General features: G+C 41.2%; 1 pseudogene; it reads left to right on the forward strand.

Annotated features, from left to right (window-relative positions):
- The first annotated feature begins 33,465 nt into the window (after window positions 1-33,465).
- Window positions 33,466-35,196, forward strand: LOC123371779 (annotated as a pseudogene).
- The last annotated feature ends 36,893 nt before the right edge of the window (window positions 35,197-72,089 follow it).

The following is a 72,089-nucleotide window of genomic DNA, read 5'->3' on the forward strand; positions in this document are numbered from 1 at the left end:
ATACTTTAAACCTTTGAAAAATGGGTTTATAATGGAAATGCTGACACTACCTTAGCTATAGTGACGCAAATGGCTTCTGCCCTGCTACAAAGCTATAATTAATAACTTCAGTGTTAGCAAGTGTTCTTTTCAAACAGGAAGGATAAAATCCGGTTTTCTATTTTTAAACTTTCCTTCATCTTTCTTTCTTTAGGTGCAATATCTGCATAACTTAATGTCCTATTATTCAAAAGTTGTGCAACCATTCTGTGATATCATTAACATTCTTATCTCCCTGGTGGTACATTGTATGAGACCTGTCTGGTTATTATCTCTGCCACCCAAGAACTTAAAGCATTACAATCTTTACCATGCATGTCTAGTGCATTGCTGATATCTGAGGCTCATGTGCACTAGCTATCTCACATTCACAAAATGTACAGAGTTCCAATAGGATGAGAACAGAGTGAAAGGGAAAAAGTAGTCCACTTTCTTCTTAATTCCATGTGTATGTCCTCATTTCACTTTTTAGGAGGGCATGAAATCAGTTAATGTGGTGCAGAGCAATGAAAGTGAGTTCATCACAAACCATATTATTTGGGATGGTACCCCCATTTCAACCGAAAGATAAGAGTATTGATTTATGCTAATTTTGAGACTTGATGTTAAATTGGCTCTTGCAGAAGGAAAATGTTATATTACAGGACATTTATGGGGCCTCTGAGTTTACTAAGATAAAAATTATGCTACTGCCTCTTTAAAATAAATAAATAATGGGAATTATAGGAATAGTTTGTGTGACCAGAGGAACAAAGTCAATTTAAATAAAAATAAGCAGCTGGCATAATAAGGCCATGTAGGTAAAATTACAATCTACATTTCCACTACAATGGATGCAGTGTACAAGCAAATGACATGCCAACCGTGGATCCTGTTCACATTCTGGGCCCTGATATCTGTGAATTGCCTCATATTGCCTCAGTGGAAATTGCAAATATGTATCAGTGGGCAAATGACGTTTTAAATCACTGAAATATGGTCTTACAGTGCTATATAGAGAGTTTGCAATAGGATGCTATCTATTTTTATGGACATAGCAATAGGCATAGTGCGTACTGGGCACACCTGAAAGAATAATTGAACTAAACCTGAACATTTCCTTCTGAAATGTTTATTAAATAATACCAAAAAAAAATATCAAAGGGATGGTTGCACTGACATGTTCGTATCAATCATTGCTACAGGGTACATTGTATGGCTACTATACTGAGTACTGTACATAGAGAACGGTGTTTGAAAATTCTATGGGTCAGAGAGTCAGTGTTTGGATCTGGAATGCTAGTGTTTATGTTTGAAGGTAAATTAGGGACATAGTTTATGTCTGGATTTAGCAGCACCTGAATTTATTAAACTCTTTGTGTGAGATTATGGAGATTAGGGTATGTCTCTACTGCAGCTGGGAAAATGATGCTCACATGCTAGCTCAAGCACAGCTAGTGTGATAAAACCAGCAGTGTATCCAGGGGTAACACGGGAGGCAGCCCGGGTTAGCGCCTGAGTACAAACTTGCCCAGTACCCCTGGGTACGTACATGGGCAGCTAGCCAGAACTGCTATCTGTGCAACCCCTGTCTACACTGCTAGTTTTACCACAATAGCTCAAACACAGCCAGTGTCTGTCTGTCTACCTACCCTGTGAAACATGCTCCCAGCTGCAGTGTAGACATATCCTGATTTAGATCAGAAGTTCTTGTGTGATTTCTACTATCTTAGGCTGAGTTCTCAGAAAACAGCTGTTCTCTTGCAATATTCTTCTACGTTTAACTTGAGGGGGCCAAAAAAGCCCCATTTTGATTTGGATCCAACCTAGAACCAAAATCAAAGGGGCAGATTTGAATCCAGGGATACTAACTGATCCAACACCCTGTCCTCTGAAATATGAAAGATCTTGGACTCTAGATCCTGTTTTTGATCCTTCTTTGATTTGAACTAAAAATGCACTATAATTCTTTTATGGTCCTTATGCTCAGATGATAAGGAGTGTTTCTCTACCAGATTACTCTCTCTAACTTTAATTTATCTCTGCCTCTGAAATTTAGGACTTTTCCTGCAGTGTAAGTCCTCTCTGAGAAATCAAATACTTGTAAGCATTCTCTCATTTTGTTTAACAAGTTGGCGACTTTGTATTTGAGTCTGGTAAGTCTCGTTCATCTCCTGTTAATGTGCCACACTTGCATGATTGCCTAATACTGCTGAACTAAGACTGTGGCATCATGTGCGATGCCAGAATTCTTGCATCATTAGAGATGGGTTATGAACTACATGCCATTAGCTTGTGGGGAAAAGAAGCAAAACTGACAAACCCTCATTGACAAACCTCATTCCATGTGCTCATCAGTCTTTATTAAGTAACACATTTAATATCAACATCCCTCCCTGAGACAAGCCTCTGAAGTCTTTCACCATGAAATTAAAATTAAACTTGCCTTTGGGTTTCATTTAAAAATTAACATTGTAATTCTTGTATGCTATGTTATGAAGCCTTTATGAATATTAGTAATGCTTGCTAATGGTAATAAGAAGTGTTTATAAAAACAGTCAGACTGTCATTTCATGCAGTAATTTGTGGATTAATGTTGAGAAAGACAAGCAAACCAACGTGTTTGTTTCTGCATTTTTTTCATACTGGAAGCTAAGAACAGTTGCAAAACAGGTAGGCAACAGCAAAAATTTGAAGCTTTCCACATAGATTATCCACTCAGATTAATTTCATACTGAAATTTTATTAAGTAACCACCTACTTGATGCAAACCTATGGATTCATTTCTGTAGCTGAGTGCATTAGAAAGGTTTAAACAGTTAGGCCCAGATCCACAAAGATATTTAGGCACCTAAACCCCACCTGTGTCCCAGTTCTAGGCTCCATTGTGATCCACAAAACTCCTGCTCAGCTGCCACCTAACTCTGTAGACACTTAAACTCACTTGTTGCCTAAATTTTCAGAGTAAAAGTTTCTTAGGCACCTATGTGTCAGCCTCTGGGCATGTGCACTGCTTCCTTCCTCTAAGTTTCTGGTGCCTATGTCTTGCCTAAGTTCCAGACTGATCCATGAAGCCGTGGGAGACAGGTAGAGGGGAACCTATTTCACCCAGGGACCCCAATCCAGTTGGTGTGCTCAGAGGCTTCCTACCAGATCAGGTCCTATTAAAAAATCTGGCTAGAGAAAGTGGTGGTTAAAATAGATGTATAAGAGGGATAGCCACTCTCACAGGCTTTGGGAGGCAGGTCAGTCCTCGCTTACAGGCAGCCCCTCAACCTGAAGAAAATACTCACCAGCAACTATACACCACACCACAGAAACGTTAACCCAAGAACCAATCCCTGTAACAAACCCTTTTGCCTTCCCTGTCCCCATATCTACTCTAGCCACACCATCAGAGGACACAATCACACCAGCCACACCATCAAAGGCTCATTCACCTGCATATCTACTAATGTGATATATGTAATCATATGCCAGCAATGCCCTTCTGCCATGTAAATTGGCCAAACCGGACAGTCTCTATGTAAAAGGATAAATGGATACAAATCAGACATCAGGAATGGCAACATACAAAAGCCAGTAGGAGAACATTTCAATCTCCCTGGACACTCAGCAACAGAATTAAAACTAGCCCTATTTCAACAAAAAAAACTTCAGAAATAGACTTCAAAGAGAAGCTGCAGAGCTACAATTCATTTTCAAACTTAACACCATCAATTTGGGCTTGAATAGGGACTGGTAGTGGCTGGTTCACTACAAAAGCAATTTTCTCTCTCTTGATTTTGACATCTCCTCATTAACTATTGGGAGTGGACAACATCCACCTTGATTAAATTGTCCTTCAACATTGGTTCTCCACTTGTAAGGTAACTCCCTTCTCTTCATGTGCCAATATATACTTATGCCTGTATCTGTAATTTTCACTCCATGAATCTGAAGAAGAGGCTTTCTTAACCATGAAAGCTTATGACCAAATAAATCTGTTAGTCTTTAAGGTGCCATCGGACTCCTCATTATTTTTGTGGGTACAGTCTAGCATGGCTACCCCTCTGAAACATCTATTTTAACAATGCTAACACACAGGTGAGCTGGACTGGGTTCCAGCTGTGCATTTGTCAGTGTTCAGTGAGGCCTAATGGCCTTGGCATGAGCTCCCACCTAGTCTGCCAGCATCCGCCAAGGGTTCAGTGTCCCTATCCCTCTTTAAAAAGCAGAAGAGCTTCAATAGGAGCTATTAAGGGAACCTGTCATGGTTTGGGGTGCAACATAGACCACTGAGAGGTTGTACCACTGCTCCTCCTGTAACCCTAAGTGTCTTAAGATGCTCTGCTGCTGTAAATCCCATTCTGGACACTTCAAGACAGAATATAAGTATGCACTGAGTGTTTCTGTGTTAAGCAGCCCTGGCACAGCAATTCCGACTCCAGGAGTCTACTTGTTACACCACAGCCACACTCTGGTGTTCACTACTAGCCAAGTGACATGAACACACCCCCAGTCCCGAATTTCCCCCAAACCATCTGCCCTGAAGTGGAGCACTCAGAGAAATAAAAAGGTTTGCTTGCTTGTTTAAAGAGACAATACTTAGTAGCTTACCACATTAACTTGAGTTAACAATTACTTCCATTCAGATACAGCACTGGGTTGGTTTAGATTAAAAGTAAAACAAGCTTATTAACAAAAGGAGATAGGTTAAGTGATGCCAAGTAAAAGAAATAAAGGTAGCGCTGGTTAGACGCAAATAAAAGTGAAAACACACATATAAAAGTCTAAAACTTAATCTAGGAAGGTACCAGCTTTGTTTAAGACAGTTTATCTCACCAATTATAGCAGGGCTAACTGTCTCTCAGTCAGGATCTTCCACAGAAGTGTGACATGCTGGTTCCCCTTGTGTTCTTAGGGGAAAGGTAAAGACAGGGTCTCTCTCTCTGTCCCTTATATTCCCAAAGAATTGTCTTTGTTTTCAAAGTAATGTAGACCTCCTGGGGATTCCATCTCCTATGTTTTGGTGGGATTCAGGAGCCAAGTTAATTCTCTGTCTTGCTCGAGTTTAGGCTCAAGACAACTCAACTGGTTTACCTCAATAGCTTTGCTTATGACTATATGTAAACTGAGGTAAACCCATTTTCCTTTGTCTAGCACAGACCTGTTTATCTTCTTTACTCAGGTTAGGGTGTTTGTGTCTTTAACAAGTTCTAGTAACATTATACAGAGGCAGTTCATAACTTTACATACAAGATTAACACATGCATTTTACAGTGCTATTAATGACCAGTGTGTTAGTAGTTTTCAAATGGTATGTTATATGGCATATTTTATACAAACATCATTGCAGTAGTGTGTAAATACAGGAGTGCTTACTGTCATAAGCCCCACATCAGAAATTCTCATAGCTCAGTGGATAGCAAACGCTTCTGAGAGCTGGGAAATACTCCTGTTGAAATCCTCTCCCCCAATCAAGCATATGGGGGAATTGAACCTGGGTCTCCTGCATCCCAGGTGAGTGTTCTAACCAGTGGCTAAAAGTTATAAGGTGGGCAACATCTCTCTCTCCCCCTCCCTTGAGGCATATAACAGTGTTGTTCCAGTAATTTTTCAGGGTACCTAAAAGTTCAGCATTGCAATGCCTTTATGGATCCAGGCCTAGTGTATTGACATGAAATGTTGCATAGGTATTTCATAACAAACTACTTGGGAAAGCCAAAGCACAGGGGTACCACATTACATGAAATACCTGTTAAAGAAATAGACTTATTTAAAGAATAACTATTGTCCTGCCATGAAGACATCCATTTAACCAGCTGCAGTGGAGTCCATCTGTTACTGAAACAGTAGCACAGAAATGGGTCGTAGTTAGTACCTCAAAGCCAAGATTTGTGTCTGCGTAAAATAACTGGTTACCATTTAATTTAGCATTTCAATTACATGAAAACAGGTAACTGTCATTTACTTCATGCCAAGGAATCCAATTTTTACAGCCCATCTTATTAGATTCTACTTTTGGTATTAAGCAACAAATAGCACTTATGACTTTTGAGATGGAGAAAATTGCTTTGTCCTTCATCTAAAGCCTGGTTATGGGGCAGCCCAGGGTATTTTGACTTGCAAATTGCCCCCCCCCCCCACACACACACACTTTTCTGTTTGTATGGGGATGGGGGAAGGAGGGTCAGGACAGAACAAACATTTCCTACTCTAAGTAACTATGCTAGGTGCAAATCCTAACATGATTCAGAATTAAGTAAATGTGATCTAAATAAGTGGTGTGCTGCAGAATACTTCAAAGACAACATGGTAAATGGAAAAAAAATATTGCAATGAGTAGGAGAGGTTCCCTAGCTGATGCCAGCATATGTAATAATAAGTCCTAATACCAGCAAAGGTCGCTTTTTCAGTGATGATGGCCTCTGTGATATCTGGGTAAGGGAAATTGCTAACCTCTTCATTTGGTAGCTGCTTCCCCCCCCTTTTTTTCTGTATTAACCACTGGATCTATTTGTATAGATAATATGTCACCATTCTTTTCCTGGGACAGGAATGTGCAAGTTCTTCTGAAGCCACCATCAATGCTCTTCCTTTAATTGGTCATCTGGGGCTGCTGGAGAAGTACACTTGCTCAGACATCCTCACCTAGGAGGCAAAGTGCATGGCCTCTGCAATGCAGCTAGTGCAGGCAGCCTTTGCTTAGATTGCTATTATGAAGAGAAAGAAGTTGAAAGCTGTACTACAAATGCATGCAGGAAGGGAAAAAATTCTTTGCTGTAGCTCTCCACCCTACATAAACATATGAAAAATTCTTATAACATGGAAATCCCTTTAAAACATCTTTAGAGGAAGTACTCAACAGGTCATGCTACTGGTTTGTTATTGCAAGTGAAGTTGCAGGTCTTAGGAAGAGTCATAGGAAGTTGACTTAATAAATATCAACAATTACTTAATCATAATTTGCAGTAATGAGTGGGAAGTGGAAAGACACAGAGGACATAGGATGGTATGTATCATATTTTTGTTATGTTTGTGTGAGCTTATCCTGTGGGCAGCAACTCTACACCTAAAAAATGATTCAGAAACAGAGACTCAAGCAATGAGTAACTTTTACTGGTAATGTGCACAGTTTCTAAAGGTATCTGCATCACAGCTAGTGACCAGCATTTCCCCAGTATCTAACTATCTATACATTCAGTTAAACCAATAATAAAATCACCATCTAGTGACTTCCTGGATTAACGTAGCTTGGAGCCACTTTGCCCATGCTTCAGTTCCGGAGTGTGAAGCTAAATATCTGGAGTGTGAGCAGGAGGACGAGGGTCCAGGGACAAATGGCTTCTTATCCTACCTGTTCATTCCCTCTGAAGCACCTGGTATTGGCACGTGCAGCGAGTGTCAGAGCCCGGGCAGTGATGCTTGAACAGGGGAGGGGCAGCGGGTCATGGCCCACCCACTTTTTGAAAGTTGACGGGCCTGGCCCATCCATTATTTGCCATGGCGGACCCTTCCCCCTTCCCTTTCTCTTCCCCCCTATGTCCCTGCTCCCCGGGCTTCCTACCCAAGGCAGATAGAAGGGGAGGGTCCGCGCCGGCTCCCTACAGCTGCCCGCGCAGATCTTACTCCAAGCTAGGTCCAGCCAAGGGATGGGGCCTCGAAGCAACAGACTGGTCATAGTAAGAGCCACTCAGGCAGCTGTGGGGAGCCACAGTGGACCCTCCAACGGCCTGCAGTGTGGGGGGCCCAAGCAGCCCCAGCCCATGTCCCCATCCCCAGGCTCCCCACCTCAGGAAGGTGGAGGGTCTGTGCCGTGGCTCCCCACAGCTCTTCCCATGTCTGGGCTGCAGCTGTGTGGCCTGCTCCACTTCTAACTTGGCATGGGGCCAGGCCTCCAGGGGAGGAAGTGGGGGTGCCCCCACTTTTGGGAAGGCTCTGCTGCCCCTGAGCCCAAGTCTACAGACTAAAACTCATGGGGCTTGTGCTGTGGTGCTAAAAACAGCAGTGTAAACATTCAGGCTTGGATTGGAGGTAGGTCTGTGAAGCTTGGGGAGGAAGGTGAGTTTCAGACCCCGAGCACCAGCCCAAGATGCAACATCTACATATCTGCAACATCTGCTGTTTTTAGCACTGTAGCATGAGCCCCGTGACTTTGAGTCTGTAGATATATCGGTTCTGACACTCGCAGCCATGAGTTTTAAAACACAGTGTAATGGTGTAACTGTAATTTACATCTACTTTATGGTTCCTTTATAGTGACAGAAAGACACAAAGGGGACTTGATGTAAATAATAATCAGGGTCTGTATTTTCCTTTTCTGTATCCCTCCCTTCTAAACTTCATTTTGTTTTCTGCTGCCACTCATAGATGCAGACATGTGACAATGGCAACTCTCAGGGGTCTGGGCTGTACTATACATGATCTAGATGTTTTTGAAGAACTTGCCAGCAACATATAAGCAATTAGAGGCCACTTTATTTCCTGGCAGTACTGAGGGTTCCTGCTGTCTGGTTCAGTGCTGGCAGATGCAAATAAGGCTTTGAGAGGATCACGGCAACTCACTCAGACTGATGTAGCCCTTTCATTCCCCCACAATACATTCAAATCCACATGATAATCTGGCTCACATGATATCAGTAGTCAGCCAAAGCCTGTCCCCTGCTTTCTTCCTTAATGGTAGAAATCACATATTATTCACAGAAGAGAGAACGAGAGAGACAGAGAGAAGGAAATCCAAAGTAATATTCTCTGAGTACAAATTGTAGGAAAGTTTTGTTAACATTCTGTCAGAGTTTTAATTACTCTGATCTTGCACCTTTACAGAGCAAGCAGTTTCACAGCCTAATTAAGCAATCCTATTACACGGCACATATAAGGCAGCAGACAATTAACATTTTCACCATAGATAAACAATTAAGGAACATTGTGATTTTTAATTATACTTTAAGTCATTCACCTTGCACTGTAACTTCTGTCTGCAAGGGGTTTGTTCTTTAAAATACGTCCCCTCTCACTACAAGATGCCCAGCTGCTTCTTTTACTCCAAGTGTATGTGCAATATGGAAAAAGGAAAATATGAAACATTTTTAATTCAGTGATATATTAAAAGACAAAGAACCAAAGCAAAGGCATACCTAATTTTAACCTTGCCACAATCACTTTTTTAAAAGCACAGCCAGAATCATCTCTCATTTTATTCTCTAGTTAAACTGGTGCAACTGAGAAAAGAATTTAGTCCACAGATTTGCAGTTAAGCTTGTTCCATCATCTTCTTCTTCCCTATTGTTTAGCTAACACTCTGAAACGGTGAAGTGCTACATAACCGAGAAGTGCTGTTAATATTTCTGTTAGGTCCTTCTGATACAGCAAATGCTTTCATTTAATTAACAATTTATTTGAATAGAAGTGTGTGATCTAGCAGTAGGAGCAGGGAAATACGATTATGACACCTTTGTTCATTTTGCGGGTCTGATATTGACTCCTTTTGTGACCAGCTATTTAACTTCTCTACACCTTGGTTTACACATCCATAAAAATACATGTACTACCTATTGCATATAAATTGTTTATGTTTAATATATCATTTATATTTCAGTTACACTAAGGTATTCTTCTCATGGGATTGGGGCCTCATTTTTCTATGCACTTTGTAAATCAGTCTCTGCCCTGAAAAGCTGACCATCTAAGGGCCTGGTGTTGCTATAAAGTGCAAGCAGGTAGATTCTCATGCCCAGGCAAAGACCCATTGAAGTCAGTGGGGTTCTGTATGGACACAAGGGTCCACTTGCATACTTCTTATTACAGGATCAGGCTCTCAATGGAAACCTTACATTTACATAGAACAAGTATGCGTGATAAATAAAAGATTGAAAGGAAGGAAAGAGGACAGTGCTTTGATATCCAAGGATGTAAGGTGCTATAAATGTAACTATTATTAGTCACATATTTGATGCTAAAAATACCTACAATATAATCTGAAATTACAATTGTAAAACGATAACAATGACATGTGCCTACTAATATGCACCAGCTCTTATTAAGGGTTAATAACTAGAGAAGGGGTAACCAAGGTGTATGTCTCATTTCTGTATGTGCAGAAGAGGGACTGTGATTTAATAGATCTTTTATAATCACAGAACCATAAAAATGGAAAAGAGAAAACTTTGCAGGGTCCCTTGTGGCCCTCATTTCTCCCCAAATATACATGCAAAGAAATCCAAAGACCCCAATGACCCTGTGGGTCTTCTCTATTAAATGAACTTGTATGTTGAGATTCACTACATTTTCAGACAATAATGCAGATCCAATTATTTTTATTGTTTATATTAGAAGTAGCACTTAGAAGCCCCAGGAAAGGATAACGTTGTGCTGGGTAGTATGGGAGGCAAAGCTACTCTGACACTAATCTAGGGGAACAAATATCCATTCAGGTATAGGTCTAGCTGAGTTTGCTATGGCAGATATGAAGGGAAAAGCCAAAAACCTTAGCAGCTGGTATATGCTACTCCCTTTAACTTCAGCCTGCAAACACTTCCAGTTTGATGTCAACAAAATATAGATGTACTCTGCCAATAAAATTAAATAAGTGAAGCTCTTAGCCTATTTATCCCAAGGAGAAAAGCTCATGCTGTACCATATCTGAGCAAAGAAATGGCAAAAAAGCCCAGCAGGCAAATTATGCCTTCTTTGAGAAGCCTCCTCCATAAATTGTAGCAGTTGCAGTATTACGGTGCAATGTTGTTTACTCTCTCTAAGCCATACACATTGTGGAAATGGCTTGTATTTCTGGCATAAAATGTTAAGTTGCCTGAATTTAAACTCAAGCACATTTGAAAACTATTTTGCAATTGTTAATAATATACATTTTAGGTTAGTAGTTTTCATTTGTTACTAAATACTTTCATGTGCTTCCTCCAAAGAAGGTAAACAATATGAATATGGCCCATCTGTTCTTGTATGATTTTTATTTTGAGGCATTTTCAGTTGATTTTAGGGTCTGGCAAACTGAAGTAAATTTGGAGGTATCTGAAAATGCCCTGTACTCTACAAGTTTCAGGATTTCCTGGAATTTGCAGTCCACCTTCCAACACATTCTGTAAAATATATACTGGTGGGAAAACAGATGGACACAGGGCAGGACATGTAGTCAGGGCACCAATTAGGCAGGTGTTTCACAACAGCTCATTTATTTGAGTACGAGTTTTGTCTTGGAGGTCAGAGAGGAGGAAGTTTACTATAAATGTCAATGATATTTGCTCTGGTGGATAACAAGGGGTTGGACCTTAGATAACAAAATGATTCATACACAAAATAAACACTGTAATGACATTCCCAGACTGGAAAGTTCAAAGATTGGTATGTCTGAAAATTCTCTTCTGTTCAACATATCTCAGAAACTGGACCAGTTTTGTCTCTGACTCAGCAAGTAAAACAGCTCTTATGCTGTAATTTATAATGTTGATTGTTAAGCTACAGACAAACAAATATAATGTTCAGTTTCTCCAGTGACAGTATTTTATTCTGGCCCTGGTTTTGATTTTTCTTAGGAGGCAGAGGCTATGAAATTACAATATTTCATCTGGTTAAACTATTCTGTGTTTTCCTTCCCCCTCGCCTCAGTATCAGCTGGGCACTAGGAGCGTCACTACTGTGAAAGCTAACATCAGTGGCACTGATATTACCAGTGTCCAAAGTAACAGAGGAAAGGAATGCAGACACTTTCTTTGTGCTATTGAAATGTTATTTTCACTCAAAATATGCTGACCCTGTGCCAGCAGTTTCCCTATAGCTTCAAACACCAAATACTTTGATATCGAATATCAGGCTTCAGAAACTGAGTACTAAAATGTTAACCTTTTTGGAAACAGAAAGAAGAATTCAATCGATTATTCAGGTATAATAAACTTCCCAGAAGCTAGCTTCAACTTTTCAAACTACTTAGTGCCACAAATGACTTTGAAAGCCAGTTCAGAACTTAAGCATCTAGCTACCTTGTAGATTTCTGTACTTAGTGACTACAAGTCATGCATTCCTATAATGGTAACCCTTGTCTTCCCCCTTCCCCTTGCTGTTGTATGCTACACCAACCAGTTACATCTTATCCATAATTAGGGCCTGACCCAAAGCCCAGTGAAATAAATTGAAACACTGGACTTTAATGAGCTTTGAATAAGGCCTGTAGGATGTGACTCAGGATGGCAATTAAGCACATGCAAATTCCTATTGCAGTCAATGGGACAACTCTCAGACTTAAATTTAGGCATGTGCTTGAATACCTAGCTGAATCGGGGCCTTGGATTGTAAACATAAACAATCTTTTTACACACTAAATCTTAATTACATAAATGCAAATTACAATAAATTGCAAAAAATAAATCCATCATTTTCAAAATGGATTTCTAGTCATACGGGTATTATTTAAAAAACAACAACTCCTAATTCCAAACATAAATCCATAGACTATGATTTTACTCAGCTACCATTTCAAGATTATCTCAAGATCCTGGAACACCTTAGATTTACAGTTGTATAATTGAGAGCAGAATTGGTTCCAGATCTTTTCTCTTGAATTAGAGCTAAGAGAGAGCCAAATAAGATAGATCTATTGAATGAAGGCACTCAGGATTTACAGTGGTGTGATTTGGAGCATAATTTGTTGTCTGAACAGCAGCCTGCAAGAAACATCCATAGACTGTGAAACAATAGCTTATGTCATATACATGAGAATCTTACTTTTTTTTACACTATCTCTGACATATAGCTACTCTCAAGAAAAAATAAAGAACTTACTTATATTATTGGTAAACTATTTCTGTTGTATGAATTCTGACCCCTGAAACTTCTGGGGTCAGTCCTGCTCCCACTGAAGTCAGCTATGTATTTTTGGCACTTCTACAGACTTGTACAAGCTTCTTTTGTAAGGAAGTAGTATTTATTTGTAGTGAACTAAATCTTCAGTGATTAGACAGTGTCTTGAACCTAGTAGCTTTATATACGTCCAGCCAAAATTACTTTAATTGAAATTCATAGTTGGGACTCAAGATGGGGAATCAAATCTAGTAAATTGCACTACAAACAGCACCAGATTTGTTTAAAGAGGAACTGCAAGAAGCAAGCATGGGTGCCAATTTTTTTCAGTCACTTGGCTTCCATCCCCAATCAAAATGTTCTCACCACACAGCCCTTTTGCTCATGAATCCCCCAATCCCCACACACTTATTCCTTCCATCTTGTCCCTATTTTGAAAATAAACTATTACTTAATTGTTGCCACTCCTGTATCAGGAGTTCAAACAGCCACAGAAAACTGGATGTTCTTCCACTAAGGGTATGTCTACACTGAAAATAAAACCTTCCCTGGGCTTGGGCTAAGGGGCTGTTTAATTGCAGTATATACTTCTGGGCTTGGCCTGGAGCCCAAGCTCCGGGCTCCTCCCACTTTGCAGGGTCCTAGAGCCCAGGCTTCAGAGTGAGCCCTTGCTGCTTCCTGTATAAAGTCCATGTGTCACTTATGGATGCAAAAACATCTTTGTGCTGAGACAAAGTTCAGGATCTATCACATCTGTATATTACCTGTATTGCTATATGGGTGAGAAACCTGTACTCTCTTACAAGCAGATTTGGAGTGGCTAGAGGTATTCCATATGTGCCATCAGTGCCAAAATCCTAAGCATAAATTGGTTTAACTTTTTATGAAACGTCACAAAGATCTGGTCTTCCTTCAGTCGCTCATTGTATTCAAAAGTGGCTCTAGGGATGAGGATTGGTCTCTGGATTAGTTTGACCTGAGGAAGTTGCTCTACAGATGAACTCCTCCTATCTGCTTCCCCCTGGGCTTGTGAGCACTTTATCCCAGAGAAGTGCAGCTGAATTGTCATATCATGAATGAAAAGGCAATTACTGATGTAGCTGACCATGACCCAATGAGAACTCTGAAGATCAGGTTCATGGCCAGGAACTGGCGAGGGAAGTGCACTGGCATCCATTTGTTAGATCACACAACCGAAGACTTGTAGCTCATGATGTCCCAGCCCATTGAGGAGGCATTTTTGATCACCAGAGCTACTTGATTGTAAAGGCTGCATGAAGAGTTGATCAGGACTGGGAGGCATCAAATTCCTTTGACAGAGGGTCTGGCAGATGTTGTTCATGGAAGAGCAGTGTCCTGGCTAGTACATTGAACTGTTTCCCCATTCCGGCCTTATGTGGGTTAAGTGTCTCTTCATCAAGGAAATGTGACATCTTTGTAATTCCACTGGTTACACTATTGGAGCCCACGGTGTTTTGCCATCTCCCCAGCTCATCTCATTTACATACTCAAGTGGAGATAAAACAGGAGACGGGTTCCACAGGCTTTCTTTTGGGGAAAAAGAGCAGTTGCCTATCATCACTCCATGGGTCCTTCTGGAGAGTAATGGTTGGAGACAGTGTAGTGCATTCTCAACTATTCCAGCCATGTCATATAAGTGAGTTAATAGGGCTTAGTGAATGTCTATTCAAAACTTCAGAACACCTGAGTAATATAAGAACTGAAATGTAGCTCCTTTTGTTGCCATGATGGCAATCTTTTAGTGCTACAAGAGCTGCCTCTGTGCTGTATCCCAGTTTGGAGCCCAATTTTGAATCCATCCAGGTTGTTGGCAGATGTCAGACACTGGAGCTAGGTTGTCACTGCTTTATCAATTATTTTGCCTAGGAATTGGAGGTTGGGTGGCTGAACAGGTTTTCTTCATCCACTGCCATACTTTTAGGATCAGGTGGAATATTGCATTTTTTTCAAAGTGGTTAGGCAATATAAATGCTATTCTATGTTTGAGACATTTATGTTTATAAAAGGGTCATTTGTGGGTAAGTCAAAAGAATGGTACAGTATTTAAGTGCACATAATCATCATCAAGCAGATGATGTAAAGTGTATTTAATTTATAAAATTAGAATAAATATCATTTTAATAAAATGTTGCCTCTGAGTAGTAGTGCAATAAGTTGATTGGTCATGAAATACTGACTCTTTGGTGACATACACAGTTACTGTATTACAGCACTGGCTTGCTTTATATTCCACTGAGGCATTTAAATCCCCCTTGTAGCTTTAATGAGACTTCAGTTTACATAAAGTTTCCACCAGGGAAGTGGCTGTGATGAATAAATAGAGAGATTCTGTTCTTCTCCCTTATATATATTTAATTTTTTATATATTTCATTTGAAATATTCTGACCACTAATGTAATGATCTAATAGCTAGATTTGCTTTGCTTTGTTTTATTTTGTTTTTAATATGTTTTAGGGTTCTTTTCTCTACACTGGAAAAGTTTATATCCTCATTTATGCATCTTAAATAAAGTCTTTAATATGCATGTCAGACAGCTAAATAAAGGCACTTTGGATTATTAAGACAAAGGCCAAGTAAAACGAAAGGGATTGTGGAAAAAAATGAGACATTACTAAGCTCTAATTGGTTTGTGTTGTTAATAAGACAGTGAATTACATATGGTTTAGGAAGATATAAAACGTTGTAATATTTACTAATTCATATGCGAACATTAATCCCTAAGGATGAAATTCACCCCAACTCACCTACTGAAGGATGAAAATCAACCCTGTACATTAAAAGTGACACATGTCTAGAAAATTTGTCTTTAAAATAAATAAACTGTTTGTAGAAAACAGAGTCTTATTTCACATCTTCAAGTAAATTTAACCTAGAAAACACCTAATGTCTAGTGTTACTTACAGATGTTACATAGAACCAAATTCATCCCTGGTGTAATACTCACTGGATAAACTACCCAACCGGTCAAGAATTCTTTAAATTGTAGAAGGTTGTGATAGAGTGGTCAACTCACCAGAGGGGTGGCATCACGTCCTGGCCACTCTGGGGATTAGCTCACAAGGTTGATGCCTCTTCCCATGGTCTCTCACTCCAGGAACCTCTGTCTCCTCTTTGGGTCTTGGCCCTCTGGCCAGATCACCAAATGGTTTCTCCTTCCAAGGTTGGAAAGCTTTTCCGCACAGGCAGGTCTAGACTGGGGGAGAGAGAGCTCAGTGGTTTGAGCATTGGCCTGCTAAACCCAGGGTTATGAGTTCAATCCTTGAGGGGGCTATTTAGGGCTCTGGGGCAAAAATCTGTCTGGGGATTAGTCCTGCTTTGAGTAGGGGGTTGGACTAGATGACCTCCTGAGGTCTCTTCCAACCCTGATATTCTATGATTTAGTACCATCCCTCAGTGGCTGGCAAAGAAACCTGGGCCCACCCTCTACTGTGGGTTTCAGTTCAGAGACCCTCTAGTCGTCAATTAAGGTCTGTTCTCTTCTAGACCTTACTGCCTTTCCCTGAATCCTATCCTAACTTCCTGGCTTATCCCCAGAGTTGGATTACACTTTTGTGGGGGCCCCTTCCCACTCCTTCCACCTGCAGTTCCTCCACCTTTCTGGTGCTCCTGCTAGGGAAATGGAGTTGGGGCATGGGGGCTTCTCCTACTCCTCAGCAGGAGTGCCAGGATGGTAGAAGATGGCAAGCCCATGCACACAGACCCTACTCCCTGGTAGGAGCACTGGGTGGATGGAGTGTGTCAGGGTGCAGAAGTGCCCATTTTTCCAGGACCCCCCAATTGGCCAAGGCACCTGAGCACAGCCCCCTTGGCCCAGTGGCTAATCTGACACTGGTCCTCCCACTCTCTGGTTTGCCAGCCCACCTTCTGACTCAGCAATGCCCACCAGACATGCCTGGACTTGTGTTCTCCAATCACATGGACTAAGGGTATAAAACAGAGCACATTGGCCCCATACTTGGACTTTTCTTCTCTCCCAACCTATGCTGCAAGCAACAAGGACACTCAGAAGACTGAAGACTCCAACAGAGGAGATTGGCCTAGGTTTCAAGGGTGAAAGCAGTGTACTATGAACTGCAGTATCCAGTGGGGTGAGAAAAACTGCTTAATCTAGATGTTGCCCAGTCTAATAGGGTTGAGAGTTTAGACTGCATTGCTTGTATTTTATTTTATTTTGGTAACCACTCTGACTTTTTGCCTATCACTTATAATCACTTAAAATCTATCTTTTGCAATCAGTAAACTTGTTTTACTGTTTATCTTTACCAGTGAGTTTGCCTGAAATGTTTGTTAAATCTGCTCAGGTTTACAAAGGGTGGTGTATATCCACAGTGAACCAATTAGTAAAGAAAGGGTGCAGTGAAAGATGATAGATTCCTGAGGTACAAGGCTGGGGCCTGGGGGGGATTTTCATAGTTTCTAGGACTGGAAGAGACCTCGAGAGGACCAAATACTGTCTAGACCGTACCTGATAGACATTTATCTAACCTACTCTTAAATATCTCCAGAGATGGAGATTCCACAACCTTCCTAGGCAATTTATTCCAGTGTTTAACCACCCTGACAGTTAGGAACTTTTTCCTAACGTCCAACCTAAACCTCCCTTGCTGCAGTTTAAGCCTATTGCTTCTTGTTCTATTCTTAAAGGCTAAGATGAACAAGTTTTCTCTCTCCTCCTTATGACACCCTTTTAGATACCTGAAAACTGCTATCATGTCCCCTCTCAGTCTTCTCTTCCAAACTAAACAAACCCAATTCTTTCAGCCTTCCTTAATAGGTCATGTTTTCTAGACCTTTAATCATTCTTGTTGCTCTTCTCTGGACCCTCTCCAATTTCTCCACATCTTTCTTGAAATGCTGTGCCCAGAACTGGACACAATACTCCAGTTGAGACCTAACCAATGCAGAGTAGAGCGGAAGAATGACTTCTCGTGTCTTGCTCACAACACAACTGTTAATGCATCCCAGAATCATTGTTTGCTTTTTTGCAACATCATCACACTGTTGACTCATATTTAGCTTATGGTCCACTATAACCTCTAGATCCCTTTCTGCCGTACTCCTTCATAGACAGTCTGTTCCCATTCTGTATGTGTGAAACTTATTGTTCCTTCCTAAGTGGAGCACTTTGCATTTGTCTTTATTAAACTTCATCCTGTTTACGTCAGACCATTTCTTCAATTTCTCCAGATCATTTTGAATTATGACCCTATTTTCCAAAGCAGTTGCAATCCCTCCCAGTTTAGTATCATATGCAAACGTAATAAGCGTACTTTCTACGCCAATATCTAAGTCGCTGATGAAGATATTGAACAGAGCCGGTCCCAAAACAGACCCCTGCAGAACCCCACTTGTTATACCTTTCCAACAGGATTGGGAACCATTAATAATAACTCTCTGAGTACGATTATCCAGCCAGTTATACACCCACCTTTTAGTAGCCCCATCTAAGTTGTATTTGCTTAGTTTATTGATAAGAATATCATGCAAGACCATATCAAATGCTTTACTAAAGTCTAGGTTGGCTGGTGCCTTTCTTTTTGTGATTCATGATTGGCTCTGGGAGCATTCATGCAGACTCGCTGCGTGGGGCTTCACATGCTGTTGTGCTGAGTGCGAACAGCACCTGGAGGGGTTTGCTGCTTGTCACTAGCAAAGCATTGTGAGAGACAGTGTTTGCTTATCAGCAGCACATGGGATTTTTTTCAGGGGAAAAGGCAATACACCACATTTATTGGTGATACAGCAATTAGCATATGCATTCAATCACACTCACACCCACACTGTCCTGGTAGTCGATGTTATAGTTACCAGTCCAGAGTCCAGATCAATCTAGTGACCAGCTAGGTTGATCATGGGTAGAGAGGAGCAGGTTTCGTCGGTCGTGACATGATGCTCAGGGAAAGTTTTGGCAGGATGAACCCAAAGTTTCATGACAAAGCACCCTGTTTATATAGTGATCTTCCTTCATTAGGACCAATGAGTTTTGCACTGTTATGCTGTAATCAATAGCCATTTGATGAGTTCTTGTTTTCTTAGATTTTTTTATTTTATTTTTTATTTTGGGCTTTTATTAGTTTTTTAGGGAGTTACCCCAGGCTGGTTTTGATAACAGCTGTCTTCTCCCCATTTCTGGGTGCCTGCCACAGTTTTTAGAGTTGTTAATTTGCCCTCCTCTGACATCTCCTGGCACCCTTACATCCATCCTTGATTCCTTCCTGGAACATCTGGTCTGGTGATGGCCTTCTCGCTTATTTTCAAATACACACATTCCTCATTCACACACAAAACAGGATTGATTTACACAGAGCATTTGAACAGGAACATCGGATTTCAATGCAGGAGAAAACAATCATTGCATTCTTTTACTTATTTCAAAAATGAAAGGTGATCCTAAAGGTCTATTACTGCCTTGAAATCAGCTTTAGACATAAGATTCTGGCTGATGCATTTTTATCAATGGCACACTAGACCATTCCTTTCTGCTTTCAGAAAGGGTGGCTGGCAGGATATGGTCAAATCATACACCAATACATTTAATGCATGCTACATTATTATTTTTTATTTTAAATTATATACTACTACAACAGCCCAGGCTTGAGAGATAAGGGGGCACAGTGGTCCCACAATCTCAGGTTGCACCACGGGGATCCCGTCACATACATATTAGGAAAAAACTACACACAGAGAGATATTTAAATAAAAGCAGAAAATCTAGATTTATAGATAAGAAAAAGCAGTTCCTAAGTTTGATATAGGACAGCATATTCTGTATCATAAAAATTAATGGATGACTTTACAAACCTTCTTATACAACAACAAAAAACAAACCTAGAGAGAGCACTAGACTGCAGATAGCAGGGGTGGCTCTAGGATTTGCGCCGCCCCAAGCAGGGCGGCATGCCACGGGGGGCGCTCTGGCGGTCGCCGGTCCCGCGGCTCCAGTGGACCTCCCGCAGACGTGCCTGCGGAGGGTCCGCTGATCCCGCGGCTCCAGTGGAGCATCCGCAGGCACGCCTGCGGATGCTCCACCGGAGCCGCGGGACCAGCGGACCCTCTGCAGGCACGCCTGCGGGAGGTCCACCGGAGCCGCCTGCCGCCCTCCCGCGGGACGCCGCCCCAAGCGCGCGCTTGGCGCACTGGGGTCTAGAGCCGGCCCTGGCAGATAGGTTACATGCAGCAGGTTCACAAGCAATAACTTCTGCTGGAGATAGAAACAGAAATCGAGATCTTAACACTTATTCTGGGGCTGTCCAAAAGATACTGGCCTCTGGAGAGGATCATCACTAATAGAACTTTTCATGAGCACTGATCTCACAAGACAGCTATGTCTCTTCATATTCTGACATATTGCCTCAGATACACACCTCCCCAAAACAAAATAAATGTGATTCTGATGTTTTGTTGAGCTCTAGGATTTAAAAAAAAATGCTTGTAAAAATAAACTTAACAAACATTCCAGGATTGAAAGACTGAAATGTAAGAGTCAGCCGTAGAGCTGTGCAGGAACCAGAATTTCTGTCCTGTGGAAAATTCACATTTCCCCAAAAATGTTCTGAACGGAAAGTTGGATATGCATAATTTTCCATGGGAAGTACATTTTCACAGAATTATGTTCCAGAAGAACTGAAAGGGATACTTATAAAGTGTCTGGTCGCAAGCCAATGAGGGAGCTGGTTGCCTGGGGAGCCAGGGAACCCAATGATCTGACTGCTCAGGGAGTGAGCCAGCCCAGGGAGCTAGCCAGCCAACCTGCCTGCCTGGTTTCCATCAAAAGTTGCGTGAAGTGACACGTTGCTGTGGAATGTTTCAATTCAGTCAAATCAGCATTTTCCAGTGGAAAACTGGTTTGTCAGAAATTTTTCCACAAACTCTACTAACTACATAGAGCAAAAATTCCTGATTTTCTGATACAGTATGTTGTCTGAAAAGAACTAGAATGTACTCACAGTTGCATGTATTCAAGTTAGCAGCAATATGAAGATTGGAATGCAGTATTCAGTTGAAGTAAAGAAGTTATTGTCTGTATCTAAAGGGTATTATAAGAAGACAACGAAAACTAGTATTAGTGAAAGGTGAATCTCAAAAGGTTTAGATATTGTGTTCACTTTAGTTTACATAAGTAATGCCGCCAAAATTTGATGCTTATGTGAGCTTTGTCCAAACTAAACAAACCACTTGGGTCTGCAAGATGTAGCTATAACTAGCAAGTGCAGTGGTACACATAATAAAAATGATGAGGTTCAAAGAGTTTTCTCCCATTAAGGATTTATATTTAAGTTTCAGAACAAGCAATGAGTGAAAGCTAGGTGTGGCTCATATTCTATCTGAATCTATTTGCATGTCTGTAATAATAAATAATAATGTCTTAGATTCATATAGCATATTCCCTTCTGAAGGATCCTCAAGTGCTTCCAGTGGCCTGAATGGATAGCCATCTGCAACTTTTATAAGCAGAAAAGTCTGAAAAATTCATCAGGGTGTTGAATCACTCACAAAGAGATTGGAAAACACTTTATGGAAAAAGTTTAAGGTCTTGGAAATTCGAGGGCTTTTAAAATGTTTTTCTATGCACTTTTTGCACAAAAGAGCCGCCTTATATTTGGCTCTGTATCTGGAGCCCAGATTTACATTTAACAACTTGTTTCTGTCCTGAATGGAGACATTAAGAAAAAAAAATCAGCCAGATACATTACAGATGTTGCAGTCAGCTTTCTCTTGCCATTCTCAGCAAGTCGTGTGTGTACGTATGTATAGGATGGCAAGACAAGCACTTCCACGTGAATATGGTTGTTCACATATGAATACATTAATTCATGCACAACTGTTTGCATATATCTGGGAAAAAAAGCTCCTCCTCAAACTTTCTGTGAACAAAAACTGGTTGCACAAGTGTTTGTGGCAAAGTCAACAGAGTGCAAATATGATGGCCATCATCTTGGCTGACATACTGAGGAGCTAAATTGTACAAATTCATTACATTTACATTTTTCCACTCTTCACTCAGGTCTAGTTAATATTGATTCTTGTTCACATGAACTAGTTTATATGAACTGTCAGATTTGAATCTGGGAAGAAACTTCAAGGCATATTGCTGGAGTGTGTGTGTTGTTTTTATTCTTTTTTAAAATATTTCCTGTGGTGTATTTAACAAAGATCATATCTTCAGATTAACTGGGTGTAATATACACTGTCAGTTTCCTTTGATTGCAAGGAAGACTTGGTGGTCCTTGGTCTAAATTTGTTCCTTTACAAAAACAAAAAGTCCAATGTAAACACAGAAAAAAATATTACTAAACAGTATAGGCCAGATCCTCAGCTGATAGAAATAAATGTAGTTTCATTGACTTCAGTGCAAGTACATTAATGTGTACTAGCTGAACTCTATCTATGAGTGTAACGCATAAGCAAACATGCAGCAATAAGGAAAGGTGATGCATTTGCATTCATAAGACTCAACTGCCAGTTCTTTTTATATAGCTAAAATAGTTGCATATCAACTTTAAATGATGAGTTAGTAAAGAAGAGTTCCCTCATATAAATGACTGCTTTTCATTTAACATGAAATCAACATGTTCTTAAATGTTTACAATTATTACAATTAAAAATTAGAGCTGTGTGGGAATTGGAAATTTCCATTTCATATGAAATTCCATTATTCTGAAATTTGTTTTCAATCAAAATCAAAACAAAAACAAAGAACTTCAAAATTTTACATAAAATGAAAATTTTAAAACAAAAAATATAAATTTCAAGTCAATCAAAATATTGTTACAATAAAATTGAAATATTTTGTTCCATTTTTTGTTCGTTTTGACCTTATTGCACATTATATTAAAATCTGACACACAAAATAAAATACATTTCAAAATTAAAAGTGGTTTTCTAATAAAAAATCAGAATGGTCTATTCCAATAAGGTCAGAATGTTTTGACCTCATTGAAACACTTCATTTTGATTTTTTCCCCCAATATAAAATGTCAATGAAATTGACACATTCACACAGAAAGTTTCAATTTTCACAAAACTGCATTTTCTGATGGAAAAATGTGCAGTTGGAAAATTTTCAACAAGCTCTATTAAAAAGTCAGCACTTACCAACACTTGCCATTTGAATACTGTAACTGTTTTCCTTATGCATGTTTTATGAGAGAAAAAAGCTCCTATTAATCTTTTGAGATATAATTCTTGCCCTACAGAATCTCCAGCTACAGAGGAAAGAGATTTTCCTTAAAGATATTACCATTAATTATGGGATCAGGATTGATATTAGCCCCACCCTAATTCTTTACCTACAGAAGTGAAAATGATCTCTATTTTAAAATGGATCATGGACAAAAAAGTATATTACTTCTTTAGTGTTTGATAAAAGCAAATACTGTGAATGATACTTAACAGCTGAAATATTATAAAAACTTTGCAAATGCTCAAAATTCATGAAAATTAATTTTATATTTTGTGACTTGCCTAACTTTTCAGTATTAAGCTGCCACTGTTTTATTTCAGATTAAAAGGGGGAAACCAGCAGGGTAAAATTTGATTATTATTCATCTGTTTTATTGTTCTAGCCAAGAAGCCATTATGAACACATAGTAAAAATAGCATTAAAAAACCCACTTCAGGGCCCTATCATCTCTTTCTGCAGGAGGAAAAAATATTACATTGAAAACTGTACAGAATCAGGCAACGTTCCACATGCATTATCTCCTCCTAGATTATGGTTAGGGGGTCATACTAAACTACGGACTATGAGGCTGCCAAGATCTGTGAGGAAAATGAAGATGTCTGGGCATCCATAAGAAGAGCCAGCTCCTCCATACTGGCCTGCCCCATTGCTCCACTACAACTCATGCAGTGGCCTCGTTCTCCTTTTGGCCTGATATTAGCTCTGAATTCTGATGATTTATTATTTGTATTGTTGCAATCCTTAGAGACCCCATACACAGATCAGGGCCTCACTGTACACAGAACTGTACACACATATAACAAACGATGGTCCTTGTGCCCAAAAGCATATAATTATAGGAGAAGCTGTTTGCATTCCCATTAAAAAAGATGCTTGTGATCTCTTTGTTGAGGAGCTCTCACACCTCCATTGTTTGCATTAGCCCTTTGATATTCAGCAAGGGAAATCTCCTTAGGCTATAGCAGTGCCATTTTTTTGCTCCATGAAATTCCATTCAGATATGGCTGAGATAGAAACAGTTAAAAATAACCGTTTCCCTTCTCTTACGTGTATTTTACAGGAAACTTTTGGCAGCTAGTAAAAGTTGCTGAACATTCCAAGACTGGGCTCATTCCTGCACCCAAGTAGCAGCAGCCACACACTGCAGTGGGAACACCAGGGAGTTGCACCTGCTAACACAACTGTTGCTGAGGAAACAAGTTGGAGAAGAGAGACAAGCTAGATCAGTCTCCTCCTGACAAAACCCTGGACCCAGCACATAGCCCCAGGTGTTCATATGGCCCATCCTCCTGGGGTCACCATACAGGGCAGGCGGTCCTCCCAATTCAAGGGGTCCAAGGGAGAAAAAGAGACAGGTAAGGCTGGGCTTCCCCCATCAACTCCAAGCCCAGCAATCCATCTCTCCCTCTGGGACAACAGTAGTGCTGTTTGGGAAAAAAAATCCATCAACATTATTTTGACAGAAAATGGGATTTTTTACAAAAGAATTTTCACTGAAAGTGTTTGCTTTCCTCAAACATTTTCATTTTTTTTGTCAGAAAACCAGGAAGCCAAAGGTTCAAATCCTGATCATTACGCAGCTATGTTATGATATAGTCCTTAATTAAATGATCACATACACTTTTTTCCACTGAATTTCTGCTGTGTTCAGCAAACATGATGGACAGATAAGGGGGCAAAATTACTGTGGCAAAGGTAACCATAAATCTGGCATTTCCGAACTTTCAAGGGTTTGACTTTGTAACCTAAATGTGGGTGGTTTTTTCTGTTTGTTTGTTTTAAATCTGAGGGATAATAGTGCCTCACAGTGCTCTTTAATCAATAGTGCTCTTCAGTCTCCACCTCCGTTCTGGGTTAACTGGCCAGATTTGGCCATCATTTGTGTTGCTTGCATCCCCTCTGCACCTCACAGCAAGAGGGTGTGATATCATAGGTGTCAACTCTGTGGATGCTTCGGGGCTGGAGCACCCATGTTAAAAAAAAACTAATGGGTGCTCAGCACCCACCAGCCATCTGCCAATCAGCTGTTTGGTGGGTCCCACCAATCAGCTGTGTGGAGGCCAAGAATTAATTAATAAAGGTTTGAAGGGATCTTAATGTATGTTAGCTAATTAGCAGAGGTTAAGCTGTTACCCTGTATCTGGTGCAGAGTGAATTGTGTGAAAAGTCGTTACGACCTTGTGAATTGCAGTCTTGTTTTCTGTTCTGGTATTGCAGACAAATAAGATAATGAATAGGCTTATGTATAAACAAATGCAAATGTTTACTTTTACTGTCTGCAAGTTTGCTAGCCACTGTCTGTTAAGAAGGTATAAAGATTGTTATGATTGTTTTACTAATGGAGAGAGATCTGTTCAGGACAAGGGGCAACCCAGTTCCTGACACTCTCTCCCTCTTGTGTTCACTAGAGTATTATAATAAAGTATTTGTTTTTGCTGCACCTAAACATAAGCGAGAACTGAGTTTTCTTCGACAGCTGTTTGGCAGGAGGCAGGAGATGCGGGGAAGAGGGGGCAGAGTGGGCTTGGGAAGAAGCGGAGTGAGGGTGGTGCATTGGGGGAAGGGGTGGAGTGGGGAGGGCTTCAGGATGGAGCAGAGGTGGAGTACCCACCTGGACAGAAGCAAGTTGGCACCTGTGCATATGATCATCTCTCTTTATTGAGCTGTATAACTCCATGTTTGTTTTCTCTCTGCCATCTCAATTTCTTGTTGTGATTGCAGTTGGCTACAAATTTAGCATTTTATTATAGTGTGATGATAAACCAGGTGTCATGCTCTCGCTTTGTGTTCCTGAGGCCAAAGCACCTGCTTGCACCACTACCCCAAGAGCAGACCTTTTCATAGTATAATCACCTTTCTTTGTGTCACCTGTGTCTTTGCCAACAAATCATGCCTAGGGCTTTTGGTGGGTTCGTAGCAAAATAGAGCAAAATATTTGGGGATGAAAAGGGAGAGTTCTAAACTATTGAACAAGTTTTAAAAATAATCAGTGATGACAAAACTGATGAATGTACTTTAGATTGCTTTTCAGGGTCAAGCTAATATGTTGCACTAGAAAAACAAAATCTTGTTATATATTTTGGTCAAAAGCAGGGCCGCCCAGAGGATTCAGGGGGCCTGGGGCAAAGAGGAGGAGCTGCGGCACTTGTACTCACCCGGCAGCGGTCCGGGTCTTCGGCGGCATTTTGGCGGCGGGGAGCCCTTCAGTCGTTCTGCATCTTGGGCAGCAATGAAGGGGCCCCCGCTGCCGAAATGCCGCTGAAGACCTGGACCGCTGCCAGGCCAGGGCTCGCGGGGCCCCTGTGGGGCCCGGGGCCTGGGGCAAATTGCCCCGCTTGCCCCCCCACTCTGGGCAGCCCTGGTCAAAAGGAGCATTGGAACTTCCTGAATATTTCCATTCTCAATTCTCATTAGGACAGGTCTGGATACATTTTAATATCTTGCCTCATATCTTGTGAATGCATAAAGCTGCTGGGTGCAATTACCATATCTTACCAGAAAACACAAACTTAGGCTCTTAAAGAGTGGTTCCAACTGGGATTAAACACTAGCTTGCAGTGCTCTCAGTGTATGCTGGAAATGGCAGAAACTGAATTTAGCCTTTCTTAGCACACTGTATTTACCATTTGCATACTTTACAGATAAATGTGTAAGGAGTAAACTCCCTGAACAGGATTCAAATCCTGTTTTGTGAATAGTTTTGCTTTCAATGCATCAGCATTATTAGGGGGGAAAAAAAGTTCTGCCAAAAATTCCAAACCAGCTCATAAAATCAATGGTCATCTTTCCATTAACTTCGATGGCCTTTAAATGAAGACCTTTGTGATTACAGGCTAAGATTTCCAGTGTTTTTTAATGGACTTAAGATGCCATTAAAATATGGTTGATAAATGTAAGAGCATTGATGTCTTATACTTAGAATTCTGTAAGGCATTTGACTTGGTACCACATGGCATTTTGATTAAAAACTAGATGGGTATTTTGTAAAATGTTGCCACAAAACTTATGTTTCCGTGAAAGTGATTTATACATTTCCATATGTACATACAATTAAATAAATTAAGCTAAACTCTGCTCTTGGTTACATATATGCAACTTTGTTAACTTTAATGGAGTAACTGAGTATAGAAATCAATTGTGATGGTTCAACTCTAAAAGGTTTGAAGGTTCAGTGCAGATAAATATCCAGATCTTGTATAAATGTCTTTGGTCAAGAAATCCTGTTGGAAATATGACAAAAATAGAAAAACTACAGTCTTGTGAGGAAGGCTTTCTCTGCTCTTAAATGAAACCCAGCATTTGAAAAACATACATTGAAAATTTAAAAAAAAACACCTTTTTTGAACTTCAAAAAGATTAATTTTGGGTACTAATTCTGGGTAACCATTTAGGTTAATACCAATTTACTCAAACCATTTTATCCAGCTCTGCCAAATATTCTACTGGAACTGTACTCAATGTTTATTATTAAGGGTTACTGAATTGTCTATGAAACATATCACAGATACTTTAATAATGCAATGCTCATTTCCCATGTTGAAAAGGTACTCTGCGAGACTGTCGATAAACAAATAAATATTAATTGGGCCAAAAAGACTATAAGAATGACTTCATAGCCTGGTAGAGAGGGCACTCACCTTGAAGGTGGGAAACCCAATCCCACTGCTCCAATAAATCTTTAATTATTTATCCTCAGTGGAACAGCTTCAACAGGAGAGAGCAAGGATCATCCACAGCAGAATATTTTATAGTACAGTGGTTTAGGGAACTCACCTGAGAGGTGGCAGATTCCTGTTCAAATTCCTTTCTTTCATCAGGTGTGGGGAACTTGAACCAAGGGTCTCCCACATGTCAGGTGAGTATCCTAATGATTGGATTAAAAGTTAGAAGGGAAATCCTTCCCCTCAGGGCCGGCTTTAAGCCGATTCCCCGGAATCGGGCCCCACGCCGAAGAGGGTCCCACAGCTTTGGCGTCTTTTTAATTTATTTTTTTTACTCACTCGGTGGCGGTCCGCTCTGGAGGTCTTTGGCGGCATTTTAGTAGCGGGTGGTCTGGTCCGGGGGTCTTCGGCGGCATTTCGGTGGCAGGGGGTCCTTCGATGCCACGGAAGACCTGGATCGGACCCCCCACCGCCGAAGTGCCACCTAAGCCCCCGACCGCTGCCGGGTATTCAAATCAGGCCCCGCGGGTCATAAAGCCAGCCCTGCTTCCCCTCTCCCCAGGCTTCTTGCAAGATGCAATGCCTTAGCTGCCTAAATCCAGGAAAGGGTTCACAACTAAGGGCTGGTCTACACTGGGGGGGAAATCGATCTAAGATACGCAACTTCAGCTATGTGAATAACGTAACTGAAGTCGAAGTATCTTAGATCGAATTACCTACCGTCCTCATGGCGCGGGATCGACGTCCGCGGCTCCCCATGTCGACTCCACTACCGCCGTTCGGGTTGGTGGAGTTCCGGAGTCGACAGGAGCGTGTTCGGGGACCGATATATCTCGTCTAGATGAGACGCGATATATCGATCCCCGAGAAATCGATTGCTACCTGCCGATACAGCGGGTAGTGAAGACGTAGCCTAAGAATCACAATCAGAGATGGGATCCCCCAAGAGACTGGTGCAGTTTAGGACATACCCCTGTAATCAGCATCTCACAAGCTAACTTAAGCAGCTCCCCATCCAGGGTGCTAGCTTTTGTGAATAGCAGTCTAAGGCATGTAGGGGGGAGGGATAGCTCAGTGGTTTGAGAATTGGCCTGCTAAACCCAGTGTTGTGAGTTCAATCCTTGAGGAGGCCACTTACGGAGCTGGGGCAAAAATTGGTCCTGCTAGTGAAGGCAGGGGGCTGGACTCAATGACCTTTCAAGGTCCCTTCCAGTTCTAGGAGATAGGTATATCTCCAATTATAAAACAAAATTATAATCTCTCCCCATGCATTGTATAAATTGCCTAGGCATCTAAAACAGGCTTTATGAATTGCGTGGTTTTCTAGGTGCCTAAAAGTTAGTCCTTTGTGAATCTAGCCCTCAGCTACTACAAAGAAAACTATGAGATAAGAACAGCTCAAAGCTATAATCACAGGAAAAGTCCTGCTCAGCCCTGGGCTAGAATATGTCCTGGTGGACAGAATTTTCAGGGAATTTGATTGCTAAAATCTGACTCTACTGAACATGTGCAAACTGATTTTTTTTTTACAGGGCTTATAGTATAGCTAAATTTAAACTGATTTTTAAGGAGACCGCAAAATTTCAAGGTTTTGCTCCAAAAATTACGGTGCTATAGCTTTCTAAATCCTAAAAAGGTTACCGGAATTTTTTTTTTAAGTTGGGCAAAACAATGCATTTTTCCCCTGGCCTGCTTCTTGAAAATAGCTTAACTGTTTTGGCTGAAATATTAAAAAAAAAAAATTAAAAATTCAGCCTGAGGCAGACATCCAACATGGAAAATTTCAGCCCTAATGGTTACCTGTTGCAAAGTTATAAGGAACTGAAAACAGGGTCTTATAATAGGAAGTGTCCGATAAACTTAGTAATAGGCAGCATGTGGGGGTGCATAAGTGCAATGGTACCCCCTCTGGCCAGATCCTGGGCTCATCCAGCCTAGTGGAGCAGTCAGTCTATTCCTGGTACCCAGGAAGCTGAAAACCCTTTCTTCACTCACAAGTCCATCAGGGGTTGTCTGGCGATGCTGAAAGAATGACAGGAGACATTACATATGGGTTTAATCAGGCCACAACTTTATTATTGACAGATGTCTGGGACTAACCCAGCAGATAAAATGCGTGCAGTGCAGGTGCAAAATGTATGTCCCTCCAGCAGATTCACTGCCAGGACCTTACCAATTCCAGCCAATTGCAGGGGGATGGGGGAAGAGGGCTTCCACACCTCCTCCCCATTTATCCAGGTCCTTCCAGCAATTATCTTGCTGAGACCTTACCGACCATGCCTGCTTGTAGGAGGGGTTAAAGTGGACTATAATGATGGGGGGGTTGGCTTCCTGTTGTACCAGTCATGGGAATCCCCAAGTGCCCCCCGCTTGTTCAATTACTAAGCACCTCTCCTTAATTCCTTTTCTAAGCCATTTTTTTTGTTCTTTTGTGCCTTGATTTATGGAGTACCTGCATTGAACATCTGCAACAAGGAGGTGCCAGCCATTAGCTTGGCTGCCTCCCCCCGATTGTTTCAGATGCTGACTAGCCTCGTTTGCAAATTTACCCTCCCTGGTTGCAGCTTCCAGCCTGCCTGTGGGTGGAAGTACCTGTGGTGGGGGACACTAGTTCCCCATCTTTCCACTGTCCCCTTTCTGTGTAGTTTGCCTGTGCCTGCCTTCCCTGTTTCTGGGGTCGAAGGGGGGGTAACAGCCCCCCTGTTTTCCTGAGCTTACTCTTCTCCATGTTTCTGGAGCAATCCTACTTCCAATGCTGTTTGCTGCTTTTTTCGTGCCCCTGGAACCATGCTTTCCCCCATGCTGTTTGCTGCTTTTCTGGAGCCATGCTGCCTAGCCTGTTCTGAGTAAAGAAGGGAGGGTCCAGGCCCAACTGACCTTTTTAAACCCCATATTCCTATGTGGTGAGTTATTAGGGTGACCAGATGTCCCGATTTTATAGGGACAGTCCCGATTTGTGGGTCTTTTTCTTATATAGGCTCCTATTACCTCCCACCCCCTGTACTGATTTTTCACATTTGCTGTGTGGTCACCCTATGAGTTATCCACCATGCTGACTGCTCTTTCCAGCAGCTTTACATCTCCCCACCTCCCCCAAGCCAGAAAGCGTTGTCTTATTCTGCCGGCCAGCCAGCCAAACTCCTCCCTGCTTAAGTGCAGGGTGGCGATTAATAAGGGAATGAAGGTTCGCCCACTCCATTGGGTTCCAGCTCATGGCCCTCAAGCTACATAAGCAAGATCAGGGTTCTCTGGCTCTGACAGAGTCCTGAGCATCTTTCTGCCTTTCTTTGGATCTCTGCAGGCTCCTCTGTCAATCAGTCTGTCCCCTCCTGGGCTGTTGTCTGGGAAGCTCTTTAGTAGATTGCTAGCAGACACTCCTTTTTCCAGACTGCTCACTGCTTGGTAGTCACCACACCTCTCTTGTACACTCCTTTTATCCTCCCAGCTGCTCTGAGGCTTCCAATCATCAGTGGCCAAAAGTATCTGTATTAACCCTTTGGCTGCTGAGCGTTTGTGGTGTACATACACCACACAGCAGCAGTATTAGCAATGCTGATTATAATTAAAAAATAGATCCTTAGTCCTTTAAAATATGTTGTGCATCACATCAATGCCACAAAGCAAATTTGAACCTGGCCTACATGATCACCTGAGGATACCTCTTGCATAAGGAAATATTTCAGTGACAGCATAACTGATACTATGTCATGCACCCTGGCAGCTCCTGGTGTTAAAGGCATGACCAGTGTACTACAAGTGCAGTTGGCAATCCTCCTGTGCATGGACCAGTCCCTTTTGGGGGGCATAGCAGCCAGGCGCAAATCAGAGCAAACTCGAGGCTACTATAAATTATGCCAGGCCCAAATCTACGATGGGTAGAGGGATTAATATTGCATAAAGGATCTTTTCACTGTTGTGTATTTGGTTGTCATGGGTTTTGTTACTATGGCAACTGAGTTAGACTATTAAGGGATAGCTCAGCCGGTTTCAACCGGCTGAGTGAGCTCTCTGTGTCTGTAAATAAAATGGAGGTTTTGGTTAGCTGTCTGCTCTCTGGCCTCAAGTGATTGCTTCCTACACCGGCTGCCCCTAGGACTTAACACTGGCGACGAGGGGGGGATCCTGGTGCTGCTCCAGTAACAGAAGGAAGTAGAAGTCAAGGTAAAGACCAAACAAAGAAAAAAAGCTGCTTGTTTGCACTGACTGTGAAAGTGAAACTAAAAATCATGGCTACTCTGACCAGGCCCCTGGAGCCTTTTGATGAGAATACAGAGCAGTGGCATGTGTATACTGAGCGTTTTGAGCTTTTTGGTATTGCAAATGACATTACAGAAGCGAAGAAGGTGCCAATATTCTTAACTGTTGTAGGGGCTAAAACCTACTCTCTGCTACGCAGCTTACTACACCCTGTTAAGCCTGAGACTAAATCTTACAGTGACATTGTGGAAATCCTGGGGTCTCATTTCTCCCCAAAACCTCTGGTAATTGTTGAAAGATATAGGTTCCACAAAAGAGACCAAAAGGAAGATGAAACAGTTGTACAATTTGTAGCCATTTTAAAAAAGCTAGCAGAACACTGTGAATTTAAAGAGATGTTAAATGATGCCCTGCGTGACAGGTTAGTGTGTGGCCTCTGCAGTGAAGCTATACGGAAGCGCCTACTGACAGAGGCTCAGCTTACATTACAGAAGGCTGTTGATATTGCTGTCTCCATGGAACTGGCTACAAGGGAGGCACAATACATCGGTGCATCCCCTACGGTGCAAAAAGTGTCACAAGAACTGACCCACAAAACGGTGCAGAGTCAAGAATGTTACCGCTGTGGTAAGCTGGGTCACCAGGCATCAGAATGCTGGTGTAAGGACCTGGTGTGTCGACACTGTGGCAAAAAGGGACACATTGAGTGTGCCTGTAAACAAAAGAAAAAGAGGCCTGTGGTCTGGCCGACAAAAAGAGGAACCTTGCATACCCTAGAGCAGACCCAGGATGATCAAGGTGACACCTCCTCACAAGAGGAAGTGCCACTGCATGTTTTGTCTTTGGCAGCGGGCTCACATGAATACTGGGTAACCCCCTTATTGGAGGGCAAACCTATACGCATGGAACTAGACACCGGTGCAGCTGTCTCGCTGGTTCCTGAGACTGTGTATAAGGAAAAGCTACAGCATCTTCCGCTTAAGGCAACAAAAACTGTTCTGAAGACGTATACAGGTGAAGCTGTGCCCATGTTGGGCACTATTGATGTTAAGGTGGAGCTCAATGGACAGGCGGCTAAATTGCCACTGTTTGTGGTGAGAGGTGACTACCCAGCCTTAATGGGTAGGTCTTGGCTTGGGAAGATTCAGCTGAACTGGGCAGAAGTGCACCGGATGACTAAAGAAGAAACCAGTCTAACCCCTATACTAAGGAAACATGCTGCTGTTTTTGGAGATGATTTGGGAAGTATGAAGGGAATCACTGTGACATTGAACATTAAACCTGGCAGTCCACCAAAATATCTGAAAGCCCGAACTGTGCCATATGCCATCAGGCCAAAAGTTGAAGCAGACCTGGAGCGCCTGGTCACCAATGGAGTCCTAATACCAGTTACCCATAGCTCATGGGCCACTCTTATCGTTCCAATAGTGAAGAAAGATGGCTCTCTCCGGATTTGCGGTGATTTTAAAGTCACTGTCAACCCAGTGTTGTGTGCAGAGCAATACCCGCTTCCCCGCATTGATGACCTCTTCGCAGGCCTGGCTGGGGGACAAAAGTTCAGTAAGATTGATCTGAGTCAAGCATATTTACAGATGCACGTCGATGAAAAGTCCCAAGAGCTGTTGACTATTGTGACTCATAAGGGGCTTTATCGATACTGTCGCCTACCCTTCGGAATCACATCGGCTCCCGCCCTGTTCCAGAGGGCTATGGACCAGATCTTGTGTGGCTTGTCAGGAGTTCAGTGCTATCTGGATGATATCCTGGTCACTGGAAGAAATGAAGAGGATCACTTAAAGAATTTAGAGGCTACCCTACAAAGACTGGAAGAGTATGGCCTACGAGTTCGCAAAGACAAGTGTGAATTCTTCAAGCCCTCTGTTGAATATTTGGGACACATCATCGATTCTGCAGGTCTTCATAAGGCCCCTGCAAAAGTTAAAGCTATTGTGGAGGCTCCCCCACCTCGAAATGTAAGCCAGCTACGCTCATTTCTAGGACTACTGAACTATTATGGAAAGTTCATCTCACAGTTAGCCACACTGCTAAAACCACTTCATGAGCTCCTTGGGCAGAACAAGGCCTGGAAGTGGACTGAAGCCTGTGATGTTGCATTTAACAAAGCTAAGGATGCATTGTTAAATTCTGAAGTTCTAACACACTTTGATCCATCCTTACCCCTGCAATAGGCCTGCGATGCTTCCCCTTATGGAGTGGGAGCGGTCGTGTCACACATTATGCCTTCGGGAGAAGAAAGACCTATTGCTTTTGCTTCACGCACTCTAAGCAAAGCAGAAACTAACTACGCCCAAATCGAACGTGAGGCATTAGGAATTGTTTTTGGAATTAGGAAGTTTCATCAGTACCTGTTTGGGCGAAAGTTTACTCTTCTTACAGACCATCGACCTCTGACATCAATTTTTGGACCCTACACAGGCATTCCCCCATTAGCTGCTAGTCGTATGCAACGTTGGGCATTGATACTTTCTGCACACACATATGAAATCAAATATCGGAAATCCACTCTGCACGGCAATGCAGATGGCCTCTCAAGGTTGCCTTTACCGGTCAAACATCAAGATAGTGCCCAAAAGGAAATCTTCTACTTTGAACAGGTAGAGAATACACCCATCACTGCTACTCAGATAAAGAAGGCAACCCGCGTTGACCCAGTATTATCCCAAGTTATGGACCTGGTGATGCATGGAAAATCTCGACAAACCTCTCCGGTCTCACCCGACCTTGTTCCCTACATGTCCAGGCGGATGGAGTTATCGGTCCAATCTGGTTGTTTGTTGTGGGGGAGGCGTGTCATTATTCCACCACCCCTGAGATCACAGATGTTAGAACAGCTACATTCCGGTCACTGTGGAATAGTGCGCATGAAGGAAATTGCACGAAGCTATTTTTGGTGGCCTAGATTGGACAGTGCTATTGAAGAGAAGGCAAAAGCTTGTATGTCATGTCAGAGTGTAAGAAATGCACCCCAGTGGGCACCCCTACACCCATGGGACTGGCCTGAAAACCCATGGCAACGTATTCACGTTGACTTTGCTGGCCCCCTTGAAGGAAGCATGTTCTTGGTGGCAGTAGATGCCCATTCTAAATGGCCAGAAGTCTCTATAATGCAGTCCACTACTGCAGAGAGTACTATCCAAAAACTACGAGGACTCTTTAGTCGTTTTGGTCTGCCAGAACAACTTGTGAGCGACAACGGACCGCAGTTCGTCTCTCAGGAGTTTCAAAATTTTATGAAGGCAAATGGGATACACCACATCACGTCAGCACCATATCATCCGTCCACCAACGGATTAGCTGAAAGATTTGTGCAGACAATGAAAAACGCTTTGAAATCAGCAAAGGGACAACACTCCATTCAAAAGCGTCTGGATACCTTCTTACTTTCCTATAGAAACACACCTCATGCTACGACCCAGGCTTCCCCAGCCTTTCTAATGATGGGACGACAGCTGCGCACTTGCTTTGATCTGCTGAAACCTTCTGAACCCAGACAAACTGTGCAACAAGTAAGCAATATCAAGTATCAGCAGCAATATCACGTAATCAGACAGGCACCCAGAGCAAAAGACCGAACCTTTAGCCCAGGGCAGCCAGTTTTGGCTCGGAATTATACTTCCAGAGCTAAATGGGTCCCGGCCACAGTCATCACTCAAACAGGACCTGTTTCCTATACAGTCCGGACTGCAGAGAATCTTACCTGGCGGCGACATGTAGATCAGCTGTTGCCAGGTCATGCCAGTCTTCAGGACCCATCTGCAGTTGAGGGGTCTGACTTCACCCCTCCTGGTGAGACACCGAATCATGAGTCACCTGTTCCTGACTGTTCTCCTCCATTACTGCCGGCAGCTGAGATACCCCTTTGCCCAGCACGAGCTGATACCACCTCCTCACCTATTCGTGCTGCGGACCCTGAGCCCCTAGTACTTTCGGGTGCAACAACACCAGAAGTTCGCCATAATCCACCTAGGCCTCCTCATTGGCTGGATCTTTAGTTAGGGCGAACCCACGGTTATGGGGCAAAATAATCCCCAGGGTTTAGCCGGGAATGGAGGCAGTCTACCCTCCTTCTCTAGTTTAGTGTGTGTTTTATTTAGGGGATGTTCTTATTAGGTGGGGAGGAATATGTTGTGTATTTGGTTGTCATGGGTTTTGTTATATGGCAACTGAGTTAGACTATTAAGGGATAGCTCAGCCGGTTTCAACCGGCTGAGTGAGCTCTCTGTGTCTGTAAATAAAATGGAGGTTTTGGTTAGCTGTCTGCTCTCTGGCCTCAAGTGATTGCTTCCTACACCGGCTGCCCCTAGGACTTAACATTCACACCCCCTTTTCTTGCCACCCCCACACAACTCAGTTTCTTCATCAAGGAAATTTTGGCTGGATTACAGTTGTATCATTTATGACAAGATAGCTCTTGTCATTGGTTTTACCTCCTTTTCTCTTGCAGAGTTTAATATAGAAACCTTCCTTTCCACCCCCCCAGATTTTTTATTTTTTTCAGAGAATTAGGGTGTTTCCCCCTTCAAACATTTTATAATAATGCAAGAAAAATAGCATCATGTACAGAGCATCACATAGATTTGAATATATATTCTTATTTTTCTATTCAACAAACATGAGGGAAGAATTTGAATAAGGTTTGGAAGTTGACCTAGCAAAGTGTCTGCAGCCCTAATTGGCAAATGTGTTCAACCTCCTGTCAAATTACCTAACTGATGTAGGAATTGACTGGGTCCTTGGAGGGCTGATTATGCCAGGTGAGCTCTATGAAAAAAACTCCTATAACATTCATAAAGGAGGTTTGAAACTGAAACAAAGTAAAAGCATGACAAAAATATGTCTATGTTGCTTACACAGGAATATTAAACACAGAGCAAAATTATAAACAAAAAAAATTAGAAGTGATGACTTGAAAGAAAAAATATGCACAAAGTAATGCTAGTGTTTTAAATAATGAACTGAATATTTCACAAGCCTTTGGTAATTAGAGTAGCAAAGAGGATTTAAAAATAACATTGGGATCAGAAAGTGAGTGCATAGTGTTTTAGATTCCCCAATTGGTAGATTCTAATATGCTGGTAATGGCAAGTGTCATAAAGCTAGCATGAAATTTTGTAGCGGGCGGGAATACCCCCTCAGAAAAAGGATATTTTAGTCCCCTTCAGGATTTCATTTGCATTTGATATATGTTCTGTAGTACACTGATCTGTTCTGGAACTTCTTCTAGCTAATTCTTGGAAGGATACAATGATACAACAGGCCTAAAGTAAATGTGTACTGATGAGCTAAAGTAGTAAAGTGGTAATTAATCACTGATACATTATAACATTATACACAACAGTATTACCTGTCCAAAATCATGGCAGTGCATTTTGCTAAAAGCATTAGTGAGATGTATATGAATTTACACCATAAGTGTTTGTGTGTATCTGTGTGTGTTAAAACTTCACTGGCCATATTAAAAGAAAGTGATTGTCAATTGATTTTCATTATAGGGAATTCTGTATCAGAATAAATAACTTTGAATATTTTATTCACATAGGGCCAAGTTGTGGCTTAGCTTGCACGGCAGCAGAAAGGATTAAGGGGGTATAATGTACCTGCTTATTCATATGTAGCTAGATAAACAGAGTCAGGACCACACAGCCACCACGCCCCTTTCATCACTGATACAGATGTAGACAAGGAGTGGTAAAGACAGACCTATGCCAGAGTGCAGGGAAACTATCGGCATAGTATGGTACTTCCACCTCAGAATAAGATGGGAAACAGGAGGCAGATGGTGGCTGGAGTGTCCCTTGCTTGGGGCTTATGGGAAAGCCTTCACTGAGCCCATACAAAATACCTTCAAGTCTTATTGAAATAGAACAATGGCAGTCACAATGAAACAGAAGCTTGATGGAATTAAAGAAACTATTACTCAGTGAAGGCTTCTCAGGGTAATGTACAGTAAGATCTGTGTCAGACCCTGGGTTTGAGGTGGTCAGGGTCGGGGTTGGAGTGGTGGTCAAGAACAGGTATTAAGGGTCAAAGCCAGACACAAAATTGATTGGCATCAAATCTTATGTAAAGAGGGTCATATAAGGTGTCTAAGACCAGGTTATGGGTTGCTGGTTATGATTATGCTGTCTGTATGTATGTATCATTTTGTAGTTGAAGTTATGAGTATTGGTTCAATACTGTCTGTCTGTATTTCAAATTTGTGCTGTGCTTCTGGGAGACATCCCAGACAAGTTGGTGTTAGCTCTGCCTAGCCTCCTTGATGGCCCATTAAGGACCATCAGCTACACGATTGACCCATTGAGAGGAAGCAGACATGCCTTGTAACTCAGCAAAATATGCAGGAACTTGCCCATGTGACTGCAGACTCCATTTTGCTGTAATTTTCCACAGTAAGAACAGAGAGGTGTTCTTACACCTGGAAAAGCCTGGATGCCTCATCTCCATCTTGTCTTCAATCCTGCTTCATACCTCTGGAGGGACTTTGCTACAAACTGAAGTTCTGCACAAAGGACTGAATGAGGGATGTTCCAGAGACTTGATTTGAACCTGCAGTTTACTCCATCACTGCTACAAGCCTGAACTAAGAACCTTGCTATTACTCTATGTAATTGATTCCATGTAACCAATTCTAGCTCTCATCTCTATCTTTTTACTTTTATAAATAAACCTTTAGATTTTAGATTTTAAAGGATTGGCAACAGTGTGATTTGTGGGTAAGATCTGATTTGTATATTGACCTGGGTCTGGGGCTTGATTCTTTGGGATTGAGAGAACCTTTTTATTGGGGTGTCTGTTTTCATAACCATTCATCCCCAAGACGAGTGGGACTGGTGGTGATACTGGGAAACTGGAGTGTCTAAGAAAATTGCTTCTGTGATTTTGGTTTCACCCCACTGGCTAACCACAAGTCCTCTTTGTCTGGCTGGTTTGGTTTGCCTTAGAGGTGGAAAAATCCCAGCCTTGGGCTGTAACTGCCCTGTTTAAGCAATTTGTCCTGAATTGGCACTCTCAGTTGGATCCCGCCAGAACCACATCATCACAAAGCCAAATCAGGGTCATAGTTAGAGTCAGGAAGCAGGCCAAAGCCGGGCTGGAGTCAATCCAGTCCCAGTGGTCTGGGGGTCAGGAAGTTGGTGCAGGGCTGGAGCAGGGTAAGAGAAGGGCACAGACATAGATGAAGTGGGCTGCACCAAGACTGGGGCAGGAACAAGCACAGGATCAAGGGCAGGCTGGAAGCCTAGGGAGTCTGTAATACCACAAAACAGTAGGAGAATTCCTAGTCAAGTAGTACTGCTGCACAGACTAACTTGTGGCTCTGGCAGTGAGAGTGAAATACCTATGCCTGGGCATCATCTGACCCAGGCATTGCCCAGGGATAGGATGCTGCAGCATGCCTGGCAGGTGAGCCATTGAAGGCTGTGCTGGAGGAGTGAGTCGTCATAGCTGAGTGAGCAGCCCTGGTCTGGCTGTGAGTTTGCCTCATAATCTTTGCCTGTATCTTTATGTTGGCTCTGATCATATCTTTGCAAGACTAAACTTGCATTCCTTGCTCACATTAAATTCTCATTGAAGTCAGTGGGAATTTTGAATGCCCAGTATGGCCCAAATTTTAAACTTTGCCTGCTCACTTCCAGATGTTGCCAGTCTCCACTGCTACTACTCAAAATCAAGTTTTATTAACTCTCTTTCATGTTTACCTTATATTTTGGGGTCATTGACTTTTATGTAAACCAGGAAGGAGAACTTTTCATTTACCTTAGTTCACCTAGCATATATATGCTTTGATAAGTACAGACTTGCTAGTGAAAAGGTTTTTCCATGTAAAGTGTAATGACAGATGTAATCTTCTTTTCTGTTTTTCTTTTCTAAACACATGTTCAGATAGGATTGCAACATTTTCTCTATACCCTACATTTATTCTGAAATAAAATACAGTGAAAATTATTACTTTTTAAATTTATTTTCTTTTCCCTAAATATTCAGTATATTAGTGCAATCAAACATTCCAATGCCTCTAAATAAGCCTCAGAAACAATGAGAATTGCTTTTGCATACATAAGATGTCTCAGGTTTTTTTTTAATAAAGTAATGCTAGTGACTATGTAAGGAAATATTTGAAGGGTGGGGAAAGGGTCACAACATCTCTTCTAACAGCCACCAGGATTGGGAAGAAATAGCCTTAATGAAATGTGTGATCTGAAGAATGAAGATGATACTGCCTCTTTGCAGGTTAGTGACATTAGCTGATACAGTGACACAATAATGTACTCAATACTTAGGCAATATAGACACCAAGATTATATGTGTTCCTATTGCTTTACAGCATACAGAAATGGGGGTCAGTGAATGGATGTTCAGCCTAAACCGGGCAGTTGGAGCGTTTATAGAGCCCGCTCGGATTCACCACCACATTATTTTATACCCTGGAATTCCTCTTGTCATATGCTGCCGCTCATCTCCATCCAGAAAACAGGCTTCTTCAGAATGAATGCCTGTTGCCTAGCAGAGAAATTGATGATGACTGCTTTGGGTAGTTGTGACCAGCAGGGTGCTTCTGCGGAATCTGTGTCATCATTTTTCCTCTGCTATTGAGCAGCTGCTCCATTCATTCTGTGAGAAACCTTCTTTCCAGATGGCATTTGGGAGATGGGATCAGGGTCTTCATCATGGGTAGTATTCTATTACAATTAAATGGAATAATTTTATGTGAAATGAGGTTGTTTGATGTGGGATAGATCATTCACAGACCCTTCAGATGTTCCTGTAAATATATACATTTTTAGGAGAGGAAGGTTGGGAATAAAATGAGCTGCTGCCTTTGGCACAATGTCAGAAAGTACATATTAGTAGAGGAGACCCCCACCACCATTAATTAATAAAAAAGATACATTGTGCTCTCATGTTGCATCAGCAGATACATTTTTATTTAACTGGGGTATTAATCAGTAGAATAAAAGATCTAGAAAGCACTTATCTCTCTTCCTCAGATGCAAGTGCTTTGCCATCATTACTGAAAGTGGCTTTTGTGCAATGAGCAGACTTTAAAGTTTTCATCAGTCCAAGGTTCTGTTCATTTTTGGCCAGTATTGATGAGGAGGGCATATACTGAAAAGACCACATCAGTAGTCTGAAGAATCTTCATATCCTCTAATGCTCACAGAGACCAGGACACAATGATGCCTGGGAAATTTGGTACAGACTATGAACCAAAAGAGCTGCAAAATTACTGCAAACCGTGTAATTGTGGTTGTATTTAGCATAAATCAGATGATTTGACAGTGTTCTCCCTTACTCTTCTAGATATAGGTAGTTTGTTTAGATTGTGTTATATTGTAATTTTACAACTAAAATCAAATTCACACCTGGTATAAACTCCAATAACTTCAGTGAATTTTGCTCCCAGATTCTGACCTCCCAGTGTGCTCTGTCAGGAACTGTGATGGGAATGACCAGGTCTAGTGCTCACAGCCATAGCAGTCAGTTCTAGTCAGCAGAGTCAGCGCTTGAATCAGGAGTCCAGAGCAGGACTGGAATGAGGCTAGGAGATGAGAGCAAAGCTGGAGCAAGAGCAGGCTAAGGGTTGGATAGTCTGTTGCCACTGTGAGACAGGAGAGACTTCTAAGCCCTGAAGTGACAGCAAGCATGCTGATCTGCTGTTTCTCCTGTGAGGCTTATACATCTGCCCTGAAAATAACCAGACCAATTCCTGGCTTACGTATTGCATACGAGTGACTCATCACCTGGCATGCTCTGGCTCACCTGCATGAGTTACAACTATTTGCAATCTGCTTTGGCTAATCATGAATTAATTTTAATATATTGGTTTTAACGTATGGCTTGAGACCTACCTGTTTTCCTCTCCCATGACACACTGCCATACCTGTGATCCTGGATGTTCCTGAGCTGGAGCATTATTAGTACAAGAGAAATGGTGTATCTGGCCAGGTGCTCTCCACTAGGACTCTGGGCCTTTGGAATTTGCCCTTCACCTCAGGGTCCACAAATGCTAGCATTTATTTGCCTTCAGCGCTCTCTGCAGGGCCCTCCATTGCCTGTAAGGAGACCGTTAATAATGGTGTGCGATTGTGGTGAGAATAGTTTGGGGAGGTTGGTTAGCTTTTCTTTTATTTATGTTGCTGCTGGGTTATTTTGAATTCACCATTTGACCTGGGATAATTGGCAGGTCTGTTTATGATTTAGTATATTTGTACTAATGATTCTCCAGGATACCCAGAGCACAGATGGGCAATCTTTTCTTGCAACCCAGAAAAGGTGTGAATAAATGTATATAGGTTTTTTCAATTTGTGTATGTATGTAATGATATTACTGTGGCTAATGTGCTCAGCTCTGGAATCTCTTAGGTGTGTGGCTCAGTCATTCCGAATATACTGCTTTCCTTTGGCACTCCTTTCTAAAGGCCAAATGCTGAGCTACTTAGGGCACGACAGTTCTAAGCCAAATACAGGTGTGCCGGAGAGGACAGAGCTCAAGGGGCGTCCCACCTGGCACCCCATGCAGGGATGTGATAAATGAAGTGTGTGTGGGGATAACTCCCTTTCACGGACATCCAGCTAGCCAGTTAGCTACAAAATCCCTGTTAGTAGCTGTTCTTTACTTGCTTTACCTGTAAAGGGTTAAAAAAAGCCCATAGGTCAAAGGAAGGGAGTGGGCACCTGACTATAAGAGCCAATGGGAGGGCTAGAACTTTTTAAAATTGGGAAAAAACTTTCCCTTTGTCTGTCTGTCTGTTCTCCCCGGAGAGAAGACAAAGAGCAGCAATGCTATAAGAATATTGTGCCAAGTATGAAAAATCATTAAATCATACCTAGAAACTACTTAATTGAAATCCCAGATATGTAAGTAGATCAGAAAATGTCTAGGAAGACACGATTAGGTTTGTTTCTTTTATTTCTGTAAGGCTTGTGGACTCCTCTATGCTAACCCCCCAGTGCTTTTGTTTGCTTGTAACCTTTAAGCTGGACCTCAAGAAAGTTATTTTAATGCTTAATCCTTATAAGTGGTTCTTTTAAAAATCTAGCAATGGTCTGAGTTTTTAGATGTATTTTCTTTGTTTTTCATAAAATTTACCTTTGTTAAGAACAGGATTGGGTGTTTGTGTCCTAAGAGGTTTGTGCATATGTTGTTTAATTAGCTGGTGGCAACAGCTGATTTCTTTTGTTTTCTTTCTCAGCTCTTCCCCAGGGGCCAGGGGGGAAGAGCTTGATGGTACCTCACAGGGAGGAATTCCCAAGTGTACCTTCCTGGGTCAAAAGAGTTTTTTTGCACTTGGGTGGTGGCAGCATCTACCCATCCAAGGTCACGAAAAGCTGTAACCTTGGGAGTTTAATATAAACCTGGAGTGGCCAGTATTATTTTTTAGAATCCTTATGGGCCCCCACCTTCTGCACTCAAAGTGCCAGAGTTAGGAATCAGCCTTGACAAGGGACAAGGGGATAGTTCTATTATGGAACACTAGTACTGCTCCTTGACAGCACCACTGCTATCCAAAGAAGTGTATGTATGAAGGATCTGAAGAAAATAATAGGATACAGCCTTGTATGAGCAAACTGCAGAAAGTCCTAAATTGACATTCATGTTCCTTCTCAGCCAAAGCCCACCCAAGTGTGCTTGTAATTGTATGTTTTGGAGGTTCGATTTCATAGCTGCCAGGCACTTGTTTTTCTGAGTATATGATCTTATTAGGGAAAACTCCCTAATGATACATGCAGCTAGGTATTTAAACAATATTCAGCACAGAGTGTTGAAGATGCCCATAATCATACCTAAGCATTAAGCTGATAGTATTTCCATTTTCATTTGTCAGCATGTTATAGACAAAGAAAAGGTGAAATGTATTAAAAAAGCGAACAATTACAACCAGTTCTTAAATGAAGAGAGAATGGTATGGCTTGATATAAAATTCATTAACTTTAAAGACAAATGGGATAAAATAATTTAAAATGTTCATGTTTAATTGATTTGTTCATTTGCTATGTATGAAATTTATTCAGGGATTAAATTTTCACTATCTCAGATGGACAGCACACCCTATCTCAGGAATTAATGAAATTACATATAGCTTCAGCACTATGCTTGCAGTTTATAGCCCAATATTTTGGTTGCCTAGTGACCTGATTTTTTTTTAACTTTGAAAAGCAAGGAAAAAAGGAAAACAAACCCTGTACTGTGTGTTATGTAGTGATGAAATGTGTACATAAAATATTACCTTTGCTGACTGGTATGTGCAGTTCAGCCAAATTCTTCATTAATTACCCTTGTAGTGAACAGGAAACCAACTTCATTACTATAACAACTAAAGAAATTGTGGGATTTTTTCCACTAGGTCTTACAGTGATGAATACTGTCTACTGCGTTGTTTAAAATATTTAGATTGACTTCATGATTCTGATGTAAGGATAGAATGTTAAACAGTTACAAGCACAGTCATTGTGATTTATTTATTTTTTTAAAAAAGCTACTGAAATGCCATATATTACATCAGTTTATTTCCATGAAAACCGTGAAATATTTTTTTTAAATTGTCAGTTTTCCATTCAGACATTTACAGTGTTTTAAAAGGATGGTAAGTTGCCATATTATGATAAGGAATTTGTCTAGTGATTGTGGATCTTTTCTGGCTTTCTTGACAAATCTTGCACAGTCGGAAACATATGTGCTAACATTTACTGCTGTAGAATTGGTGTTAGCATACTAATTTTCTTTTTATTCCCTAATCTAAAATCCTCAGAAATTTAGTGAGTTAAACTTTTCTCCTCTACAATTATAAACCAAAAATGAGACTAAAGCAGTCAGTTTTTCAAGCACGTCTGTAATCTTTCCTTTTATTCTGATTTTCTTTCTAAGTTGAAAATTAATAAAATAAGTTTGTTGCTGTGCTACATCAGAGCTATGCAAAACGCTAGTAATTAAACCGGAGCCTCTGGCCAAGTTCACTAAGACTTGTTATCCTTTTGGGTGGCCATATTTCAGTTTGTGATTTGGGATGAAAAGCATATGAAACCCGGTTTTTTTTGCCCCCCCCCCCCCCCGCCAAGCAAAACTCAGCCTGTTGTTTGGGAGGTTTGCATTTGAGGCTGGAGAAGTAGTGAAACCATGTAAATCTGGTATTTGTCTGTTCCCAATAAAGTTCTTTTAGCTGAAATTCATCCTTGGCTTACAGAGTTTGGGGTTCTTCTGAGGACAGAGTTAGCCCTATCTTTGAGGCACAATGTGCTGTTTGCATCATGACCCAGTTGAGCTCACAAAATACTTGGTTTCTATTTTGAACACTCAGACATTGCTGGCTTGGGCAAGTTTCAGATTTCAGCCCAAATCATTCTCTCAGTGAGTCCTATAAAAATATACTAAATATTAGCTGATTCAAGTCATTGCAAGGTAAGCGTTCCATTCCCATTAAAAATAGTTGCTTTTTCTGTCACTTCGTGTTAGTGTACAGTAACTATCCAAGCATGAACGAATCCTCCAATCCATTTTACATTTTTCTAACTTCAGACAGGAATAGGGGTACTTAGGGAAACATCTAACCCAATACAAGATGCCGTAACTGGTTGTGGAAATAGTTAAATATATGTTTTTAAAAAATCGTTATAAAAGTAATGGAACACAGATGTAGAAATGAGTGCCGTGCTTATCAAGACAAGAGATCTCATGTTGGAACTAAATTTAACTTTCATCAGCTGCTTTGTAGTTTTTATATTTGTCATTGATTTGAAAATTGATTTTAAACTTTGACATAGAATTAGGTTTGAAATATGTTTTCAGTATCACCTATTTATTAGTTCCATTAACAATGTATATGATAAGACATCTTAAAGTTGCAATTAATCAAAAGATCAAAGCCTCTTCTTTCTTTTTATTTCATCCAGATATACAGCACAGTGCAGGCTGGTCACCCAAGGATGTACAGAATGTTCTGAACTATAAACAATATTTTTTAATGAGTCACAGATTAATGTTTGGTTCAGAGTGTTTTATCTGAGCAAGTTTATTTTCCATGAACATTCATAGGGACAAAACTTATCTTTTCTGCTCATAAAAAAAGCTTCTTTCTCTGTTTCATGTTTACTTTGCATAAAGAAGTGCTTGTTTTCCTATAGATACTGATTGACAAGTACAGGGAAGGAATCCAATTATTAGTGAAATCTGTAGAACCTGAGAGAGGCAGTGTGGCCCCATAGCTAGACCACTCAGGAGACTCAGGTTCTAGTCCTGGCTTTGATAATGCTTTTCTGTGCCTCAGTTTCCTCATCTGTAAAATGGGGATAATTATACTGATCTATTAACAGCTCATCAATATCTACAGATGAAAGTGATATATAAAGATTATTATTATTATGAGTCCATTATTAGTATCCGATTAAAAATCCACTAAAGTCAATATGATTACTCCCATTGATTGAGCTTTGGCTCAGGCGCCCAAAGAGGCCCAAATATGGTTGAAATAACATTAAATTTAGAAGTTGCCAACATGTTTAAAATAATGTCTTACAGTTTTCCAACCTCTAGTCCCATCTTATATCAATTTTACCAAGTTTGGTGCAAATGCTTCTTTTCTCAAGATTAAAGTTCACTTTTCATAGACCTCCATGTGAGTAAGGGCTTTGTCTACATGGGTGTCAATCTATAGCACACTAGCTTCCTGTGCACTAACTACCATGTGGACTTTGCAACAATGCACTTAAAGTTCCATAGTATGGTACATCAAAGCACACTATGGAACTTTTAGTATTGCGGAATACTAAATACAGGGTAGCAGGGTCCACTCAGCGATTTAGGGCATGAACAGTCACACCCTAGCATGCTGTGCATTAGTCTCTGTATGGAGAAGCCCTAAAACTCAGTTGCTTGGCTATTTATCTTCAGTGCAAAGTTAACTTGAGTCCCATCCACACAGCATACCTGTCCCAAAATGAATTTGTTTTTAAATTGAACAAATGTTTTCTTAAAATGTTTTTGTTGAACTTGACAGCTCATTAGAATACATAAAAGCTAGAAAAATTAAAACAAAGGCATCCAATTCACATCTGCTTATCTAGTTATTGTAGAGAGACTATGCTTTTACTATTTGTTTGGCAATAAACAGGCAGTGGTGTGAGTTAAGGATAGAATATGAAGTTGTAAATTTACCATGGCTTATTTGATTAAATCAGGCTCACAATAATTTTTTAACTGGGCTTGGATTGGGTGGTATGTGGGAGGATGGCATACTGGTACCTCTACCAACACGTCATCTTGTGCTCCATGAGCTCAGTTATATATATATATATAAAGTCTCTAGGTGTCGAGGTTGTGAAGAAAACCTTAAAAGTGTGAACCAAATGCAACTGAGTTAGTGAAGTCTACCAGACTCTGGAAAAATAGGTCTGAGAAACATAAACTGCCTCATACATCTCACTGAGGTATTAACTCTGAAGCCCAGTGACAATGTTTTAAATATCAGCAATAGTAACTATTTTATTGCTATTGAAAGCATGTAAGGAAAGAGATGAGAGAATTACAGATAGACACAAACTACTGTGAGTGATGTCCCATTTTGGCACCAGGGTTGGGTGATATTTGGAAGAATACCAACTCCTTATTTTCCCTCAATTATGGAGGAGAAAGTCAAATGACATTGGTTAAAATGCATTTGTCAAAAGATGAATACAATTTTCTTTGTGAATGACTGTCATTTAGTATTCTTGCCATACAAATTCAGGCACTTCAATTCCTGGCTCTTGCTAATTTTAATTTCTCTGTTCCTCAGTTCCCCACCTGTAAGCTGGGGTAATATTTTCCTACATTACAGTAGTGTTATGAGGATAAATTCAGTAATGTTTGTAAGATACTAATGATGAGGATGGTATAAGTACATATGTATATAGAGAATTTTAGATTGAATGTTCAGACTGACACACATGCTTCGTTCCATGGTTCAAGTATTCCAAATTACTTGAGAGAAGATATACCGTAGCAGAACAGTTTGGGAACTTTGAGCATGAGGAAGAACGGAAGATAGGCACAGTATGATTTCTTCTGCTGCTGAGTACAGCATGCTCGTACAGTGTAAACAGACTTGTTCTACTCCCCATTTTTCAGCAGTGACAGAAACAGCAGTTCTGTGACTCACAATTTAAGAAATTTTGAAGACTTCGGTCAAAAACTGCTTCTATGACAATCCAGCTATATGTTTAGCAATCCATTTATGGTGGACAATCTTAAAAACTGTCCATTTACATGTTCAATGGGAAAGATCATTTTGTCCTGTTCTTTTCAACTTAGCTTTTGAATTGCTAAATTGCCCATTAGCAAGTACAACGAGGCGTCCTTGTGGCACCTTAGAGACTAACAAATTTATTTGGGCATAAGCTTTCATGGGCTAGAACCCACTTCCTCAGATGCATGAAGTGAAAAATACAGGAGCAGGCATAAATACATGAAAGGATGGGGGCTGCTTTACCAAGTGTGAAGTCAGTCTAACGAGATAAATCAATTAACAGCAGGATACCAAGGGAGGAAAAATAACTTTTGAAGTGGTAAGAGAGTGGCCTATTACAGACAGTTGACAAGAAGGTGTCAGTAACAGTAAGGAGAAATTAGTATTGGGGAAAATAAGTTTAGGTTTTGTAATGACCCAACCACTCCCAGTCTTTATTCAGGCCTAATCTGATGGTATCCAGTTTGCAAATTAATTCTAGTTCTGCAGCTTCATGTTGGAGTCTGTTTTTGAAGTTTTTGTTGTTAAAGAATTGCCACTTTGAGGTCTGTTATTGAGTGATCAGAGAGATTGAAGTGTTCTCCTACTGGTTTTTGAATGTTATGATTCCTGATGTCAGATTTGTGTCCATTTATTCTTTTGCATAGAGATTGTCTGGTTTGGCCAATGTACATGGCAGAGGGGCATTGCTGGCACATGATGGCATATATCACATTGGTAGATGTAGAGGTGAACAAGCCCCGGATGCTGTGGCTGATGTGATTAGGTCCAATGATGGTGTCCCTTGAATAGATATGTGGACAGAGTTGGCAGTGGGGTTTGTAGCAGGGTTTGGTTCCTGGCTTGGTGTTTTTGTTGTGTGATGTGTAGTTGCTGGTGAGTATTTGCTTCAGGTTGGGGGGCTGTCTGTAGGCGAGGACTGGCCTGTCTTCCAAGGTCTGTGAGAGTGAGGGATCGTCCTTCAGGATAGGTTGTAGATCCTTGATGATGCGCTGGAGAGGTTTTAGTTGGGGGTTGTAGGTGATAACCAGTGGTGTTCTGTTACTTTCTTTGTTGGAACTGTCTTGTAGTAGGTGACTTCTCGGTACCCTTCTGCCTCTGTCAGTCTGTTTCTTCACTTCACCAGGTGGATATTGCAGTTTTAAGAATGCTTGATAGAGATTCTGTAGGTGTTTGTCTCTGTCTGAGGGATTAGAGCAAATACGGTTGTATCTTAGAGCTTGGCTGTGGACAATGGATCGTGTGATATGGTCTGGATGAAAGCTGGAGGCATGTAGGTAAGTATAGCAGTCAGTAGATTTCTGGTATAGGGTGGTGTTTATGTGACCATCGCTTATTAGCACTGTAGTGTATAGGAAGTGGACCTCTTATGTGGACTGAGGTTGATGGTGGGATGGAAATCGTTGAAACCTTGGTGAAATTCCTCAAGGGCCTCCTTCCCATGGGTCCAGATGATGAAGATGTCATCAATGTAGCGCAAGTAGAGTAGGGGGTAAGGGGACGAGAGCTGAGGAAACGTTGTTCTAAGCAAGTGTATGTTCAAAATGGATGTGAAGCATGGCAATGACCTCTGGCCCAGATCCTCAGAGATAATTAGGTTCCTAACCCTCAATAAAATCAATGGAAGCTAGTTGAGGTCTATAGCAGGAAAAATTATAGCTGGTAGACAAAAATACAAAGCATCTTGCATTTTTTAAAGTGAACCTCTGGTACTAAGATTTGATTTTAAATATTATTATTCTTCATGTATGTATTAACGCATGTCTGCTGAAAACTGCCTGTAAAGAGGATGCCTGTGTGTGGTCTAACTTGCCACAATGAAAGGATAATTTGATGTGTGCTGAGGGGTCCACTCCGATTTTATATTCACTCACTGTTAGACCAAACTGCACAAAAAACTTGGCTTGCAGAACTATGATTGAATGATGTTTTTCGTATCTCAGCTTAGTGTTGTTACCTTATCTGCTATGTTTTTCAGAGTCAGGGGTTAATTGCTCATGTCTAACCACGTTTCTCCTTAAGTCAGGGGAGGAGATGGGATAGTCTAATCTAGCTTTGTATCCCCTTGCCATTAGAATAGAGTGTACCCAAATCTTGTATAATGATCTAGGATTGACTGATATAAATTATCTCAAAACAGATTAACAGGCCTAATTTTCAGAATTTAGAAAAAATACAACAAAACAACCAACCACACCTAAATATAGAACTTGGAAGTTCTCTTCCATGTAAAGCTACAAAAATGTGCCATGGCTTCAGAAAAATGCATTGCCTTAGGATAACAATGACATCATAGATTAGCAAGGCCATAACAAAGGTTAGAAACATTACTGTTGCTAATTTTTTTAATTGACTGGGCTCTGAATATTTTTTAGTGCAATTTTTTCCACAATAAATTCTAGTTGAGGGCTCATTAATTTTCCCCATGATTCAACAGCTACTCTGTCTCTACAGTAACTAGTGACTAATCTGGGATTGTCAGTGTTTCTGGAATGAAAAACAGTGTACAACATTTTCTTTTTGGTATTCTTCATTGTTTGCATACCATATGCTTCCCTGGATGGACAAACATGTTTTATAATTCAGTCTCCCTTGTACATAACAAGGATATTATTTATAGAAAAAAGTTTAATTAAACTTTAACTTATTCTGTGAGTTTGCAAACACTTTTTAAAGTTTGACATTTGCAGAACCATGGTGTTACAGGATTCAATACAGTCCTTTCCCCAAACTTTTATGTCTTGCTGATCTAAACTGGGATCCTGGGGTATTAAATAATTCTTTCATGAATGTAACATAAGGCCTGAGGTCAAACTAGATTATCATAATGATTCTTTCTGGTCTTAACATCTATGAATAAAACTTATGAACCCGACAGAGTCCATCCTATGCATTTCATTCTGGAACTGAAGTAAATCTGGAGTCACTCCACTGAAGTTACCCTACATCATTGCAACAGATCAGAATCTGGTCTTGAACTGGAAACATGAAAATAGATCTGAATTTCAAAATGGTTTATTTACTATTAGCTTTGGCCCAGATTCTGTCACCCCTATTCACGTTAGGTAGTACCCTGTTCTGCTAGTAGCCTCACTGAAATCAAGAGGATTACTTGGGGAGAATGGTGCTGTCCACATAAATAAGGGTGGTAGAATCTGGCCCTTTACTGCTAGTAATAATTACCTGATTATTTTTTAGAATAGTCTTTCAATTAGCATCAAGTTTATTTTGGTGAGTGAAAGAGGAAGTTAAGGTGGCAACTCTTGATTTTGTTTCTGAGTCATACAGCAAGGCTGATCATGAGCTGTTTCTGATGCGCTATATCCTCAGATGCTATTTTCTTTGATTCCTCATTGATTCAGAGAAATTTCCACACTTTTATCCATCTGAGAACAAGATTTATGCAAATCCACAGGAGATTTACATTAGATGCATGCCAATTTCTTAATGAACGAGAACTCACCATTCTGCCCTTTAAGCCTTCCACATTTCCTCTCTTGTATCAAAGTTGTTTTGTCCCTTGAGGTAGATTACACAGCTTCTGTGCCATTAAATAAAGCTGCACTTTTTGAGAGAGTATTCTTGGCACAGGGGGATTTAAGGTGGAATGTTCATTTACAAGGTTATTTCTGTTTAGTGTTTGTATAGCATAAAAATGATTGTTTTTCTCTAGATGCTTATTGTTGACTACAAGGTAAGAATCTGATTATTTTTGAAATCTAGAGCGAATACCTGAGATACCTTATTTGAATCCACACTTAGGATTTTCTTTGACTTCAATGGACCCTTGGTGAAGTTGGTTAATATCCTAAAACCAGTATCCTCTGGGAAAAGCCATTCTGTACACTGTTCGACTGCAGCACTCAGAGAACACAGTATGCTGACAGAAGGTTAGCAGCTGTGTTTTGAAACAGTAGCTAAAGAATTTTACCTCCCTAACTTTGCCTTAAAACACTGATAAAGTTCAATTATTCTATTTGGACACAGTTATAAATGATAAAAGTTGCATAATATGGACAGAATATGAAGGAATAAGAGGAGGTGGCATAAGTTTACCAAGCTGCCGCATGTGTCTAGAGGCATGGTTTGTTTTCTGATTCTGTTAGTAGAATACATTCCAAATATCCCCATGTGAATCTGAAAGATGAATCAGCTTAGTTGTTACACTGTGTAACCAACTGTATTGTTTATTAACATTAGAACTCTTGCTCTAAGAAGGGAGAACAATAAAGATTGGTAGTAATCCTCATTTCCCCATCCCAATATCTCGATGCAAAGTCCGTATAATAGAGCGTGTAGCTTCCTAATGTTTCAGAGCTGTTAAAAATCAGTTTCACTAAGTCAGTACTCATAAGCAACCATAAAAATTCAGGTACAGACCATGTCTGACAGAGGGAAAGCATTTAATAGTTTTTAATAGTGAGAAAAATAGCTACAAATTAATGCTATCAGATACTATGGTGATAGGCACTTTGGAAATGCTAATGGTGAGAGACAAATGGATACAAGTGTAATGTCTGTATCAGCCAGGCTCTGAATCCTCATTTTTGTTCCAGAAAGTGGTTTGTTGAATAAAGGGAAATTAGGGCCCTTGTATTAAACAAGGTTTTGATATACACAATGGATGTATAACTTTAATAGTTGCAGCTGCTGATCCATGGCTGCAACAGTACATAACTTGCATATAAGAAAAATTTGGAAGCCTAAAATATTAATGATGAATTTAAGATGGCTATACCTGCTTAAACAATGCCCAGTCTGCGACTGCTTTGTTGAGTCCTTTGTATTTCCTATATAATTGTGTTCTAAATTAAAATGAATGTCTTTCATTTAATATGCATGAAAAACTTACACAACGGTCTACAAATTTACTCCAGATGCATACTAACTGCTAGAATAAGCATTTCAGAATACGGTTTTACATAATACACTTATCTGCTTCATTTGGCTATCCCCATAAACTCAGTACACTCCAAGCATACACAGGTTGTTAAGTACATTTAAGGATTTTAGAATGAAAACCAGAGCTGCAGTTATCATTAAAATGAAGTGCTGATATTGGAGTCAGGCCACACAGAAGTGTTTACCCAGTGCTATACTAGAATTACAATTCTTCCCTTCATTTAGACTTTGGAGAATGGATGGATCTGATGTGTGTCTCATTGGAACCTGACATTTGAAGTCCAAATGTTAAAATGCACGTACATACTAGTCTAAACATGCAGTCTGCTTGAGCAGGATGGGGAAATACTATATCATCGGTCTGGCAGGTTACAAATTCTCTCTCTTTTTAAAAAAAAACCCTGTGGATTGTGAATGCTGGACATCCAGTGCGGCATTACACAGAATGCTATGAGCTGACAAGTAATGTTCAATTAATTGATTGCAAAGCCCTAATGCTTTGTGAGAGAAAGGATCATCATCACACAGTTCCACTTTTGATGGTCTTTGCATCCTTCGATGACATAAGAGAATAGAACAGCTGAAATAACACCAAGCCCAAAGACTAAGAAATAGTACAAACTGATAGACTATTAGAAAAGTCTATTTTTCCCTCTAAAAAAGATGGTTCTACTCACTATCAGAGTTATTTTTAAAGCGTGTTTGCTAATTGGTTCTTGAATATATTCTACTTTTTAAACCTACGTGAAATACTTCATAAAAATGTAATATTTAAGTGAAGGAGCACACAGGTGAAATCAGATACTTGCCCAGCTCTATAGCTGGGCATAATGCACACAAACATGCACACACACACACGCACACATAATTTTATTTTAGTCTTCAGCATGCACCACAAGAAAGATCAGACTTTCATATTTTAAAATAATGGAAAATATTTCAGTTAGCCATAAGAACCAGTTTGTCATATCACCATAAACCATCCACACAGCAACCCCGTAAAAATAGCAGCTGTCCCCACCCCTTCAGGTCATGGGAACTCCCCTGTATCTTAATGTATTTGTGTTCAGAGTGGAGCAAGACACTGCTCCTCCCCTACATGCCCTTTTCAGGTCTTTAGGGGAGTGTCTTGTGTCAGCCCCACTGCAGCAAATTCCTTGTGAAGTAGTTACCTTTCTATGGCCCACTGCCCTACCCAATCCACACAAGTCCTTTAAGAGGCAGGATGTCCCTGCTCTCATTATAGCTGCAGAAGCTAGGGGAAAACATCTATTCACACTTCTAGCTGGGTCTGTTGTGTAACTGCAGCATTTACACCCCATAATCTTTTGCTCAGTGGTTATAGAGCTTTCCAGGGTTCCTTATCAACTGCAAACTAAGAAAGGAAAGGCCCATAATTCTTACTATGTGGTAGCCATTTTGGAGCCCCCAGTCCACAGACCAACAGCAGAATTGTGGGGGCTGGACATGCCCAGGGAGCTCTGACTGCTGCAGATGAACTGAGAGGAGGAGCTGGCTCCACTGCAGAGCCTTGGTTGCATGGCAGCAGTCCCATCTCTGCTTCCTGCTGCAGCTCTCCTCTGACTGGGGGATAGGATTGTCATTTGGGAAGGAACTGTGGTGGCTGCAGGACAGGTATGTGCTGCCTGGGCACAGACACTGCAGGCTGAGGATCTGAGGTCTGGGCTAGGGGACAGAACCAAGAATCAGCACAAGTGTGTGGTCTATTTGAGCCTGCACCAAATGAAAAAATTGGTCACAGCCCAAAGAAAAGGAGTTGTCTTACTCCAGAACTATGGAGTCGAGGCTGGAGAGGTCACTGGAACTGTGACCAATGAAGATAGAGTTCCTTGTGGGCATAATCTGGGATTTATGCCATATTCCCATCCACTGTTCTGTGCAACAATAGTGTGATGCTTTAAACATTATTAAAGGCACTGTGCAATGGTGTAATCCCTGGATGAATTCCTGCCTTCCCAAAGGCTGAAAGAGTTTGGAACAACCTAATAGAGAGGGGATCCTCCTCCCACAACACTATGGAACCCTCAAGAGCTCTAGATACTGACTGAGGCATTATGTGTGTCTTTGGCCTAGTATGGATGCAGTATTTCCCTCTTCGATCGAGTGAATCCCCATCACCTGCTAGAGATGGGAAGAGAAAAAAAACAATTGGTGACATGCTTCACACTTGTGGGGCGACTGATAGATTGCATCCTGGCCAGAGGGAGAGGAGGTAGGAGATGAGCCTATACCTTAATAACAGACTGAGGGAGCTCAGTAGGGAAAAACTGCAGAGAAGGCAGGATCTCATCTAAGAAGTAACCCACATATGTAGGTTAGGCTCATGAGCCAGGGCCTGGAAGGATCAGGGACAGCCCTAGGGGAAGCTACTGCAGTACCTGGGTAAGGGAGGCAGTGGGGGAAAATCTGCTACACAAGAAGCAATAGAGGAGGAATTTGCAGGAGCAGGTTAGGCTCCTGGGAGTGGAGGGAGAGGGCTGGATATAGTGCCAGTAAAAATACTTCACTAGAGCTTGACCTGGGTGGAAGACTTACTTAAATGGACTTTCAGTTGGACCTTTTTGTTATCCTGGAAGAGGTTTTAAACTTTGTGTGACTTGGCCTGAGGGCCAAACCTCAGAAGAGGTAGCAAGAGATGGATGGGCTGCAAATGGTGCATGAGCTGAGGATTATGACATGTGCACCCAGACACAAGGGGGTGCACTTGTGATGAGTATGCTACATAATGCGCCCTTTTTTCTACTGCTATTCTATTAGGGGACAGCACCCTCTGCCCTGTATGGAGTGGCAGAGATGGAACATAGCAGTTCCAGTATTGCTATCCTCAAGAGTTCATGAGTCAGTCCCACCCCCCTAAGAAAACCCAACACAGGCAGATTTTTCTGTTATCCTGAAACTTTTTTGTTAATGAAAGCTGAGATTCTCATGTGATGTCTTGATTCTAACAGTGTGATAAAAATCACAAGAATTGGCAACATTGCTGCTCAAGCCAGGCAGCCCTTCTAAAAATCCTGCTTGAGTGAAAGAGTGACCAACCAGTATCCCCTGAAGATCTAGCAAGATGTACTGGGGGCACCTATCCCAGGAAAGAGGTGTAAGGTGAGGAAACAAACATGCCTTGTCGGTTGAAGATTTACTATATAATGGAGAGTTAGAGCTCTCTGGGGAGGAAAAACGACTGGAGAAAGCATCTGGGTGTCAAGGAATGTATCCTTGGAGCTTTGAGTTTGTGTAGAATCCAATCAGACCTGCACCCCAAGGGGAACTGAAACCAGCCACAGGAAACACACCCAGGAGGATCTAGTCCACATGGCTCATACCAACTGGCTCTAGCTCTTCCACAGCCCAAACTGTGGCCTTGCTTCATCCATCTGTGAAATGGAGGATAACAATTCCTTCCTACTTCATGGAGTGAGGATGTAGTATCTTTCTACCCATGTAAAGCACTCTGAGATTCTGGGATGGAGCATTCTGTAAGTATAAAGTGTTGTTATTTCTATGTAACAAATAGCTCATTCAGCCACTGCAATAAATCTGTATTTATCAGATTTCCCGTAGTTTCAAATCAGTTTTCCCTGGAAGGTATGAAGACCTACACTTTTGAGAGCTATTACAGATAATAGCATAACCCCATTCTTTGCATTTTCACTTAAATGATGAGCTTTTAACCACCATTACATACATCAATAACATTTATTCAAATGCACATACTCAACTGTATTCTATTTATTTAGTATCTTTTGCAGTTGCTTTCAGTATATTTGGCTCTCTGACCTTCAGGCAGTTCTCATCCCCTGGAGACAAAAGTACTTTTAAAGAAATTAAATACAAATGAAATAATCAACAAATAGGAGAATCAGAATGGTCTTCGCTTGGGTTGACATACTAGGTTAAAGAAAAAAAAGCCATAATGGAACTGTAATTTAAAGGGTAATTTCCTTAAAAGGACCTCTGGCCCTATCAAAGCATCCAGAGATCTGTTTCAAATACTGAAACAAATAGATTTTAAAGTGGATGAACACAGTATATATATACTTTGTTGAAATATGGAGTGTGTAAAAATTCTTTTTCCATTATCCTTTTGATGTAACTGCTCCATTGTCTGCCCGATAAAATGTTTTCTTATTGTACTTTGAGTTTTCTCAATTCATCCCTCCTTAAACTCACCTTCAACAAAGAAGCTTGACTACGTCATATGTCAGAGGATCATCCTAAACTTTCTACTCACATCTAAATCTTACACAATGCTTCAGTTTGACATGGCCATATTTTGGGGGACATTACCACAAAAGGAAGAGAGGGACTAAAAGGAAATATAGTGATAGATGTCCATATTTACCATTGGTACTAATACAACAATAAGAATTGGTGAACTTTGAATGGCTTGGAGATTTGGCTAATTTTCTATAAACACTCATCTTTCGTAAGGTCTGGCAATCAAAACTGGACACAATACTCCAGTGAGGCTCCATCTGTGCTGAGTAGAATGGAACAATTACCTCCCATGTCTTACTTACAACCTTCATGTTAATACACAACAGAATGGTATTAGCTTTTTTTGCAACTGCATCACATTGTTGGCTCATTCAATTTGTAATCTGCTATAATCCCCAGATCCTTTTTGGAAGTAATACTGTCTAGCCAGTTATTCCTCATCTTGTAGTCATTTATTTGATTTTTCCTTCCAAAGTGTAGTACTTAGCACTTGGTCTTTATTGAATTTCATCTTGTTGATTTCAGACCAATTTTCTAATTCAGCAATATCCTTTTGAATTTTAATCCTGTATGCCAAAGTGCTAGCAATCTCTCCCATCTTGTTGTCATCCTCACATTTTATAACCATACTCTTCACTACACTATACAAGTCATAAATAAAAATATGGAATAGTACTGGACCCAGGACAAACTCCCATGGCACCCTTCTAGATACAGCCTCCCAGTATGACAACAAACTATTAATAACTACTCTCTGAGTTCTGTTTTTCTATCAGTTGTCCAACCTCTTTATAGTAACTTCATTTACATACATTTCCCTCATTTCTTATGAGACTGTCATGTGGGACTGTGTCAAAAGTTTTACTAAAATTATCTACTACTTCCCCTCTAACCATTAGGTCAGTAACATTGTCAAAGGAGGAAATTATGTTGGTTTGGCATGATTTGTTCTTTACAACTCCATGTTGGCTATTACTTATCACCCTATTATCCTCTGGGTGCTTTTAAATTGATTGTTTAATAATCCGTTCCAGTATCTTTCCCCGTATTGAAGTTAGGGCATCATCTGTCCTTCATGAGTTCTTGATGATGTCTAATAAATCTGAGATTGCTTCATTCAGTTCCTTAAATATTCTAAGGTGAATTTTGTCAGACTCTGTTAACTTGAATGCAGTTAATTTATCTAAATATTCTTTAATCTGTTCTTTCCTCTTCTGGCTTGTATTTCGTCCTTGTTTTTAATATTATTGTGTTAAGCATCTGGTCACAATTAACATTTTTAGTAATGACTGAAGCAATATAGGCATTAAAATAGGAATCTTGTCCAAGTTCTTTATTTTTTGGTGAGCTGTAAAATGGCAGTTGAGTCTTTTTAATTTAATTCATGGAAGCAGGAGGGAACTATGCAATAGTATCAGCAATCTTCTATGATTATTAGTAATGGCATAGAGACTTAGATCTATAAATTACTTGTTGAGGAGCATACATTGTTTTCCAGCCTTTGAGCTCTCCACTAATTTTGCCAACAAGGATGTAAAGTTAATTTAATCTCAACTGATGCAATGTTTTTTGTGCTATAGACACCAATCCACAAGGAACTGGACTAAGACCAACAACAAACTAGACGAAGACCAACAACTTATTTTTCAAAGGTCACTGAGCCGCTATCATACACTCAGAAATTCCAGACATTACTAACCCAAGAAGATTCAAAGCAGTGTTTTAAAGGTGAAAGATTTCATATATCATTTCCGTTTCACTAAGCTATCCAGTTCCCTGCATTGCTCTTTTTCATTATATTTGACATTTTTTAGATTTAATCATGGTTCCAGACTAGTAGCTTGTAGCTGAGGGCTGGTAAAATAAGACTTTACTGAATTACAGAACATATTATTTAAAAGGGAAAATGTGAAAGATACACGAAAAAAATCAAATGGCATGGTGGCTGAGACAGTTTGTTGTTGAGGTACAGTTGCTTTGAATACAGAGTCTACTTCATGGTCTTGGACTTGATATTCAAAGTCCCTACTCTGGATTGGTCTTAATACCCAAGAGCCCCTCCCTCAATATCTATGACCTTCCACAACAGCTACCTTCTTGCATTGTTGAAGGAGACAGATACTGAGGCCGTATCTACATGAGGACACTCAGGAACATTAAGGTAAATCAACGATAAGTGTGAAGTCAATGCATATAAAGTAAAAGGTGTTAACCATCTGCTTTAAACTAAGGAAAACTAAGACCACTTTACTCCTGAATGGGAGCATCCACACAGGTGTTTAACACACTTTCCCATGTTGACAAGCCCTGAGAGGAGACAGATCTTTCACAGTACCTGGATCTAGACTATGGAACTCACTTGTAGAAGATGTAAGAATGGCCATGGACTTCACCACTTTCAGAACTAATTTCATGTCTCCAATTTAGCTTTCACTGATTCATTTCCTCATATACAACCACACTCCTATCCATCCATGGCAAACATATAATATCTATAGAATGGAAAATATCTGTAAACAAATCAAGCTATTTCTCTACAGATGGGGAAAGAAGGGACAGTGGGAGACTTAGTACTAAATATATTCTTAAAATACATGTGAAGTGTTAAACACTAGAAGAGATATATAGCTAGATAGAGAGATAGAAATGACATCTGTCCCACACTGGATTAAGCCAGTGCTGGGAGACCACACAACCCAGCAGAGGAAAAGTCCCTGGAAGAAATCTTTCAGCAAGCCCAGCTGTTGGTTTAATATACCAAATGCCCAAACAGTAAGTCTGGTTTGAAATGTATATATAGTGTTAGTGAGCAGAATGCAGGTTAAGCAGTCAAAGTTTCATGAGAAATGTAGTTAGTCACATGGCTTTGTAATGTATCATATGGTTCTCACCACTAAATATAGGGTAAATATAAGCATTTAGAAAGATTGTAAAACAAACTTCAAGGTTGTGAAGTTGACCACTCAAAAGTTGAGACATGCCAGTATTAAGGTGTCTGTGTATCCTTAATTTTGTCCCCTCTTGTGTATGCATTATGGTAAAGTCTTTAATTATATGATCATATACTACTTAGTTCTTATTGGGACTTTGCTTTTTATATACAAATTGTACTTAGGGATAACCTCTGCTTCACTTAAATCATGTAATTGCACTGATTTCATTTGGGTTGAAAGGGAGGGAATTTGACTATGATTTTCTTCTTGATATTGTAAAATGACGGTTTCAAAGTATGGTATTCCATATTATGAGATTCATGCAGGGAGATCATTTTTAGCCCTGAAAATATAAATACCCATATTTTAAGTAAGTTGGTGGCAACGAAACCCTAATATATTTTACCTCTTTTGAAAACATCCCCCCAAACTGCAGTGTGTGGTTGGTGACTGGTTAAGGATTAAAGGTTGTTACACTGAGGAGTGTGTGTGTGTGTGTGTGTGTGTGTGTGTGTGTGTGTGTGTGTGTGTGAGTGTGTGAGAGAGAGAGAGAGAGTACGTATTATACATTTAGACCAATTGATTAATCTTTTTACACCTTCTGTATTTTTCTGCATAGTAGAATTTTTGTTGTGTGCATTTTGTGTAAGCAGTTGAATATGATTAAGGTTTTTGCATTTTTTTCACTTGACACCAGTAATGCAGTCTTGTCTATTTCTCTGCCAGAGACAATGAACTGTGTGCAGTCACCAAAGCAGTGCTGTAATTCTGAAGCAAGTGGAAGCTTTTACTGTACTTACATTCAATTTTTTCAGGGTCAGTCCCAGGGACAGCCACAGAAGCAAAGTAAATTGCCACTTGGGGCTCTGCTTCTTTGCGGGCTCCACATGCAATGCCAGTAATGCAACTTTAAGGTTAGTTGTATCTCATTGTCAAGCGGTTTGCCATTAGACCCTTTCCTCCTCCTCTGACAGCAGGATCAGAGAGGGAGAGAACGCATGGCTTGAACTTGATCTCCAAGACTGGGAGCCATACAAATCATAAAGCTGACCCTGATCAGTACATTTAATCTATCTAACCCCTTAGGTAATTGTACTTTCTGTACTTGCCATCAGAGGAACTTAAATCCTCCTCTTTAAAGAAAACATTTCAAATAAAAACAAGAGTAAAAATATTTGGTTTTCATTCTGAGGATCTGATTTATTTTAAAAGTTTCTCCTGTTGACATTATACCAGAGAGTATAATCAGAATGTGAATGTTAAAAGATGCATATTTTCCATGACCCAAAGGAGTATTTAAAAACAAAATCAATTATGCTCCCACTGTACATAAGATTTTTTGTTAGATTTTCTGCATTCTTCTGGCTGTGTTATGAAAGGAAAAGTATGAACCCTGTCGTGCAACCTAGTGCAGGACTGATGTAATCTCAGACTTCCATTAGGAAAAGAGCTTGCAAACCATGTCTCTATAGAATCTAAGGAAGATCACTCACTGAAAGCATAAAGTATCATGTGTATTACAACGGAAAACATTTGTAATATTTATTTTAATCAAAGGAGTAAATATAATTTTGTGGATTACATTTTTAATCATTTTAAGGGTTTTTTAAGTCTAGGAAAACAAAAATGCAGAAGAACTTTCTATCATTCAGGTTGTTTAAGGATAAAAAATGTCTGGCAGTAGGAAATAAAATTCTAATTGTTATTCCTTGAATTAGTTGGGAAAGCAACTTAACTGTAAAGCTGATTAGGGCATCAAGCTCAGTTGCTAACATATTCCATCCCTTTTAGTTATTGCACCTTACTTTCTGTTAAGGAAAACAAACAAAAAAACTCCAAAACAATTAACACAAGTGCTACCTGCTAATTGTGAGGAGAGTTGTACGAAATTCACAACTTTTGTTCAGCAAAAATTCATATGAAAGATTTTAATCATTTCATTTGGCACAATATCCTCCATTCAGTCCATCTGTATTTCATAAGCTTCATTGCTCCTTGCTAGCCATCTGTATACAAACAGGACCTGAGAAGATGACTCATGAGGAAAAGATTCTTAGGAGCCACCATGATCAAAGGTCGAATAAAAGAGGTTAGTGTGTTAAGACACGAGTGGGCTATCAGCTATGCAATCTTCTTCCTCACAAAAATCTGAAACTCGATCAGCCCCACCAACTCATGTGTAGACCAATGAAAACAAGTCCTCTGCTCTGCTGAGCCCTAAAATAAGTGATAATTTGGATGAGTATTTTCTCACAAAAATGTAATTTTACTAATGTATTTTATGATAGCCTTCTTTGCTTTATAAAATGGGCCCATTTTCACTTGATATTGGACTCTTGTTCATTAGAAAATGTCTGTTTCTCTCTGAAAAAAAAATTGGATTCCTATCCTTAGAGAAATTGTCCCCCTGAAAATGGCTGGATTTTAGTTAATAAAAATATATTAAAACAAACAAAAAACAATAACATGTTATTCAAATACTTATCTACTTTTTTGCCAGTATTTTCCACCCCTCTAATTACAGTATGACTTGTAACAACATATATGAATTAGCCCTTTCTTGTGTGATAGACCAGAAGTGTTGCTCTCTTTCCTTTCATGCCACATACCCCACCCCTTGGGCCTCTTTCGTCTAAGGGTAGGTAGTAAAATAAACTGCTCTTTTCTTTCAGCAGGGTAGGATGCTGGCTGAATTTGGCAAATAGACAGAACTTCTAGTTTATCTGGACTTATTGTCGTAATGAACAAAGAGCCAGCCTGCTGGACACAGAGAAAAGCGTGACTGAGTCAAATCAAAATCAAAATATTTTACAGACCATAACCTGTGTATTCCTTTTATCTCCTTTTTTTGATCACTCGGTGTTCTGTACCATTTAGCCTAGTACTCAGCCCAAACAGCTGGGCTTGGTGCTTGGCATATGTATGTGCAGGAGGGTATAGTGGGACAACACAATGGCAGGAACAACATCCACAGTGCATTTGGTGGCCTGTGCATGGAGAAGATGGGAAGATCCACATACAGTGGATCCTCCAGCCCCAACTATACCCCAGACCCACCCATGTGTTGACCTCACCTGACCTTTATGAACTTTTGTGCAGGGAGCTTGAGGGGGCTCTGAACTCAATATTATAGATTAAAGTCTTTGCACAGTCTCCAAAAATTCAAGACCCCGTTGCCAACCCCATAAAATGTTCTGCCAGCAAATTTTTCTGGCTCTGTTTGCTCCATACAGAGATCAATAGTGGCAGGATTTCACTGAGGTTTAGTTAAGGTACACTAGAGAAAGACAGAAGTGTCTTACATTGTTCTCTTTATTTTTAAAAGGTTGCAAACTTTAGTTGCTGCACAACTCTGATTAGTGTCAATGAGAGCTCAGTGGTTAAAGCCCAGTCAACTCTTTCTGAAAATGTACATGCGAGTGACTTTATGTAAATACTGTAGAAAGCTTTGCTGCAATACAAAACATTCTTATGATACTTTGTTTCCCTTAGGTCTACCCTAGAATCCCAATGAAAAGTTACCAGCTACCTTGGAAAAAATGTATTTTGTGAAAGTAGAAGCTTGTCACATTAGAGTCAATTTTCCAGGAGACGGAACTTAACATCACTGGTCATAAATAACGCAGCATGTAATTTGGCATAGTTTAGAATAATTTGCATATATTACTATAACTTCTCACAAGCAATTTAAAATGCATAGACCTCACAGGTAAGAGAGTGCAGAGGATGCAGAGTCTATTATCAGAGAGAATATACCAGCAGTTAGATGCGTGACCTAATATTTAATCTGTAGGGGAAAAGAGCTCCAGAAAGCCCTGGGAATTAGAACTGAAGACCTTCCAGCTCCTAGGCAACATTACTGGGTAGATTCTTTCAACAGTGGCTCACATGGATTCTTGAGTCCTACGTTGACTCCCAGGCAAGAACAATTAGGGGCATGGGAGCAGGTAGCACATTGCTAGTAAGCAAATATAGACTCCAATATATTTTTATTAAAAGAGTCAGGCAGAAAGATTGATTGATGGGTGAAACAGTTGGAAACATTAATGTGGCTTCTGATTCATAGATTTCAAGACCAGAAGGGGGCAACCTAGTCTGAGCTCCTGTATAACACACATCTTTTAAGGGGAAAAAAATAAACCTTGATTTAAAAATGGTTAGTGATGGCGAATCCACCACAACCCTGGCTATATTTTCCAGTGGTTAATTACCTTCACTGTTAAACATTTATGCCTTATTTCCAGTCTGAGTTTGTCTAGTGTCAGTGATGCACTGAGGGTGCCCTCTGCTGTTGCTTCTCTGCCCTCAGAAAAGCTGAGGATTTTCATAGGGCACTCCCAGCAACAAAGGTAGATAGAGGGCCCTAGCTCACCTAGTCAGTAGTAGGGTGGGGAGGGGGACTCAGCTCCTCCTTCTGGGGTTTGGGATGTAGCTGTGGTTCCACTGGCCACGTCCCCAGTGCCATCTGCTTCTCAGGCTGCCACCTCTTTAAAATGGAAAGAAACTAATCAAATTTGGAGCTTACTAGCTTCATTTCCCATCTTCTTGCATCCTCTGCATGACACGGGCTGCACAGTATATGGAGTTATATGTATTAAATTCCACCCAGAATACTCATCTCAGGTTTATATAGCTAAAAGGTCATATTATAATATTGTCCTTTTTGCCACCCTAACACTACTCCAACCCTTGTTTTAACTAAGCCTAACAGAAGAAAACAATCAACCAGTCAGGATCTGTTTGATTTTTGTTTTTGTTTTTTTACTCAGAATCCACAGTGGTTGTTGAATAGCTCAGAATGCTGTGAGTTTCCATGTGGGCCAACTCTCAACCATCTATCAAGGCATGGAGTTCCGTGTTCATTCCAGGCCAGTAAATGCACTCTCAAGCCCATCTAAGGCAGCGGTCAATACCAAGGTGAGAGGCCTGGGATTTTTTGCATGACATCCTTATGTAATGGGGAAGGGACAACAGCTGTCTGTCTTCAAAATATGATTCCATCCTGAACACTTATCTCATTTTTAATTTGAAACTATACTTCTGTTCCTACTGGTACTTGGCTTTTGTCTTCTGGCCACCCTGATAGTAACAGTGTCTTGACAGCCTGTGGCTGATGTCCTTTTCTGTAGCCTCTTTGATTTCCATCAGCTTTGTTGTTGAAACTGGAAGATAGTGCAGGATGTTAATGGAGTCAAGACCCTGATCCTCTTCCCCTAAATCACTGATGCTGGGTATCTATGCTTTGTTCAGGGTGTCAGCTAACACCAGTAATCATCCTGGACAATATCTAATCTCTACCTGATAGCACTGGAAGTGCGTCAATATGCTCTGCAATCTCTTTGGAGCACTAAGAAAGGGCTTTGCCATGATTGTCTCTAGGGGGTTTTGGTCTGATTGCACTATTACTGGGTGGCCACAGATGCACTGATGGAATCACTCTACTCCAAATACCAGAGCCAGAGGCTCTTTTTCTATTTGGGCATACACCTGTTCAGTCTCTGACAGGGCTCTGCTGGCATAAACAACTAGCTTCTTCTGCAAAAGAGCTACACTAGTGGCTGGTAGTACTTCAGGACCAGTGCATCTGTTATCATTTGTTTCAGCATGTCAAATGCTCACTGTTGGGGACCAGCCCAGTCCAACTCAATATTTTGCTTTTTGAGCTGACGTATGGGTTCCGCTACTGCAGCCAGGTGTAGAGAGAAGTTGGACATAAATGTATTGTTCCTATGAAATGCTGCACTCCTTTCACATCCAGTGGAGCTAGCATGTGTCTGTCTTGATTTTATTGGGATCTACTTTCAGTTCCACTGCTCTCCATTGTATATCACCTCATGCTGTTTGAGTCACATTTTTTCTGGACTGAATAGATTTTTCCGTCATAATCTCATTTAGCTTTTGTATCATTGCTCCCTTCACCAACAATGAGCATATCATCAGCAATTATTTTCACTTCCAGGCAGTCCTTCCAGCACTTGGATGAGGCTCACTGGAACACCTCTGGTGTTGGTCTTATGTCACGGGCATGCACAGCTATCTATAGCATACAAATGGAGTTGCAAATAGGGTGACCATATTTTACAAAGTAAAACAGGACACCAGACAGGGATCACCTGAGCCCCACCTCCCCCATGTGGGGCTGGCATCACTGCTTGCCCAAGTCCCCGCCCCCACCATGGGTCTGGCCTCAGCTGCTTTCCTGAGCCCACATAGGGCTGGCCCAAGCTGCTCACCCCAGTCCCCCTACCCTGTGCAGGGCTTGATGAGATGCTCGCTTGAGTCCCTCCTTTTCCCCCACAAGGGGCTGGCTTGAACTGCCTGGTATTGCCATTTGCCAAGCCCCACCGTGCGGGGCTGGGATCACTGCTAGTGCCCCCAAATGTTCCTCCACACCCCACATTTTTGGCAAAATTGGCATTTTTCCTATTTGCTTTTGTTAACTGGTTTTGCCCAGTTTTGCCAAAAAAGTTGGGACATCCAGGACAGGGCTTAAAAAGTGGACTGTCCTGGTCAAAACATGACACATGGTCACCCTAGTTGCAAAAGTTGCCAGCATGATGGACTCTATCCAACCTATGTGCCAAAACCCATTCTTTACATCACAAACCCTAAAGATTCTGGCTTTGCAAAGTTTTGGCAAGATGTCATCAATTGTGGGCAGTGGATAGTGGCATCTTTTCAATGCCTGGTTGAGTGGTTTTTGATCCATACAGGTGCATAATTTGCTTGATGGCTTTTTTTAAACCATCATGCTGTGTACCCAGGCTGTAGCAGCCTCTACAGATGGTATAATACCCCTGCTCTGCAGACTCTTGAGCTCCTTGCATACTGGATTACATAGTGCCACTGGATTACATAGTGCTTTTCCTTCCCGGTAAGCACACTGGTTCCATTGTGGAGTCTACTTGCAGTCATATCAGTCACCTTTGAAAATATCCCCATTTGTTTTTAAAATTGTCTCAATTGTTCATGAAACTTTCCTCTTTTGTTTCTTGCCCTGCAGCTGTAAAATTCAGATGCTGCATTCTGATCAGATCCATGGCTTGTATGGGTGTATTCCCGAAGTGCGGTCTGTGTTGCTTATGTCCATCACCACAAACTTTCATTGCTAGCATCTGTTATTTTTCCGGTTAGTTACTGTGAGGTCACATTTTTCTATAGGCTGCATTATGCTCTCATTGTACATTATTAAATTGCATCTGCTGGTTGTAATGAGGAGGTTTGAGTCAAACTCACCCTGAGGAATCACAGGACGCTTCCCTATTAACATTGTTGTATGTATTGTGGGTATGTACTGTCCCTTGTTTTCCTGTCCCAACAGCTTGAACATAATATGTTCTCAGTCTCAATTAGAAAGCCATGAGGTCATCAGTGTTATCTGACGTGCAATCCCTCTCTTGTACAAGTCTGACTGAATCTTTCTGAGACGTTCCTTGTGCTTGCACACTCTGTTAAGATGGTTCAACTTGCCACATTCCCTGCAATGCCATCCAGTGCGGGGCACTTCTTCTTTACCCGCTGATGATGTCTCCCTCAGTAAATGAATCTCACTATGAGTATTGAGCCCTGGGCACCAGCTCTCCTTTGATGTTGTCTTACAAATGTACTTCTTGGGGGGGGGTGTTGTGCCTCGTAGGGTTTTCATCCTTTCTCTTGAGGCTTCCACTACGTGCCCTATGTTTAAGCATCTATCTAATGTGAGAACACCTTCCTTGAGCAGCCATTCCTGCAGATGGTGATCCCAAGTGCCACAGACTGTCCTGTCCTGAATTAGGGAATCTGTCAATCCCCAAAATTGTATTTAGCAGCTAGCGTGTGGAAGGCTGTAGCATAGGGGTCTGTCCCCTCCCCTTCAGATGGTCTCTAGTGAAGAACCTCTGTCAGTCCACAGTTTCATTCTGCTTTTGGGAATAATAGTTCCCGAGGGCTCCTAGGGCTGTTGTGAGACTTGAGGCAGTGGTGAGCTTCAGAGTGTTGCAGATCTGTCTGTCTTGTTCCCCAGTAAGGCAAAATAACTGTTTTACTCTCCTGCGGTTGTCATCCTCCTCCATGACCAGGTCTGTATACAGCTGAAACTCCTCATTCTGCTGGGTCCATCAATGGGCTAACTTTGTGTGTGCAAAATCCAGGGCTCCAGGGGGCTTCAGACCAAGTTCCATGGCTCACACGGCCAGCTGTTGAACTTAAGAGAACCCACAATTCAGAGGCTGCCACCATGTTTCATTTGAAAAGAGGGAGGCTGAATGCCTGTTAAGCTGAGCAAGTGGAAGTAGACTATTATGTGTCACATGCTGAGAACAGGAGGGGCTGAAGTGTGTCAGTTCTTGCGCCCCTTCCCCCCACAATGTCAGGAAAATTATTGAGATATACCCAGATAATCCTGGCAGGTGACTCACACTCACACACTACAAAGGAAAGTGAAAAACCCCAAAGGTCACTGCCAGCAGGGGCGGCTCCAGGCCTCAGCATGCCAAGCGCGTGCTTGGGGTGCCATGCCACGGGGGGCGCTCTGCTGGTCGCCGGGAGGGTGGCAGGCAGGCAGCCTTCGGTGGCATGCCTGCGGAGGGTCCGCTGGTCCCGCGGCTTCAGTGGAGCCGCGGGACCAGCAGACCATCCGTAGGCACGCCTGCGGGAGGTCCACCGGAGCTGCAGGACCGGCGACTGGCAGAGCGCCCCCCGCGGCATGCCGCCATGCTTGGGGTGGCGAAATGTCTAGAGCTGCCTCTGACTGCCAGTCTGACCTGGGTAAAAATTCCTTCCCAACCCCATATATGACAATGAGTAGATCCTGAGCATGAGAGCAAGGAACAGCCACTCAAGCACCTGAGAGAGTGAATGCTTGGTACCACCTCAGGCTACATCTACACTGTACACCATTGGCTATGGTGTGTAGGGTATGTATACTACACACTGCAGTTAAAATGAAGTTTCATCCATACTGCTGTGTGTAGCTATGCATGTCAGTGAAAGGGTCTGATGGAGGGAGACAGAGGGAAAGGTTCCTCCTGTTGCAGCCATTACTGGAGTCTTTCACTGCAGCAGGGAAAGGCTCTGGCAGCTGCCTGCTTCTGGAGCCTTTCTCCACTGCTGGAGTGGTGGAGGAAAGACTCTGGAAGCAGGATATTATATTGCTAAAAATAGCAGCATACACAGGGGAGGCACTCCTTGGGCACATAGAGAGTCGTATAGGGTACATACCCACAGAGTTCAGGCACATCTTTACTCGTCTAAGTAGTACCTCACCTTCTACACTGCTATTTATGCCCATGCTGGGGGACATGCAGTGTATGTATTCTACATGGCCCTGTAAAGGGTGCATAGTGTAGACATACCCTCGGAGCCCTGCCTCTCCCTGCCAAAGTCCCATCTCCAGCTATGACCATCCTTGATTCTTCAAAGGAAGAAGAAAAAGAAACAGAAGACATAGGAGGGGGTGGGGGGGAATCCTTTCTTGATCCCTGCAGGCGGCCAGCTGAAATAATGAAATTTTAGAAACATAAGAAAAACCTCAGGACTGTAACCTTGAATTAGACTGTGTCCAATAGGCACCTGATGCATAGAACTGTGTATTAGGGGGATGTGTTCCCCGTGACCTGTGTTTCTGGGAAGGTGTGCTACTGCATTCTGAACAAGCTAGGCCTTCCTCAGGACATAACAATCTGGTGTAATTGTTATAAGTAGAGATGATTGGGAAGTTTTTGATGAAACAGGGTTTTTTTGGCAGAACCAAAACTTTTTGTTGAAAGGTATCGGTTTTAACAAAACTTTCATCAAGAAGATTTCTCAGGTCCAGGACAGAATTTCTGGTCAAACCTAGAAAGAGAGAGACCCATATTAGCCAATAGAGCCCAGTGGTTCAGGCACTCACCTGGGATTTGTGAGGCCTAAATTTAAAGCCCTGCTCTAAATTGGGTAGAGCAGATGTTACCTCAGATTTGAGGGGTGGGGGGGTTGTATCCCAGATTTTGACTAAGCTAGCTGCAACCATATTGTGTGCATCCAGCCACCATGAATTAATAAAATAGAATAATACCTAGTTAAGGGTTAATTGGAATAAGCTGGGCTTCTGGAGGCAAGGTCATAGGCTTACGGTGTCTGCTAATCAGAATGGGAGGCGGGGAGAAAAAGAGTCAACAATTTGAGATTGAAAGAAAATAAGTGGATAAAGACTTGGAATTTGGGCCCCTTTGACACAGAAGCTTCTTATGACTAAGATTGTTAGGAATGTTTGTTGATAAGTAGTTTATTAAAGTTAGAAGAGGTGATGACCCAGTAGGGTCATTATGAGTTGTGTGTTTTGTAAAATCTAGTTATAAAAGACTAGATAATAGAGTGTACTTTAGAGCAGTTCCCTGAAGCCATCCTGAGAGACTTTTTCCTGTTACCTTACTCCTCAGTGGGGAAGCGACCAGTCATCATGGACCTGCTGTAATTATTTGGGATGTTCTAAACCTATTGCTTATGTGTGAGTGTGCTTAAATCTAATACGTTGTAGTATTAGATAACAGCACGTTTACTTGTATTAATCTTTCATCATACAGAATTGCTGTGTTCCAACTGATTTATTCCTAACATCACCTGCAGTGAAATAGTCAAGTTACCAATTCTTCGGGTTCGGAAAACCCTGGGTACCATAGAGCAGGGGCGGCTCCAGGCCTCAGCATGCCAAGCGCGTGCTTGGGTCGGCATGCCACGGGGGGCGCTTTGCCGGTCGCTGGGAGGGCGGCAGGCAGGCAGCCTTCGGCGGCATGCCTGTGGAGGGTCCGCTGGTCCCACGGCTTCGGTGGAGCCGCGGGACCGGCGGACCCTCCGCAGGCACACCTGCGGGAGGTCCACCGGAGCCACGGGACCGGCGACCAGCAGAGCGCCCCCCACGGCATGCCACTGTGCTTGGGGCGGTGAAATGTCTAGAGCCATTTGCATAGAGACTTGAACCTGGCTCTCCCACATCTCATGTGAATGCCGTAACTACTGGATCATAGAGTAAATCAATTGTTCGTGTAGTACTTTATATAAATAATTAAATATTGATTGGGCCAGAGAGAGAGACTGTCTCTATTACCCAGTGGTTAGGGAACTCATGAAATTGGGAGAGCCAGTTTCAAGTCCCTGTTCTGCCTAGCTTGGAGCATTTATTTGAAATGAGGCTGCCCCCGTATGAGTCCACTGCCATAACCTCTGGACTATTAGCTATTACATGGTCTCTTGTTTTCTCTCCAGGCTTGAAAAGATCTGGGTTCCATCTCAAAGCAGGAGAGTAAATATTTTTGAAATCTCAAAAATTGTACTTGGATGGGAAAACTGTTCTCATCCAGTTGTAACTGCATGGAGGGCCGTGCCAGTTCTGCTTTAGATAGGAACAGGCATAGTCTTCCAGCCAGCCACAGATGGGGAGCATTTTTTCGCTGTTGTAGCTATTTAGGTGTCCAAATAGAGTGTGGAGTCTACATCAGGGGAGAATCTGGATTATTGGTGAAATTTTAACAAAACATTTGGAACATTACCTTGTCCAATTCTCTCACACTGAAAGCATTTACAAAAGGGAGTTCTGTAAATTGTTATAATTTGCTTCATTTCTCAAAGGATCCAAACCTCATAAATTGTCCCAGGAAATAAGAAAATGCCCAGTTTTTTTATATGATGATCAGGGTGCAGAAGTTAGTCCTGTCAAAAAATCAAAAGGTCTCAGATTGTACAAGTTTTGGAAGTGTAAGACAGGTAAAAGCTCAGGCTATCTCCACAATATATAAGCTTTTCATCCAAAGCTCCACAGAAGTTTCTTAAATTAGAAATCAGATTTAAAAGGGAATCTCCCGGGGTTAAGAAGGCTTATGTTGTTTGTTTGAAGGTGAAGGAGGGGTCATTTGTGAAACGCCTGAAGCCTTCAAAGTCACAACAGGGCTTGAT

Source organism: Mauremys mutica, chromosome 5, assembly GCF_020497125.1.
Source record: "Mauremys mutica isolate MM-2020 ecotype Southern chromosome 5, ASM2049712v1, whole genome shotgun sequence".
NCBI lineage: Eukaryota > Metazoa > Chordata > Testudines > Geoemydidae > Mauremys > Mauremys mutica.